At 37.9% G+C, this 72089-nt stretch overlaps 1 long non-coding RNA gene and 1 pseudogene across 1 annotated transcript; both read right to left on the bottom strand.

Moving 5' to 3' along the window:
• Positions 1-17265: 17265 nt before the first annotated feature.
• On the bottom strand, positions 17266-22539 carry LOC102395063 (annotated as a pseudogene).
• An 855-nt stretch (positions 22540-23394) lies between these two features.
• Positions 23395-37848, bottom strand: LOC123329387. The gene is made up of 2 exons (XR_006544769.1): positions 37735-37848; positions 23395-23726 (listed from the first exon to the last, which is right to left on the bottom strand). It is a non-coding gene; the product is annotated as an uncharacterized LOC123329387 (long non-coding RNA).
• Between the last annotated feature and the right edge of the window lie 34241 nt (positions 37849-72089).

The following is a 72089-nucleotide window of genomic DNA, read 5'->3' as shown; positions in this document are numbered from 1 at the left end:
GGTAAATAATGTAAGATTAATTATCAATTGTCACATTTCTTCCAGCATTTTCTAGTTAGCTTTTAACTTAGTGTAAGTGACATGAAAAGATGGTAAGATTTGCATTAATTCCTGACCCAAAACACAGAACTTTTGAAGATGAAAACCCATTAACAGAGCTCTATATTTCTGGTGAAAAATAAATGTCTCATCCCTGAAAAAATTATAAATATTTTACAAATTATATGTTCATGAACCTATCCAGAATTTTTAATGGTTTCATTGCAAATATAATTTTCTCTACCCACACTCCCATTCTTCTCAATTAAATAGATTAGGTGGGTTTGTGTATTTTTTGGTCCCTTATTATATTTAGTTATATTTAGGCCTTCTCTTCTAAACTCATTTCCTGGTAACAAAGAAGTAAGACACAGACACTGATTCTGACTCCTGGGGAAGTTTAGGCCCTGGCATGCTGGTCTAGGAAGGGCTTAGCATCACCTCGTTTACGTGGACTCGTATGTGGAACTGGTGAGCGTCTAAACATCTCAGAGACATTTAACAGTATTGCCATCATCAAACGAATTATGGTTGCCAGGGGGAAAGGATAGTTAGGGAATTTGAGAAGATTATGTACACACTGCTATATGTAAAATGGATAGCCAACAAAGTCCCACTCTATAGGCACAGAGAATTCTGCTCAATGTTGTGTATCAGCAGGATGGTAGGAGGGTTTCGGGGAGAATGGATACATGTATATGTATGGCTGAGTCCCTTTGCCGTTCACCTGAAACTACCACTTTGTTAATTGGTTCTTGTTGTTGTTTAGTCACCCAGTCTGACTCTTTGTGACCCCATGGACTGCAGCAGGCCAAGCCTCCTGTCTATCACCTCCCAAAGTTTGCCCAAGTTCATGTCCATTGCATCGGTGATGCCATGCAACCATCTCATTCTCTGACGCCCTCTTCTCCTGTCCTCAATCTTTCCCAGCATCAGAGACTTTCTAATGAGTCAGCTGTTCACATAAGAAGACCAAAATACTGGAGTTTCAGCTTAAGCATCAGTCCTTTCAATGAGTATTCAGGGTTGATTTCCCTTAAGACTGACTGGCTTGATCTTGCTGTTCAAAGGACAGCTTCCACAGCTGTAAAGAATCTGCCTGTAATGGAGGAGACATAAGAGAATGCAGGTTCGATCCCTGGGTCAGGGCAATCCCTCAGAGAAGGACATGACAACCCACTACAGTATTCTTGCCTGGAGAATCCCATGCACAGAGAAGCTTGGTGACAGTCCATAGAGTCACAAAGAGTTGGACATGACTGAAGCAACTGAGCATGCATGCATAGAATAATTTAAGATGGGGGAAAAATAAGTTTTTAGTATTTTAAATCCACTAAAAATCTCCAAATTTATAATATTTTGCTAGATATTAACTATCTACTTTTATTAGATAAACCAGAAAAAAACTATCTACTTTTATTAGATAAACCAGAAAAAAGCAGCATTAGATAAACTGAGTTTTTTTAATACATTTCAAAATAATTTATATATCATGTGTTATGCAGAGATCCAGCTATCCACACTGGCTCATTAAAGGGTAAAATAGTTATATACAGTTCTATTCATTAAGCAGAGTTCACACAAAGAATTTTCCTATGATGTGAAACAGTGCAAAAGATTTATGTTTCTAGATACTGATTAAAGGAAAGCCATCAGGCTTTGTCTTACAGTAATTTCATATTTGTTTAAAGTTTAAAAATGTCTTCCAAATTCTAGACATCTATACCTTTAAGTCAGTTGGGCAACAACCAGATATTTTAAAACCTTAGATTCCATTTGCCAATCCACTTCTTTTAAAAGCATGCTTTTCATTTCTTTTTTTGAAATAAAAGCAGCCGCATTGTCTGTACTGATTCAATCATCACCATTGAAAATGTTAAAAGAAGAGTACAAATGAGAAACACTGATACATCTTCTGACATTATTCATTTAGAAGCTAGTTCTCAAGTTGTCATTACATTTACCACATAAAAATTAGAAATGATTTGTTTGGAGAGCTACAGCTATTTCTAGATTCAAGATGTTTGGACAGCTGTAGATAAAGTTTCACTATCAGACTGAACTAAATATGCTGTAATTATATATAAAGCAGGATGAGTTTTGTCCCATGAACTTTCACTATTAATGCACTCAGGCTGAGCATCCAAGATATCATCATTCTTTAAGATTAAACAAGTGTATTTCTCAGTCACAAATGTAAAATTAAAGTTTGAAAATCAAGGTGAAGGATTGGTTGGACAAGGCTTATGTTCCTATCATCTGACTGTTTCCATCTTTATTCTGTTCTGTAAAATCCACACTAAGCTTGTATTTCCACAAAGTCTGTGTTTCCTCATTTGTTAGCACTCTTCACACTTGAAGTTATTAGTTAAATATCTATTTTCTCCAATAAACAGTTTCAATAGGCCAGGGACCGCTGCTGTCTTATTTTCTTCTGCATGCTAAACTATCATGAGCTGTGCTGTGCTCAGTCGCTTCAGTCATATTCGACTCTTTGCGACCCTATTGACTGTAGACCGCCAGGCTCCTCTGTCCGTGGGATCCTCCAGGCAAGAATACTGTAGTGAGTCGCCATGCTTTCCTCCAGGGGATCTTCCTGACCCAGGAATCGAACCCAATTTCTCACATCTCCTGCATTGCAGACAGGTTCTTTACCCACTGAGCCATGTGGGAAGACCCTAAACTGTAATATGAGATACCAAAGAGGATTTGTTGAATGAATAAATTAATGATAAATGAATGAAGAAACCTAACTTATCAGGTTGATAATTAAATTAGAGAATAGAATCTGGAACTTTTGAATTGAATTTTCATTATTCTTATATAGTGATAATTTGTTTAAAATGTGGCATGCAAAATATAATAAACAATAGAGTGAACAGATAGTAAAGAAAAATGATGGCCAAGGAATTGGAAGATTTAGATTTCAAATTATTTGAGTCCTAGGAAAAATGAGACCCAAAAGAAATTTATATGCTCTATTTAAGTATTTCAGAAATAGAAATTAAGAAGTCATGAGTATACTAAATTATTATGATTTCTAGACTAATCATAATTCATTCAAATGACATGAGATACAGGGCTCTCAGAATATTTACCATGTTAATCAAATGAATAATTACACTGAAACTTGAGTTTATTTCTCTGGTATATCAAAATGTTGTAGTTATGTGGGTGAGATTGACATTTTGGAGAACTGTCTTCTTAGTACAGAAAATTTTTGTTAATTCTGCATTTTGTATTCTTCTTCAAGTGATTTTCCAAAGTTTCCTTTTTATATTCTAAGATATCTTGTTTATAAAAAATATGTAATATTTCCCTGTCGGCATGACAAACATAACTAGAATGCTTCATTGCAATGCTTTAGATATAATCTAAAAATTGTTCTTACATGCAACAGCAGAGACCAATGATTCATGAAATTGCTCAGCGTTGGGCATACTCCTTCTTGTAGAACTACTAGTTTATATGAGACATTTTTCTTCAAACTTTGAGATCAAAATGTAAACTCTACTCAGTATGTCAGCATTTACATTAAAATGAATTTTTCACTCATGGGAAAAGCTTTAATTAAGTGCATTTAAAAGTTTGGAAATCAACAGGACATGTTTGTGAAAAATTTAAATGTTTCTTTCACTACTTGGTTTGGAATAAAATAGGAAACAGGGGGGGAAAATATTCAACCCAGGAGAGAGGTCCTTCTTCTGCTTATCAAAAGAGCTATTAAATATGGGGACTTCCCAGGTAGCACTCGGGTAATAAACCCACCTGCCAATGCAGGAGACATAAATGATACAGGTTGGATTCCTGGGTCAGAAAGATTTCCCTGGAAGAGGAAATGGCAGACTACTCCAGTATTCTTGCTTGGAGAATCCCCATGGACAGAAGAGACTGCCAGGTTACAGTCCATAGTGTTGCAAAGAGTTGGACACGACTGAAGCAACTTAGCCTACATGCATATACCAATATAGTCAGTTCCCCTCCTCTGAAACAGAAGAAATGTCCATTTCTTACCAAATGTTGTTGCTCTCTTTGTACTCAAGATTCCATCCCATTTCAACATTCAAGATTCCACTTTTAAAACCAGTTCTTTTTATCCTGCATCCTTAATTTCTCCCTTTATGCTTGGTTTTTCTCCAAAATACATAAGTTTCTCCTAATAGCTCTCATTTTATTTATTTTCAAAGCATATATTGGAAACTTTCATTCTGCCAGGGAAGTTTCCTTCCTTTAAAATCTTTGTCCATAAAATCTTGTCCATGTCTCTTCTAACAATCATATGTTAGAAGATATATGAAAGATATACAGCAAGATATATGAAAGCCATTTCATATCTCCTTAGATGAGGTTTTTCCTTGAATACCTAAGGTAAGAACCTGCCATTGCTTTCTATTGTGTCTCATAGTGAATTTTCTTTATGTTACCAATCAAAATCTGAACATACCGTAGTTATTTTTTAACTTGATACTAATAGTTTAAATTTTCTCTTTGAGAAAGTAGCATGTAGGTTCTTCGAGGCAGATCCTTTAATTCTCATTCATCCTTGTATTTTAAAAACCTAACAGAACTCAGAACAAAGTACGTACTTAACATGTGTTTATAGAATGAATGCAAGATCTATACCAGTTCCTATGGAAAAATTAACAGTCAACCCAAAGTAATGGTGCAAAGGAGCAAAATGTCTTGTTGCCACTTGCATTTTTCTATTCTTCCTCCATTCTTTCTTCTAAATGCCTTGTACCCTTTTGCTCTTTCACTGTAATATTCTAACCAGTATCTTTCCCATTAGACAGACTTTATTCTCCAAATTAATCACTTACTTCAATAATTACTCAATTCAACTAGTCCATGCATGTTTTAGAAAATATTGTTGAATTCATAATAAGGCAACAATTAACATTTGTATTTTCTTCCTTGACTCTCTTCCAAGTACATCTTAAGTTTTTCAAAGGAACAATCATATTATAGTTGTGGCAGCCAGGAAATCAGGCTCTGATTCTCCAAATATCTTCACTAATTTCCAGAGATCTGTGTCACTGTTTCCAAAACAACTTTTTCCACTTCTTACACTACCATGTCACATCAGTTTTGAGTACTGATGTTAAATTTTCTAAAACCTTTTCATCATCTTTACCTTTCAACTTCTTCTTCTTCTCCTGTTTTTCTCATCTTTTATTAATGGGGCCATCCTCTATCTGTATCATAAAAGACCATCACCATCACATGACTTTATTGCTCACGGGATAAAAGGGTTATCCTCTTCCTGTACCTCTGCATATTTAGTCACCAAATGTCAATCTTACCTGCAAAATAACATGAATTCCATCCATATTTTAAAATTTACATTTCCACTTGTTTTATTTTGAGAACCTTCAACTTCCCTCTTCCATACAGTTCCTTCTCCAAACAGTTAATATGATCCTGCTAATATGCCAATTTTCAGGCTATTTCCACATATAACAAGAAAATAATCTCCTAAGGATCTAACTTTTGCCTTTCTTCTCAAAGTAAACTCTTAACTTGGCCAAATAGAGACTATAACCATTATAATTAAAAAATAAGCTTTATTGAGCATTTACTCCATTCCATGTGGCATTCTCCCTGAATAAGCTTATTTATTTCTTGTAATAACATACTAAGGAAAAAGTTCTATCATTAAAATAAATTTAAAAGTGAAGACTAGAGATGTTAAGTAATTTTCCCACACTTTATGATAAAGAGAGCCAAGATTCAAATACAGGCTAGACTGCCTCCAGAATTCATATTGTGGTTAAAAAGGTTTTTTTAGTTGAAATATATTTGACATATAACATTGTGTAATTTCAAGGTGTACAGCTTGTTGATGGAATACATGTATATACTGCAGTATGATCGCCATTGTCGCTTTAGCTATCACCCCTATGATATCACCAAGGGCTTCCTTGGTGGCACAGGGGTAAAGAATCTGCCTGCCAATGCAGGAGATGCAGGAGATGTGTGTTCCCTGGATTGGGAAGATCCCCTGGAGAAGAAAACAGCAACCCACTCCAGTATTCTTGCCTGGAAAAATCCCATGGACAGAGGGGCCTGGTGGCCTCTGGTGGCCCTGGTGACAGTCCATGGGATCACAAGAGTCACACAATTTAGCGACTAACGAGTACCACTACCTATGACATCACATAATTATCATTTCTTAGCCACCAAACTCTACAGTGTCTTGCTATTTCCACGTTAAACAAACAAAAAAACTGTGTTGGCTCTTGTCTATATCATCATTGAGGTGCAAAAAATCTGAGGCGTAAAGAGGGTAGATGCTGCTAAGTTGCTTCAGTCGTATCCGACTCTGTGCGACCCCATAGACAGCAGCCCACCAGGCTCCCCCGTCCCTGGGATTCTCCAGGCAAGAACACTGGAGTGGGTTGCCATTTCCTCCTCCAATGCGTGAAAGTGAAGTCGCTCAGTCATGTCCGACTCCTAGCAACCCCATGGACTATAGCCTACCAGGCTCCTCTGTCCAAGGGATTTTCCAGGCAAGAGTACTGGAGTGGGTTGCCATTGCCTTCTCCAAAAGAGGGTAGATAAATCTCTCAAATTTGCAAGTCTAGTTAAGTTATAAGGTGACCCTGAACCCAGGCTACTCTGCACCCATCTTGCTGCCCCTCTTGTGCCCTTGGACTGTCTGGTTCCTAAGATGAGATGGACAGCGCCACAAACAGTCCATCTTCCAGGATTTTCTTGATCACAGGCTGCAATTAGAGGACTCTGTTAAATGCCTTGGGCTGTACTTGACAATGTTCGAGAAAGGAATGATGCTGAAAAAGAATGCTGGCTTCTTCCTTCTCTCCAAATGCCATCCCTACCAGCAGTTAAAGTCAATCTGGGAGAACATCAAATCTAGGCAATTTTCTTTTGAACTATGAAGAGAAAACATTAATCTGTATGAACTAAAGTATGTGATTAAAGCATGAAATTCTTTCCAGTTGTGATTATGAAAACAGTTTGAAATGAATTAGTCTCCATACCACATTAATATAGTCATCCCAAGGCCCAATAACTGGGAACACTTCAATGGCTCAACTGCACCCATTAGTAGTTACCAGACTGCATGTAGATTCAGAAACAGCTTCTATTTCGAGTGAAGATCAAGAGGTGCTGAAATTTGATAGGACATTGTCATTCTAAGTCAGATGGCAAATGCTTTAATACTTAACACAAACTCTAAAATTCATTACTTTCTTCCTCAAAGGCATAGAGTGTCAGAAAATATTTTAGACATTCCTTACACTGAAAAAGAAGTAAACTCAGCTGAACATATCTTTGGGCTAAAAAATTAACACGCACATTTTTTTGCTGTTGTTGATCACATACCGTATCATTTCAAATAAACAATACTAGAACAGTGTGCAATAGTTCAAACCCAGGGTTACATGAATATTCAGCTAATTCCGAAAATACACTTCTTACAAGTAGCTATGAATCTTGAAAATCCTTTGGAACAATGGATAAAAATGCATACATTTATAGTACCCAAACATCCTCTATCTTGGTAGAAAAATGGTAGAAAAACAAGCTCTGGAGCTGAGTCCTGGCCAACTCTTTGCAACCCCATGGACTGTAGCCTGCTGGTCTCCCCTGTCCGTGGGATTTCCCAGGCAAGAATACTAGAGCGGGTTGCCATTTCCTCCTCCAGGGGATCTCTCTGACCCAGGAATTGAACCTGGGTCTCCTGTATCTCCTGGATTGGCAGGAGGATTCTTTACCACTGAACTACCAGGGGAAGCCCAGAAAGACAAGCTTACCTATTATAATTGGCATAGACAGATATTCATTCTATAAATATTTAGACTCTGACAGTCAAAGTGTATAACTGAGAACAGAAAAGCCCGGTCCAGATAATGAACTGAATAAACTAGGAAGACATAAACATAAGCAAGGCAGTTTCTTTATTGCATTATGTTTTATTTACTTTTAGATACCATACATCAATAAAGCCACAGGTATCCATCTCCCACTAGGCTGTCACTGGAGAGTTAATCTTTCTAGCTCTTCAATTTCCACAATAAAATTATTCAAATGATAAACTCATTTCACTTTTATTAACTAGAAAGTAATTTAATATGGCCAATTTGAATAATTCTTTCTGAAAATATATCTTTTATGACAGATCTGTTGCTTGGAGTGTTAGGGTCTGATAAATGACAATCTAAACTGTTATTACTCATTTTAAAATGGTCAAAGGCAAGCTTTAGCTCTATCAAGCTGAAACCTTCCTTACTTTAATAATTCCCCCATTAAGACCCAAACATAATCATGCCAATTCCAGAGGCAGAACATATGAACAGACCAATCTGTTTAAAATAGTACTCCTGCTGGGAAAACACAAGAAGATAAGGGGGAAAAAAATCTCTACTGGAAGGAAAAGGCAAATAGCAAAAATAATGAGCTTTAAAGTTAGAGACAGAGAAAAACTCTCTCCAAACATAATATAGACAACTATGTATGTACAGCTTTGGTGGAAAAGAATTCAGAATAATCTCTCAAGAAAAATCATAATTACACAGTTGTTGTTAATGGTAATAAAAAAAAAAACCTTTTAAAAATAAAATTTTGAAACATATATTTACTGATATGGATGGCATGTTGTATTTCAGTATTTTTTCTTTGTTATAAGTGCTATTAAAGTAATGTGATAAAAAAAATTGTTATTGTTGCTCAGTCACTCAGTCACGTGACCAACCAGTCACTAACTCGTTGTGACCCCATGAACTGCAGCATGACAGGCTTTCCTGTTCTTCACCGTCTCCCAGAGTTTGCTCAAACTCCTGTCCATTGAACTGGTGATACCATCCAAGCATCCAAATCTCTGTCAACCCCTTCTCCTCCAGCCCTCAATCTTTCCCAACATCAGGATCTTTACCCATGAGTTGGCTTTTCACATGAGGTGGCCAAAGTATTGGAGCTTCAGCTTCAGCATCAGTCCTTCCAATGAATATTCAGGGTTGATTTTCTTTAGGATTGAATGATTTGATCTTCTTATTGTCCAAGGGACTCTCAAGAGTCTTCTCCAGCTCCATAGCTTGAAAGCATCAATTCTTTGGTCTTCAGCCTTCTTTATGGTCAACCTCTCACATCCATACATGACTACTGGAAAGACCATAGATTTGAATATATGAACTTTGTCAGCAAAGTGATGTATTTGCTTTTTAACTTACAGTCTAGATTTGCCATAGTTGTCCATCCAAGAAGCAATCATCTTCTGATTTCATGGCTGCAGTCACCATCTGCAGAAATTTTAGAGCCCAGGAGGATATCTGTCACTGCTTCAACCATTTTGCCTTCTATTTGCCATGAAGTGATGAGACAGGATGCCTTGATCTTAGTTTTTTTAATGTTGAATTTTAAGCTGACTTTTTCACTCTCCCCCTTCACCTTGAAGAAGCTCTCTAGTTCCTCTTCACTTGCTGCCATTAGAGTGGTATTATCTGCATATCTGAGGTGGTTGTTGACATTTCTCCTGGCCATCTTCATTCCAGCTTTTAGCTCATCCAGCCTGGCCTTTCGCATAATGTTCTGAATATAAGTTAAATAAACAGGGTGACAATAAACAACTTTGTCATACCCCTTTCTCCTTAATAAACTTTTATTCCAATTTTCTGCTCAAATGAAAATCTCTGTAACAACAGTGACAGCACGGTTACTGCTACAAAATGTTTTAATATCATGATATTAAATGATATCATGTTTTTGTGTTATTCAGTTCAGTTCAGTTCAGTCACTCAGTCGCGTCCGACTCTTTGTGACCCCATGGACTGCAACATGCTGGGCCTCCCTGCCCATCACCAACTCCCTGAGTTTACTCAAGCTCATGTCCATTGAGTCAGTGATGCCATCCAACCATCTCATCCTCTGACGTCCCCTTCTTCTCCCGCCTTCAATCTTGCCCAGCATCAGGGTCTTTTCTAGTGAGTCAGTTCTTCACATCAGGTGGCCAAAGTATTGGAGTTTTAGCTTCAGCATCAGTCCTTCCAATGAATGTTCAGGACTGATTTCCTTTAGGATGGACTGGTTGGATCTCCTTGTTGTCCAAGGGATTCTCTAGAGTCTTCTCCAACACCACAGTTCAAAAGCGTCAATTCTTTAGCACTCAGCTTTCTTTTTTATTCATTTATTTATTTTCTATTTTATTTTATTTTTTAACTTTACAATATCGTATTGGTTTTGCCATATATCAAAATGAATCCGCCACAGGTATACATGTGTTCCCCATCCTGAACCCTCCTCCCTTCTCCCTCCCCATACCATCCCAGCGATTTTGGTCGTCCCAGTGCACCAGCCCCAGGCATCCAGTATCTTCCATCGAACCTGGACTGGTGACTCGTTTCATGTATGATATTATACATGTTTCAATGCCATTCTCCCAAATCATCCCACCCTCTCCCTCTCCCACAGAGTCCAAAAGACTGTTCTATACATCAGTGTCTCTTTTGCTGTCTCATACACAGGGTTATTGTTACCATCTTTCTAAATTCCATATGTATGCGTTAGTATACTGTATTGGTATTTTTCTTTCTGGCTTACTTCACTCTGTATAATAGGCTCCAGTTTCATCCACCTCATTAGAACTGGTTCAAATGTATTTTTTAATGGCTGCGTAATACTCCATTGTGTATATGTACCACTGCTTTCTTATCCATTCATCTGCTGATGGACATCTAGGTTGCTTCCATGTCCTGGCTATTATAAACAGTGCTGCGATGAACATTGGGATACACGTGTCTCTTTCAATTCTGGTTTCCTCAGTGTGTATGCCCAGCAGTGGGATTGCTGGATCATAAGGCAGTTCTATTTCCAGTTTTTTAAGGAATCTCCACACTGTTCTCCATAGTGGCTGTATTAGTTTGCATTCCCACCAACAGTATAAGAGGGTTCCCTTTTCTCCACACCCTCTCCAGCATTTATTGCTTGTAGACTTTTGGATCGCAGCCATTCTGACTGGCGTGAAATGTTACCTCATAGTGGTTTTGATTTGCATTTCTCTGATAATGAGTGATGTTGAGCATCTTTTCATGTGTTTGTTAGCCATCTGTATGTCTTCTTTGGAGAAATGTCTATTTAGCTCTTTGGCCCATTTTTTGATTGGGTCATTTATTTTTCTGGAATTGAAGCACTCAGCTTTCTTTATAGTCCAACTCTCACATCCATACATGACCACTGGAAAAACCATAGCTTTGACTAGACAGACCTTTGTTAGCAAAGTAATGTCTCTGCTTTTTAATAAACTATCTGGGTTTGTCATAGATTTTCTTCCAAGGAGTGTCTTTTAATTTCACAGCTCCAGTCACCATCTGCAGTGATTTTGGAGCCCAGAAAAATAAAGTCTGACACTGTTTCCACTGTTTCCCCATCTATTTGCCATGAAGTAATGGGACCAGATGCCATGATCTTAGTTTTCTGAATGTTGAGTTTTAAGCCAATTGTTTCACTCTCCTCTTTCACTTTCATCAAGAGGCTATTTAGTTCTTTGCTTTCTGCCATAAGGGTGGTGTCATCTGCAGGTTTTGTGTTATTATCTTAACACAAAAGATATTTTGTGTTATTATCATGCAAGTGTTATCTCCTGGAGGAGGAAATGGCAATCCACCTGCCTGGATAATCCCATGGACAGAGGTGCCTGATGGGCTACAGTCCATGGGGTCACAAAGTGTTGTACTTGACTGAGTACATACATACACACATGCATACAGTAGAACTTTTAATACCAATATTGGAGATGTAGATATAATTATTTTTCTTTTACAAACAGAGAAATGAGGCATATATATTTCAAGATACATGTGAATGGCCCACAGCTAGCAGGTGGTAAACTGAAAATTCTAACTGATGTTGGAAAAGTTCAAATATCAAGTCAAATGAAGTTTTGTAAATGAAGACTGGTAAAGCTGTGCTTTACAAAGATTTTAGGAACCAAGATTCTGCTTTAACATACCTGGGCAGTGTCTTTTATCCTCAGATTCTAAGACAATACCTCTATTCCAGGGAGCAAGATAGAGGAAAAATCAAAATGACACATTTTTATATCTCATTGATGAGAAAGTACTCACTATTACAGGTTGAATTGGGTTCCTCAAAATTCATATGTTGTCTTAATTCTTGGTACCTCAGAATATGACTTCATTTAAAAATAGAGCTATTCATCATTGCTTATCAGCCTTTTGTCTAAGATCAAGTGTAGTATGGCTTTTGTCTAAGATCAAGTGTAGTATGGCTTCCCTCAGTTGGTAAAGTATCTGCTTGCAATGTAGGAGATCCCGATTGGATTCTTGGGCCAGTAAGATCCACCAGAGAAGGGATAGGCTACCCACTCCAGTATTCTTGGGCTTCCCTTGTGGCTCAGCTGGTAAAGAATCTGCCTGCAATATGGGAGACCTGGGTTCAATCCCTGGGTTGGGACAAACCCCTGGAGAAGGGAAAGGCTATCCACTCCAGTATTCTGGCCTGGAGAATTCCATGGACTAGACAGTCCATGGGGTTGCAAAGAGTTGGACACGACTGAGTGAGTTTCACTTCACTATTCATCACCTACTCAGTAGACATGAATTTGAGCAGACTCCAGGAAACCTGGCATGCTGCAGTCCATGGGGTCACAAAAGAGTTGGACATGATTTAGTGAATGAGCAACAAATGCTAATTTTAGAGTTTTGTAACAAGGATGAAACATAACGTATAAGTATTAAATTGCAGTACAAATTCTGTTAGTTATAGATTTGATTTCTGTCTGAGCAGCTGTCTGTGTGCATTAATGGCACTTTGGGATTTTTGGTTTTAGATGATAAAATAAAGCACACATCTGTGTTTATGGGTAAAAAATAAAATAAAATGAGCTATTGAAGGTATAATTAGTAAAGAGGAGGTCACATTGGAGTAGGGTGGACCCCTGATCCAATATGATTGGTGTCTCTCTTTTTTCTTTTTTAAATTTATTTATTTGTCAGCATTCAGTCTTGTGGCATGTGAGATCTTTGTTTTGGTGCATGGGGCTTAATTGCCCCATGGCATGTGGGATCTTAGTTTCACAGCCAGGGATCAAACCCACACTCCCTGCATTCAAGGTGAATTCTTAACCACTAGACCACCAGAGAAGTCTCATGACTAGTGTCTTTATAAAAACAATGCAACGTACAGAGCCAGGCTTGAACACAAGGAGGACACTGCGTGAAGGCTGGAGCTAAGCTGCATGAACCAAGGAACTATCAGATGCTAGGAGGGATGCCTGGGACAGATCTTTCCTAGCAACTTCAGTAGGGGCATGGCCCCTGCTGACACCTTCCTCTTTGACCGCTAGCCTTTAGAACTCTGAGAAAATACATTTCTGTTGCTTAAGCCACTAACTTTGTAGTATTTTGTTAAGGTAGCCCTAGCAAATCAAACAGTAACACTTAAGGTAGTCTAGTTAAGCGTAGGATTTTTGGCTTTTTGTGTAGCTACAATTTTGAAAAAGAAAAAAATGATTACTGTAGAACAGGTAGTCTCTGACAAACTATGGCATACTCTGAGAAGCAGTCTCAATACTCAGCATTTCATTGGATCTGTCACTATTAATTGTGAAAGGTATGTTGTTACATTATATATTGAAATACCTAGAAATAAATAATGCTAGCAATTTAATTATGATAGGTCATCCTTACTTCAGAGAGATTAAATGTGAAAAAAAAGAAATGGGCATCTTAGAATCAATGAAATACAGTAAATATTCTATAGACAATTTAGTTATAACAGTAAACAGAGAAAAGAAATTGTTTGCATGAGCTATAATTCAATAATTTATACCATAGCATATAAACATGACTTGTCTTATTACAAGATTTTAAAAGTATATATAAGATAATCAGATTACAAAGGATATAAAAATATCAATATGGATATTGATATAGATATAAATATATACAAATAATACTGTTCTTTACTTAACTTTGTTCAAAATGCTTTCACTAGATTAGTGAAATGCAGAATCAGTGATATCATATATTCCCTTTAAATAAAAGTAATATTTGGTATCAGTTATGCTTATTCTTATAGAAGGCAGGAGAAGGGGATGACAGAGGATGAGATGGTTGGATGGCATCGTCAACTCAATGGACATGAGTTTGAGCAAGTTCTGGGGGATGGTGAAGGACAGGAAAGCCTGGTGCGCTGCAGTCTACAGGGTCGCACAGAGTCAGAACAACTAAGCTACTGAAGCACAACAACAACAAACGCTTATTCTGCAAAAGAAAGATAATTTGGAGTGGTGGTTTCATTAAAGAAATTTAATGCCCCTTTCTCTAGCAAATAAAAAATAATGGCACTGCTTCAATTGGGAAAAATAATACGAGGACCTAATAAGTGAGATGAAAACTGTAAAATTACCAAATGTAGTAATAATTTACTTCTTTTAAAAAGTTTGCTTTTATTTTCCTTTTCTCTATGAAACTCAGTCCCATTTACTTGAATTATTCTTCTCATTATGTATTGGCTAAACTTCTTCAGAAGCAACTGGGATTTTTCATTTTAGTCCCAAAGGAAAGTTTTAATTGCATGTTGCCATGACAAGTTGAATTAGTAAGACATATATTACTAGATAATTCTACAACTCTCTAATTTTAGAGGGTCTTATCAAGAAAGCCACTTTCTTTAGATGTAACTGAGATCTAAAAAATGCAAAGCATCTGTTTCACAATTAGCAAGGAACAATGTAAGGATGAGTTCACCAGGGGTAGAGAGAGGAAACCAGAGTCTCCCACTGTGCAATCTTTGATGATTTTACATTTATGAACCCATAACTGAGCTTGATTCAGCAACTGACCTGTGAAACAGCACTGATTATTAATATTAATTACTATTACAGTATTTAGACTATCCCCATAGTATTACAGAACACAATAAAAACAATTTGAGATTCAATTACATCAATGAACAGCTAAAACATTAGTAAAGATATTAGCTAGCACAAAGGAAAAAGTGCTTAGAGTCTAAAGAAGGCATTTGCAAGCCAAGGAGCTGGGCTTCTCCTAAGTCTTGCTGGGGCAAACACGTTGAGGGGGAGGTTGTGTCAAGTCGTGACAATCATTTCAATAAAGGGAGGGGGTGGGGAACAGCTAAATGTGTTTAGCAAAATGAGGTGTTAATTCATTTTAATAATTTAAATGGATTTAAATATTTATAAATCAGAAAGACGATATATAAAAACAGGGACACTGGAAGCGTAGAACTTAACAGCTCTAGACAACATGAGATTCATCAGCAGCAGAATTTCATTTCATGCAAGAGATTGAAATCATATAATTATTATCAAAGTTTTTGTCCTTGTGCCTTTAAGGAGTCAAGCAAAGTAAGAAAGAAATTATCTTCTCCAGTTTTTTAATAAGCATCTTCAGTTTTTAAAATACCAACGCAGAACAAACACAGCAAAAGTTCTTTTGGCACCTGGCCTATCAGTGAACCTCTTCCTACTTTCTGAGTAGCTAGTCTTGGCTCCCATTTTCTTTAAAGATAATCTAAAATGCTAACTGTCTTGTGTGTTCTTTGCTGATATACATGAGCAAATACACTCTACCTAAATTAGTGGCTCCCAAGCTTTTTGGCACTAGGGACTGGTTTTGTGGAAGACAATTTTTCCACACACTGGGTGGGAGGGGTGGTTTGGGGGTGATTCAAGCACATTACACTTACTGGGCACTTTGTTTCTGTTATTATTACATCAGCTCCATCTCAGATCATCAGGCATCAAATCCTGGCAGCTGAAGACCTTGCTAAATGGTACTTTTCTAATTGTACTTCGTCTCAGAGATCACTTAAATGCTTGACTTACCTATATTCTGGGCTTCCCCGGTGACTCAGTGAAGAATTGGCCAGTAAAGCAGGAGACTCATGTTCAATCCCTGGTTTGGAAAGATTCCCTGGAGAAGGGAATGGCATCCCACTCCTGTGTTCTTGCCTCGAGAATTCCATAGAGACAAGAGCCTGGAGGGATACAATCCATGGGGTCCCAAGGAGGCAGACATGACTGAGCAACTAACACATTAAGGAGTTAGCATATTTTTCTATGAAAGGCAAATGTTTTAGGCTTCACTGGCCATTTAGTCTCTTTCACAGATGCTCAACTCTGCCATTTTACTGTAAAAACAACCATAGACAAAACACAAATGAAGGAACCTGGATGTGTTCCAGTAAAACTTTATTTATGGACATTGAAATCTGAATATCATATGCAGTATTATTCTTTTGATTTTATTCTCAACCATTTAAAAATGTAAAAATGCTTCTTCACTCACTATCCATGCAGGCCAGATTTGGTCCACAAACTGTGTTTGTTTGGACATTGTGTTCTGGACTACGGGTTCTGTAAGATGAGGCATCTCCTAACCTTGTCTATATTATCCCTGCAGTTCTTAATAAGTGCTTCTGTGAGTATTTGTCAAAATGAACACTGGCATCATAGAGACAAGAAGCAATGAATACAAACAAAACGTAAAGTTCACCCTTCTGCCTTCCTCCAGTCTTCCTCATCAGAATATCTTTAAGGGAATCCTCTATTATTCTCTTTCATACTTTTCTGTTCTTTTCAACTAAGTAGTTACCAACATAATTATGAATTTACTTGTGAGTTTTCGTGTTTACTGCTATATTGATTTCTATCAATGACATGATAAAGTATCATAAATGTAATGACTTTGAAAGCAATACATATTTTCATCTGTTTCCACAAGTCATTAGTCAGATGGGCTTGGTTGGGTCTCTGCTTAGAGAATGTCACAAGGCTAAAATCAAGGTGTCTACAGGTATGTGTTCCTTTATAAAAACTCGAGAGAGTCTATATGACAGAATCTGCTTAGAAGCAGACTTTTTTTTCTATGAAGGGCAAATGTTTTAGGCTTCACGGGTCACTCAGTCTCACGTTGGCTGAGTTGAGTTCCATGCAGCTGTAGGACTGAAGTCCCCATTTCTTTGATGACTGTTGGCTTATTCTCAGCACCTGAATTCTACTGCATTCCTTGACTCATATTCCCTATGCCTTTAAAGCCAGTAACTGTGGATCAAAGTCCTTTTCATGCTTCATCTCTCCTTCCTTTTCTTCAGCTCCTCATCTCCCTCCAACTTCAACCAAGAAAGAGTCTCTGGCTTTTATTTATTTATTTTTTCCTTGATGACTGATCTGTTTTATTTATAACAACGTTAGATGCAGCTTGCTTGTACCTTGAATATTACACATTAAAGTGCAACAGGCTGTCGAGTCTTGCATTTCTTGTGAAGTGGGAGATGGTTTCCACCCTCACATAGGGAAGCAACACCATGATGTCCACCCTTGTGCTCCAGTGTGTGTAACAGGATGACAAGAATATTACAGACAGATGCTCCAAGAGGATGGCCCAGGGCTATGGCTCCTCCTTCAGTGTTGACCTTCTCTGGGTTTAAACCAAGTTCTTTAGCTATTGCAACAGACAGGGCTGCAAAGGCTTCATTGATTTCAAATACATCAACATCCTCCAGTGACCACCCTGCTTTTGCAACAGTTTGCTTTGTTGCTGGAATTGCTCCTATTCCCATAATGGAAGGTTCCACATCTGCTTGCGCCCAGGAAACCATCTGTGCTAACGGTGTGAGCCCACAGTTGGCAGCTTCAGACTTCTCCATAAGAACCACTGCTGCAGCACCATCATTCATTCCTGAAGCATTAGCTGGTGTGACTGTTCCCGTTCCCTCCATAAGGAAGCAAGGCTTTAGCTTAGACACGGCTTCCATGTTGCCCCCATGGTGAGGAAACTCATCTGCTTTAACTTCAGTAAGACCTTCTTTCCCTGGTGGCTCGGTAAAGCCTCTGCCTGCAATGCGGGAGACCCGGGTTCGATCCTCTGGGTCGGGAAGATTCCCTGGAGAAGGAAACGGCAACCCACTCCAGTATTCCTGCCTGGAAAATCCCATGGATGGAGCCTGGTAGGCTACAGTCCATGGGGTCGCAAAGAGTCGGACACGACTGAGCAACTTCACCTCAAGACCGTTTTTTAGAAGATACAAAAACTGGAACGATCTCTTTGTCAAAATGGCCGGCCTTCTGTGCATTCTCCGTCCTGTTCTGGGACAGCACTGCAACCTTGGCCTGTCTTCTCTACTCACTTGCCACTGTTTGGCCACATTTTCAGCTGTAATGCCCATATGATAGCTGCGGAATACGTCAGTGAGCCCGTCACAGAGTATACTGTCTGTCAATGGTTTTTCCCCAGTCTTGACTCCCATCCTCAAGTGAACCAAATGAGGAGCTTTGCTTATATTCTTCCATGCCTCCTGCAACAATGCTGGAGTCTCCTATCCTTATCGATTGGGCTGCGAGACCCACGGCTTTCAGACCTGACCTGCAGATCATTTGGCCGCTGCACGCTGGAACAAAGTAGGGGATTCCCGCACCCACGGCTGGCCTGTCCAACAGGGTTCTGCCCACAGCCTACTGCCAAAATGTGTCCAAATATGACCTCTGAGACCTCTTTGGGAGCCACAGCACCCTTTTCAGGACCTCTCTGACAGTTGAGCCCAGGTCATGGACAGGAACGGTGGATAAGGCACCACTGAAAGAGCCTATGATGGTGCACGCTGCCGAGACAAGGACCACTGGGTCCAAGTCTGCACTCACCCTGCCACACTACCGCCTCTCAAGCAGCTACTGTGGGCCCCAGGGCAGCCAGCTTAGTGCTGGCTTTTAAAGTTTCATGTGATTAAATGTTCTTACCCATATAGTCTAGGGTACTATCTCCATGTCAAGATCAGTAGCTTAAACTACATCTGCAAAGTTCCTTGGCCATGTAATATAACATTGTTTTAGGTTTCAGGGGTGAGTGCACAGACACCTTTGGAAGGAGGCATTATTCAGTATACCACAATTACAACCATCCCTGTAAGTTTCATGAACAAAGGTCCTATCTTTTTTTTTATCATTGTTGCATATCCAGTGTGTGACATGCTTGCCAGACACATAATAATTGCTCAATAAATATATCTTGAATCAAAGAAAGAATAAGTGAGCAAATGAATGAGTGAATATGTGGATCTAGAGTTTAGTAGAACGTTCTAACCTTGAATCAAACATTTAGGAACGTTGAGTGTATCTATGGGTCAGTGGTAAACAAAAGCACAGATTTTCACTTCAGGAAAACATGGATTCAAGTTGGTAGTTTTATTGTCACTTATTAACTGAGTACCAAGGATCTGTGTGCCACAGTTTCTTCATATGAAAAATGGGAAATCAAAACTTCTATCTAAACGTTTTGCTGAGGATCAGATATATACGGCTGTATATCTCGTTCCTGAATATTACAGTGCCTAGCTCATAGTGAGCACTTATTATATTATAGCCATTATAAATGTTGCAGGTATTTTGAGGTCTAGGTATTTGATGGAATTAACTTATTTGGGAAGAAATGGAATAGAGGAGAGGGGGAGGGAGGGGAGAACGGTAGGGTTGGGTCCAGGAGATGGAAGGGAAGAGAGAGGTCTCAGCAGAACACTGTCACTTAGCAATATTTAAGAAGCAAGTAACTAAAGAGAAGTAAGAATCAATAGTTAAAGATGCAAGAAAGATAGAGAAGAGCACAGTCTTTGGAAACAAAAGGGGAGGAGGAACTTGAAGGACAGAGTCACTAACAGTTTCAAATATGAGGACAATATCATGTAATGTAAAAATTGAAATGAGTCCATTATATTATTGGATAAAGATGTCAGTGGTGACCCAGGAAGGAAGGTTTGGTGAAATATTAAGGAAGACATTCAGTTGTAGCAATTTGAAGGAGAAATGGAAAAAGAAGGAATGAGAAAGCAGAAATGGAATGAGAAAGCATGGTCTTTCCAGAAGTTTGATGTTGAAGGAAAAAAGAAAGATGAGCCATAATTTGGAGAAAAGGCTTGATGTAAATGGGAATTTGGGGTGCACATGTATTTATTTTACTGTCCTTCACACCTCTCTTACCACAGCTTTTCAATCCCTTTCCTCTCTATCTTTTCCACCTTCCCTCATCAATGATAAAATTAATCAATTAATCAATAAAAAGGTTAATCAGTAGTAAATCTAAGAGAGAAATGGAAAATTTTATTTGAGCCAACTTGGGAGACAGTTTTTCAGAAAACTCTGAGGCCTGTTCTGCAGAGGTAAAGGGGGATTCCCTGGTGACTCAGATAGTAAACAATCTTCCTGCCAATATGGGAGACGCAGGTTCAATCCCTGGATCAGGAGGATCCCCTGGAGAAGGAAGTGGTAACCAGTATTCTTGTCTGGAGAATTACATGGACAGAGGAGCCTGGTGGACTACAGTCCATGGGATTGCAAAAAGTCAGACATGACTGTCACACACAAAGTGGGAAGCCAGCATATAATGTGATTTTATAAAGAGGGTCCGTGCAGTCAAGCACACGTATTGATAGAAGGCTATTGCTATTTGCAAGGAACAGATATGGTATCCTAGTGAATGGTTTTAGTGTTTTTCTAAGTGTAGGGAGGTGCAAGAAACCAGATTCACGAAATTTTCTCCTGAAAATATCTAACTATCTGAAGGCCAGTTCTGCCAGTTTTCTGAGTACAAAGTGCCTTCTCCTGATCTTCAGCCTGAGTCCCTTTCAGGTTGTACTGTAGGTCAGTAACAGCAGTGGGTAATGCTTTGATCCTTGTGGAACTGAATGATGGGCAACATTCTTTATTTTACAATCCCTTCTGTTTTGGCTTTAATGTCAACCAAGGTTTGAGATATTCTGTGACCAAGTTGTCCCACAGTGCTAGAAATACTCATTCCCAGTTTGGGTGAGGATTTCATTGGTAGGACACTTCATGTAGTATTACTGAAGTAGGCTTAGTAAATAGCAGCCAAAAGCCCCTGTCCCACCTGTCTTACTAGTCTGTTATAATCCAGGAAGTGATTTCCTCTTGTTGCTTCTTCCCAAATCTAGACTTCCAGGGTTATAATCATTGATTTCATTGAACTGTATAAGTGGTCAATGGTCTCAGTTCATTTAGTTCTTTTTGGTAGAGGCTTAGAAACACATTTGGTAATGCAAGAAATAATAATCTTGTAAGATAGGCCAAATGCCAGTAATATACGTAGTAACATTAATAAGGTCATAAGAAAGTATTCAAGTTAAAACTCGCATTAGATGCAGCTCAGTATCTCCCCAGGTTATCTGATCCAGGCTGCTCTGCACCAGCCATCTTAAAGGGAAATGACAAGTTGGAATCATATATAAAGTTCACCATAGACACTTGCATGTACCAGATGAGGGGTGGCTTATCGTGTTCTCTTACAGGGTCGAGAAAGGAATGTTATCTTCTAAGGAGTTGCATGGCTGATGTCTGAAGAAGAAAAATCAATCTTTATGGTTTAGCAGGTATTTCTGCCCTTGGGGAGGTCTGGTTAATGCTCAGTGTAGATGCATAATGCATGCTAGAGGCGAGGGAGGAGGCCTACATGGGCAGAGAAAAGCTTTATGTTTAAATTTTTCTTATCTCACTTTAAAATACCAATTTTATTTCATCACTCCATCATGCTCAACAAAGAACCTCAACTACTTCGTGCAACATATAGGAACTATCAGGTAGGACCTTTCTCTACTTGTTAAAATAACCTGCTTCCCACATCTCAACTCCCCAAAGGTCTTACCTTCTGCCTTGCTATCAAGTGGAAGTGATAAACCGTCACATATCAGAATAATTCTGTCACTTACACACTGAATCCCTGCCCTGCTTGCTTTTCTACCATCTAGTGTTTGTTAGTTGCTCAGCTGGCTCCAACTCTTTTTGACCCCGTGGACTGTAGCCCACCAGGCTCCTCTGTCCATGGAATTCTCCAGGCAAGAATACTGAAGTGGGTTGCCATTCCCTTCTCCAGGGATCTTCCCAACCCAATGATAGAACCTAGGTTTCCTGCCCTGCAGACAGATTCTTTACTGACTGAGCCACCAGGGAAGCCCACCTTCTTACCATGATCTTGAATGATTATTAACTCTTCTGTATCCCAGATCTTTCCATTATATAGTGGAAGCAAAAACTCACTATGTTAATGTAGATTAAATAAGCAAAGCATGAATAAAATGTTAATATAATGGCTAGTGTTTAGTAGGCACTCAATATCTTTTCTCCCTTCCTTTTTTAAAAAAATATTTTTGGGCACATTGCCCAGCATGCAGGATCTTAGTTCCCTGGCCAGGGATCAAACCCACGCCCCCTGTAGTGGAAGCCTAGAATCAACCACTGGACCACCAGCCAAGTCCCTCCCTTGCTTCTAATACTAAATGTATAACCTTTTTGGTACCTTATTCCATTATGGTTTTTCCCCTAAACCCTTGTCTTCCTCTGGCATAGTCAATTATTAGGCTTTTTCATTAAACACTGTCTGTTCTACCAGCATCTCGGATTTCCCATTTCTTTTCCATTTTTTGCCTATTACATGCCAATTGTTCTTTACTCTTTTATAAGCTACCTCTGCAGTCCTACCTTCTGGTCTTGCTCCACATCTTTTCAATCTTTGTCTCTATTCATACTCTTATTACAACACCAGCTCTGCATCATTTCACTTGTGAACCCTACTCTTTAAGCCTTCCTCCTTCACATGGTCCCTTCCCTCACCACCTCTTTACTCTTTGACTTGATATCTAAAAACAATAAATGGAATGTCATTTATTAGATATATATCCCATGAGGAAAAGAACATCTGTTTCATCCATTGCTGTATCCTTAGGACCTTGAACTTTGATTGTTTCTTAACATTGAATTAATGAATTAACATGTCCCTGCCTCCAATTCCCTTTCCTTGAAGTCACCAAACTGCTTTGCCTTACTATCAAATTTATATCTTCAACCAAAACTTCCCTTTTGTGTTTCAGGCTACCTGCTTGATAGTTCCCCTTAAATGTCTCATCTTGAATTAGACATGCTCCAAACTAAATTCAAGAACCTTACTTCCACCTCTCAGTTGTTTCTCCTCCACAGCCCTCTAGCTCAGTGAATCTACCTGTTGTTCCAGAGAGACATTTGGAGTCATCATTTACGAGCTCATCTTATTTATTCCCTCTAACCAATCCTCCATTAAATCCACAGACTTTGTTATGGCATATCTCTTGGCTCTGTATACTTCTTTCCATCTCCATTGCTAACATCTAGTCAAGCAATCACTCTATGTAGGGTGGACTACTGAAGTAGTCTATCAAATGTCTCCTCATATTCATGCCTAAGCCCCGTGCAATCTATTTTCCATACAGTAGTAAGAACAGTATGTTTAAATGTATTGGTTTGAGCCAAAAAGTTCCTTCAGATTTTTCTGTAACATCTTATGAAAAAACCCAAGCAAATTTTTGGCCACCACAATAGAATTAATCATGTCACTCCTTTATTCAAAACATTGGAAAGAAATAATAAGCATGGCCTATGAGGATATACATAATTGAACTCCTGCCTATATTAGCAGCTAAATTTTTTCCACTCTGCTTGTTATTTGTATTCTCATCACTTTCTCTAGAGTTCAGCTTTTTCTTACTTTGGAATCTTCAAAGAGGTAGTTCTCTCATTTATGTTTCTGCAGTCAGCTGCACATTGACTAGTTGGCTCTGCTTCAGCAGTTATTTGGTTGTCAGCTGGGTATCTCAGCTTTCCTTCATGTAGCCACTTGATCTCTTGTAGGCTGTCCTCGTGCTGTGGGCTTACTCTATGGCAGAGGCAGAGTTGAAACAAGTCATAAGATGAGCCCAAACTCAAAGAGTGGAGAAATAGACCTCTGCTAGATGGGAGAAACTGTCAAATCACCTTGCAAACAAAGAACACGGATATAGGTAAGCCATTATCTAAGGCTATCAATAAAATGAATCTACACAACAGCCAAGTCTCAGAAAGAGAGCCTAATTATTTTCTTGCCTTTAAAGTATAGGATATTGCTATATGTAAATATGTGTGTGTGCTTAGTCGTTCAGTCATGTCTGACTCTTTGAGACCCCATCAACTGTAGCCTGCCAGGCTCCCCCATCCATGGGAATTATCCAGGCAAGATTACCAAGTGGGTTGCCATGCCTTCCTCCAGGGTTCTTCCCAACCTAGGGATCAAACCCAGGTCTCCTGCATTGCAGGTGGATTCTTTATCATCTGAGCCACCAGGGAAGCACATAAATACTGGAGTGAGTAGCCTATCCCTTCTCCAAGGCGTCTTCCCAACCTAGGAATCAAACCAGGGTCTCCTGCATTGCAACAGATTCTTAACCAGCTTAGCTACCAGGGAAGCCCAGATGCAATTATAAATACATACAAATATCAATATATACTTAATTGAGTGCTGGAAGATATTTATATTTCAAAACTCCTCCAAAGGTAGTAGAAAAGGTTCCCTGGTGATAAGGACAGAGGCTGTAATGAAGTTTGGAATTAGGATTTGGGAAGTGGAAATGGGCATTTATTTTATTTTATTTTAAGATTATAAAGTGATGGAATTTACCTGGGCCTTGAAGAAAGTGCTATAAAAATCAAGAAAGTTTGAGAAGCAGTGCAGGAAGAATAAAACAGTGAATAAAAGGGTAGATTTTAGAACAAGAGAAATTCTTCAAGGCTTCCATACTTAGGTAATTTCTTCTGTGTAGCTTTAGGCTCCGAAAGTCACAGATCCCTGTATTAAGCAGTAACACTGTGTACCTTTCTTTACAGTATTCATTAATGTTGAAACTTTACATTACTTTGTGTAAGCTTCTACACAGAAGTTAGACATTGTCTACTTTTTTTCCAAATTCTTTGAGCATAAACATTTTTATATATGTAAGCCAGTCAGAATGTCCATGATCAACAGTTCTACAAATAACAAATGATGGAGAGGGTGTGGAGAAAAGGGAACTCTCTTGCACTGATGATAGGAATGTAAGTTGGTTCAGCCACTATAGAAAACATTATGGAGGTTCCTTATAAAACCAAAAGTAGAATCACCATTGGAGAAGGCAGTGGCACCCCACTCCAGTACTCTTGCCTGGAAAATCCCATGGACGGAGGAGCCTGGTGTTGCAGTCCATGGGGTCGCTGCGAGTTGGACACAACTGAGCGGCTTCACTTTCACTTTTCACTTTCATCATTGGAGAAGGAAACGGCAACCCCCTCCAGTGTTCTTGCCTGGAGAATCCCAAAGATGGGGGAGCCTGGTGGGCTGCTGTCTATGGGGTCACACAGAGTCGGACACGACTAAAGTGACTTAGCAGCAGAATCACCATATGATCCAGCAATCACATTCCTGGGCATATACCTGGAGAAAACCTTAATTCCAAAAGATACCCCCAATGTTTATTCCTTGTAGCATTATATACAATAGCCAGAACATGAAATAAACTGAATGTCCATCAACAGAGGCATGGATAAAGATGTAGTACATATAAGAAAGTGAAGTTGCTCAGTTGTGTCCGACTCCTTACGATCCCATGGACTGTAGTTTACCAGGCTCCTCTGTCCATGGGATTTTCCAGGCAAGAGTACTGGAGTGGGTTGCCATTTCCTTCTCCAGGGAATCTTCCTGATATATACAATGAAATATTGCTCAGCCATAAAAAAGGAATGAAACTGTGCCATTTGCAGAGATGAATGGCACATCTGTCACAGTCTGTCACAGAGAGTGTGGCATCACTGACTCAATGGACATGAGTTTGAGAAAACTCAGGGAGACGGTAAACAACAGGGAAGCCTGGAATGCTGTAGTTCATGGGGTTGCAAAGAGTTGGACATGACTGAGCAACTGAACAACAACGAAGCTGTCCTAAACAATGAAGCCGTCCTAGCAGAGTTTCCCAAGTGGCTCAGCAGGAAAGAATCCACCTGCAATGCAGGAGACATGGGTTTGATCCCTGGGTTAAGAAGATCCCCTGGAGAAGGAAATGGCAACCCACTCCAGTATTCTTGCCTGGGAAATCCCGTGGGCATAGGAGCCTGGAGGGCCATAATCCATAGGGTTGCAAAGACAATTTAACAACTAAACAACAACAAAAGCTCTCCTAGCAATCTATTTATTTGCAAACATTTTTTATCTTCTTTTGGAAACATTCTTACCTGAGGTACATAATTCCTTGTTGATCTTGTGATGGTCAGTTTTATGTGTCAACTTCACTGGACTAAGTGATGCTTAGATAACTGGTAAACATGATTTCTGAGTGTGTCTGTGAGGGTTTTTCAGAAGAGATTAGCATTTGAATCAGTAGATTGAGTAAAAATCACCCTCATGAATGTGAGCAGGCATAATACAATCCTGGCGGTGGTGGTTTAGTCTCTGAGTTGTGTCTGATTCTTGTGACCCCATGGATTGTAGACCCCCAGGCTCCTTTGTCCATGGGATTTCCCAGGCAAGAATACTGGAGTGGGTTGCCATTTCCTTCTCCAGGGGATCTTCCCCATCCAGGAATTGAACCCTGGTCTTCTACATTGCAGGCAGATCCTTTACCAACTGAACTATCAGAGAAGCCTAGTCTAATCCTTTCAGTACTTAAATAGAACAAAAAGATGAAGGAAGTGTGGATTTGCTCTTTGCTTGATCTGGACATCCATCGTCTCCTACCCTTAGAACTAGGTACTTCTGATTCCTGTATTTTCAGACTAAGTTGGGGTCTTTTATCATAGAACTCCCAATTCTCAGGTCTTTCTGCACCTAAATTGCACCACTGGTTTCTTTGTTCCAGCTTGTAGACAGCAAGCAGATCATGAGACTTCTAAACCTCCATTACTCTGGGAGTCAATTCCTATGATATATCCTTTTATATACATCTTTAAACATCTTATTGATTCAGTTTCTCTAGAGAATCCTGACAAAAACACTTCTCCATGACATATAATTCCTATTGGTTTTTAATTTTCAATTTCAACTTAATTGTTACTCCTTTATAAATGACACTTATTTGTGGCAACTGTTAGAGAGTCCTTGTCTTTGCTGTTCTGTGCTTTCACTATGTTGTGACTAACAATAGATTTCTACATATTTAACCTGTTTAGCTCACGTGATGGCTTTTGAATTAGAATTTGTGTCTTTCATGAATTCTCAAAAAATGTTATCATTGTTTCTTCCCCATTTTCTCTAATCTCCTTTGAGAATTCCAATTACGCATGTGTTCATCCTTATTTTCTTTTTGTATGCCACTTAAGTTATTTTTCAAGGTTTCTATATCCTAGCATCTCTGTAAGCTGCATTTATCTATTTCATTATTAATTTATACATAATAATTTACTATCATTAATCTATAATCTCTCTTTTAGCTTATGACTTATCTTTCTGCCATTATATTTAACCCATCAATTGAAGTTTTGACTTAAATTATTAAGTTTAATCTCTCTGCTTCTTCTGGTTTTTCCTGACCAGTAGTATAAAACAGGTAGTATTTAATATAAAGTAGAACTTGAAGGACTTCCATGGTAGTCCAGTGGCTAAGACTCCGTGCTCCCAGTGCAGGGAGCTTGGGTTTGATCCCTGGTCAGGGAATTAGATCCCACATGCTGCGGCTAAGCATTCTAACTCCCCAGCAAAGATCGAAGATCCTGCTTGCTGTAATTATGACCCAACACAGCCAAAGTAAATGCATAAGTAAAATAAATATTTTAAGAAATGGACTCTCCTTTTAAAAAAATAAAAAATAAAGTAGAACTCTAAACTAGTGTGGGATAAGCCAAAGACACACATTCTACAGAGTTACTTTATCCCCCGTCTGCAGCTGTGGTCAAAACATACAGATTTTCACATCCTTCTACACTTCTGGTCAATGTTTTTTTATCCTGCTCTTTAAAGATAGATTCCTTTGGAGAAACAAATATTATGAAAATTCTTCTGATTTTCTCTACTTCCATAGGCCAGACGTAATATCCTTGTTCCAATGTAGCTATTCCCTAAAATTCCAGGTCGCTGTATCATCATATTTTCCCTTCCTATGTCCCAAGAAATGCCTCAGATTTCATATTGTCTTGTGATTTTGATTTCAGCTTTTAAATCCTTCTGTGTTAATGGAGAAAGAGGAAATACTTAAAGATTTCCTTTAGTTTCTTGAGAATTCAGCCATGAATTTTAAAATATATTTATTTTAGCTTAGTTCATGCCTACATGTTATTCAGAGAAAGAGCTTGAAAGAAAACTACATATATTTTTACATACAGCTATATTCTCACCACTTTGTGCTGTGTGAACACAAAAATATTTATTTAATACTGTTACAAAATTGTTTGGATTGAAGGAAAAGAAAAACAAAAATAAGACATATTACATATTTTTTAGTTTCTGAATGGTTTAAACATATAGAAAAATAAAGAGAATGATATTAAACAGCCAAGATTTGACTGTTTAACCCAGATATTATGAATGTTGATGTTCTTCTATACATGCTTCAATTTTTTTAGAGTAATACAATGTTGCCAAAACAAATAACTTCCAATTAGAGCTAACTGAAGAGTAGAGAATTTATTTATGCATTCTTTCAGTTAACATGCATTGACTCAAAAGTTAAATATCATATGCAATGCTTAGCAGTGGAGATTTAAATCACTCATGCTCAGGTCAATAATGGAACTATGCCTTTCCAAATAAAATTTTACTGTGACTGTGTTATTGATAACACAATCTTGTTTCATAAACATTTATTGAACACAGAGGAAAAATCTAGCAGTGAAAATAAAGAGGAGGAAGAAAATGCTCTAATTATGAGAAGCCTTCTTTATTCCCTACTGGCACTGTATATCTAAAAAAAAATTGACTCATTTATGTACGTTATTCCTTGCCTTTCACCTCTATTTGGATTATTTATTAATCCTTGACCCCAAAAATCAATATATTGTGAATTCATTTATATACACTCAATATTAGTGAGATAAAATACAATAATGAAAGTACTATTACATAAAGAAGTACCAGATAGAACTATTATAGATACTTAGAGATGAGCTATGCCTCTTTCATTTCCTGTACTTCACTGTACAAGTAGATATTGTACTATTTCTTCCATTATGAATTGAAATATTCTTAAATTTGTTGAAGAATTTCAATAAAGCCAATGAAAAGAATTATTAATCCCCCTGAATAGTAGTGGGAAATGCACTGTAATTGGTAGGCTTCATATCAGAATTCTTGGAATTTCTCCAACTGCATTAGCAATTGGTCATCTTAATTACATGGTCCATTAGCTGAAATCTGCATTACAAAACTCCCATGCACAATTCTTGCCAACTCTGATCCATTCATTGTAAGGTCAAAGTTGCCTTGCTCATTGCAAAATGAAACTAGATATATTAAGTTAAAGTATTTTGAGCTCATTAAATATACAACCTCAAGTTAGTCACCATATCACATACAGAAAATAACTACAGTCCTAGAGACAATGCCCCCAGTACTTTCAGCTTTTTATGATGTAAGGTAGTTCTGCAAAAGATACAGGCATATTCAAAAAAATTTAAAAGACAATATCCATCTTTGAGCTTCTACTTCCTGTGACTTACAGATATAGTTACTTACAATGTTGACACAAATGTCTCAGTCTAACTGATAATAACCATTAGCATATTTGTTAAAAAAAAAAAAAAAGTAGACTCACTTATCACTGCCAGCAAGGATTGCTTCAGTCCAGAGGTATCCATGGAACCTTAACCAAAGCCACCTTGCAATGTTTGTTTTAGCACAGTCCCAATTCAAAAGTACTCAGACAACCAACTAAAATTGAATGAATCTATTCAATACTCATTCCCTCACTTGCTAAGATATTAACGTCTATTTTTATCTGCAATGTGCTCCATGCTGGAGTATTGTTATTAATAAAAGATATTCATTGTCTTCAAGACACTTATGACCTGGCCCATTTTATGCAAATGTTTCAGAAAGAGTATAGATCTATGAAAGCATGTTGTTTTCTATCACAGATCTTATTTCTCCATTTTTTTTCCAAAGGATGTAATGAAAAACTCATTCAGATTCCTCACTAACATCCAAAAACTATGTCTATACATTTTTTGGATCCCAACTATCTAATTTATCAAAATATTGAGGCTAAACTAGAATATAGCATATAATGAACTTAGGCTAGTATTGTTCTAACCTTAAATATTCTTGCAAGTCATGTGTATGATAAGCCATTCTAGAATTTTGCCCAGTACTGAAGGCAGACTTACTGATTTAATTTCAGTCCCCAGTTTTGCTTCAATATAAGTGGAAACAAGAGGTGCCTGTCTCTTGCCTTCTTGCATTATTTTGTTGTTTTTAGTTTCCCTGAATCTTTAGAAATTACATAAAATTTCAAGTGCACATACAAGTTCTTATAGTAGCTGACCTCCAATTTTTCCAAGTTAGAAGAGCTGCTAAATTGTCTCTTACAGTCTTTTTCACTCAACCATGATTTCACACCATTGCTTATCCTAAACTTTCTCATTTAAAACCTATTCCTTTTGGCATGAAAAAGAAATGGAGGTCGTTAACCACGACCTATATTTTCCTATAGGAAAATATTTTCCTATACATTACACCTGTGGATTTACTGTACAGTCACGCTTTAATCCTTTTCATGTCTTGAACAACAACAACAAAAAAATTTTCCTATACATTACACCTGTGGATTTACTGTACAGTCACGCTTTAATCCTTTTCATGTCTTGAACAACAACAACAAAAAAAACAGAAAAATGCTTTTCTATTGTCTATGTATTTTCTTATTTTCCTATACATTACACCTGTGGATTTACTGTACAGTCACGCTTTAATCCTTTTCATGTCTTGAACAACAACAACAAAAAAAACAGAAAAATGCTTTTCTATTGTCTATGTATTTTCTTATTGCAGATCTCAGCATTAATCTTACATCATATATTGTTCTGTTTCACTCTAATATACATCCTTATCTAAATATCATCCAGTCCATCTTTTCTACCAACTTATTTAAAATTGTGTTTTATTAAATTACTATCTATGCAGCCAAACCTTATCTCTAACCTTATCTTATCTTCCTCTTCCTCATTTTCTTTTGCATTTGGATCAGTTGCAATTGTGGAGTCTGATATTCCTTTTTGGAGGCTCCCAGCCTTCTTAACTCATCCTCCCTTTTAGAGGGTCAAGAAGTGGGATCAAATCTGTTATGGTGGAAGCTTAGAGACGATATGACTTAAGTCCAATCATCTTATACAAACCCGGCTGTCTGGAAATGGAAATAAAACAGTTTCCTGGAAGGAACTGTGTAGATAGGATGAGCTCTATGGAGTTCAATCCAGCTTCTAATCCTATTAGTCCCAGGGGAGATAGATAAAAGGACCATTAAAGTGGTACAGATGTGTTCGTGATTGTGATTGCACCCCAGTCTCTGACAGTGCCTACCTCCTTGTGGCCAATGAAGAAACCGCTCGTGTCAGGAGTTTCAGCTAAGGAACGCTTTGGTGGTAGCAGTGATGAAGGGAACAAAACTGCACTTTGTGTTACTTCTTAAACTAGCTGAGCGTTACACAGTGTTATTGAAATAGGTTGGAGGGAACAGGAACAACCTTCTTCCACCCTGGAAGCTAAAAGATAAGTCAGGGGTGGCAGAGGTAGTAATTTTAAAGATACTGCCAGAGAGGAGCGGGAGGACGATCATCATTAAATACCAGGACCATATCATCATGTACCAATACCTCTTGCTTTGTATTCATGACCCTAAACCAAAGTTAATCTGCTATCACAGGGAGTTAATACACTCATTAATGGTGACTAAACAGGGCCTAAATTATTCAGGAAAAGTTTTAGATTCAAACAACAGGGAGAATTATGTAGTGGCCACAGAGCATCCTCCTGCCTGTGAGGAATAATACTGCCATCATATATTTCTGAGAGCTTCTTCTCTGCTGTCTGAAGTGAGATTCAAGTACTCAGAGAGAAGAGAATCTCAATTAATATGGAACAGATCTTCAATGCATTCATTTAGCTAGCGAGCATTTATTAAGCATTGATTTAGAGTCTAGACCCTCACCATACATTTTTCCATTCATATAGTTGTTCAGAATGTATGACTTGTGAGTATTTTGGGGAGAGTCATTTACATCCAGTCTTATGTTGTCTAGGAATTGCTACTGTTGCTACTGCTAAGTCGCTTCAGTCCTGTCCAACTCTGTGCAACCCCATAGACGGCAGCCCACCAGGCTTTCCCATCCCTGGGATTCTCCAGGCAAGAATAGTGAAGTGGGTTGCCATTTCCTTTTCCATTGCATGAAAGTAAAAAGTCAAAGTGAAGTCACTCAGTCGTGTCCGACTCTTCGCGACCCCATGGACCGTAGACTACCAGGCTCCTCCATCCATGGATTTTCCAGGCAAGAGTACTGGAGTGGGGTGCCATTCTCATTAAAGGATTTCAAATCATGTTTTACAGCACATGTCTTATTACGACCTGCATTTCCACTTACTAATGATTGCAAACTTTAAAGTGACACAGCCCTTCTGAAAAGGCCCCCGTGACTCTCATATTAAAAACCACTTTTCTTTTGTTTTAAAAGTTAATTTGACAGTGGGTTCCATCATTCTACCTTCTCGGTGTGTAAACATGAATAGAAATTTCAGAAGCTACCTGAAAATTTGAAGTTTCAGGAAAAGAAATGAACATTATTTGAGTATTTGCTATGTTCTAAGTACCTGTGTTTTGCATTTTCATGTTAACATATTTAATCTTTCAGGATTTCCTGGTGGCTCAGATGGAACTTCCCCGGTGGCTCAGATGGTAAAGCGTCTGCCTGCAAGGCGGAAGACCTGGGTTCAATCCCTGGGTCAGGAAGATCCCCTGGAGAAGGAAATGGCAACCCACTCCAGTACTCTTGCCTGGAAAATCCCATGGACAGAGGAGCCTGGTAGGCTACAGTCCATGGGGTCGCAAAGAGTCGGACACGACTGAGCAACTTCACTTTCACTTTCAGATGGTAAAGAATCTGCCTGCAATGCAGGAGACTCGGGTTCGATCCCTGAGTCAGGAAGATTCGCTGGAGAAGGGATTGGCAACCCACTCCAGTATTCTTGCCTGGAGAATCCCATGCATAGAGGAGCCTGGTGGGCTACAGTCCACAGGGTTGCAAAGAGTTGAACATGACTGAAGCAACTGAGCATGCTCACACATCTCAAAGTTTACATTTTGAGCATACTGATTTGCATTGAATTTAAAAGGCAGGACCAGAGCTCTGTGGCTGTCTCCACACACTGCTGAGCCTTGACCCTGCTCTGGCCTGCTTAGGTGATTGTTTGAGATTGGCATCTGCCCATACTCCTCTTCTTGTCTGGCTATACTGCTGTTTCACCACCGTGACAAAACACCCATTTTCTTCCCTTTGATTTTCATCCACAGTGGACTCTTTGTTTAAAAACAGAGAAGGATTGTACAGGGTTACTTGGCTTTCTTCCCTACAGATCTGGTTCTATCTATCTACCTCCCCCCCTGCCTTTCTAACTAACATAGCTACACCCTATGGGAAGTTTCTGTTCTTGCCTTTGTGACCAAGACTTAGTTCTTATCATTCACCACCATCTTGGCATTTTCATTTTTTTTAATTCACCACCATCTTAACAAATATCTATTATATTCTTCTCAGAAATAGGTATTTTATTAAAAATTGTTGAAGGAATTAGTTGAAATGTTTTCAGTCAGGGCATAAATCTTAACTTTCAAGTACCTGTTTTCAAGTTAGGTCCACAGCATTCAACCCCTCTCTCTTTTAAAATCTCTCTTTGAGTCTTATCTTCTCTCACCTCCCAACATGCTTCACTTCCACCTTGGCCCCTTCTTTTTTTTTAAATGTGGGTAATTTATCTCCGCCAATCTCTAGCATCCCATCATCATTTATACTGTCTTCTAAGTTGACAAAAGAACAGCAAATAAAAGAGCCTCCCATTTGTTATCTTGATCCATCCTCCTTACAAAGTGATGATAAAATTATTGCATCACATTTTTTCTATTACATATTTAACACTTTTCAAGTGCCTTTTATTTGTGAGACTTCACATAAAGTATTAGGAAGATATTATAGAAAGAACTAATAGACAACCACTAAAAAATTACTCTCCATCTATAAAAGAATTTACAGATAAATGTAGAATCAGGTGAATAGGGTGTAGAAGGACATAAATTCTGGTAATACAAATAGGTAACAAGGATTTACAAGATTGGATATGAAAATTCAAATAAGACACCAAGCACTCCAAATAAAATCTGGTCAGTAAACTTGCCCCCATTCTAGGTAGGTATAATTTTTGAGATCTTAAGCTCAAAGAGGATGCCTAGTAGAAGGAGGGGCTTCCCAGGTGGCTCAGTGGTAAAGAATCCATATGCCAAGGAGGAGAGCAGTAGACGTGGGTTTGATCCTTGGGCTAGGAAGATCCCCTGGAGAAGGAAATGACACCCACTGCAGCATTCTTACCTGAGAAATCCATGGACAGAGGAGCCTGGAGGACTCCGGTCTATGAGTCAGACAAGACATAGCGGCCTGAACAACAGTAAGGAAGGAGACAGCCCTGAGTGTCGCATTATCAGTCTCACATGTAAGGTGTTCCTTGTGTTCCACCACAGTGCCCAGCACAGTCTTACGTGACTTCACAATCACGCTTTGTTCCCAACTGTGTCCAGCCCCACTATTCAAGGCCCCTTTCAAAAGTATCCCATCCTTACTACTGCCTCCATTTTTTATCCTCTTATCAGGTAATTCCCAATGTTTTCTATAAAAATACTTTTTACAGATTTCCCCCATTCGGGCATTGAATTTCCATTTTGAAAAGGTCTGGATAAAAATCTCTTGATAAATATGTAAGATGCAGTTCATTCTCAGTGGGGAGGGGAGAAGGAAAACATCTTGCAATATTGTAAGCCATGATCCATGGGGGGAAAATTTATGTTTCAATAAAATATATACAGCCAGTCATCTTTTCCCATGTCCTCCTTTCTCTTCCTAAACCCCATGCTTTATGAGAAAGAATAAAGAAAAAAAATGCCTCTTCTATTTCCAATTCCTTTCCTTAATTCCAGAAGTAGCAGATATAGCGTAGACTTTAATCTCGAGTATCTTCTGAGCTTTTACTCTTCCCTACCACTTCTATATGTCAGTGTACTCATTCAATAAGTATTTAAACAAGTCTTTGATGGCTTCTGCAGATACAGAATATAAAAGATCACCTCAGTGACCCTGAGTCAAGTGGGAAAGGCCTTGAAGTATGATGACTAACATGGATAATGCTGTCCATGGGGTGTTATAAAAACCCAGAGAACAGGCATCTATTTCTCAACTCTGTGGTGGAAGATGTGAGTGGAGGAAGTAGATACAGAAAAGGCCTCCAAGAGTGCGTAAGATTTGAGCTACCATTATTGCAATCAGTAGGGCTATCACCCATCAAAACGTTTAAACTGGAAGCCAAGGACTCAGACACTCCAACTTACTCCTCAACTTTTCCCTCAATGAGTTCTGTTGATGCTGCCTCTTGCCTCCTTAAGATCATTCAAAATTTTCCAACTGTGTCCCGATCTTTCTCCAGAATCTTAAAATAGCCTGCTAATTGCAGAATCATTCCCCTTCAATCTTTTACCTACTCTTTATTATTGGTTTTACTTTCCTAAAATTCAAGACCTAAAACTCCTCAGTGGTTGCCAAATGCTCTGTAGATAAAATAGAAACCCCTCAATATGTCTTAATTTGTTCCTTTGAAGGCACACAGTACAATGATTAAGAACACGGAGCCTAGAGCTTCAGTTCAAATTCTGTCATCTAACAGCTGGGGGTCTCAAGCAAGCACACAATCTCTTTAAGCCTCCAAATTCTCATTTCTAAAATGGGGGTATCTCTTCATTTGATTACAGAGAAGACTAAATAAGATAAATCCTCTAATGTTCTTAGAATACTGTCTGGCACATAGTAATAGAAAATAACGCACGTGTGCTCACTGGTGTCCAACTCTTTGCAGCTCCACAGACTGCAGCCCATGGGCTCTTCTGTCTATGGAATTTTCCAGGCAAGAATACTGGAGTAGGTTGCCATTCCATTCTCCAATAGAAAACAATGCTAGCTGTAATTATTATCTCTCCAATTCCAACTTCCCTGTTAATTCCCTCTCTATGCTTGTATGTGACAAATCTCCTTCCTGTTACTCTTAGTCACCATATTTCCTCATCTTTGTACTTTTCACATGCTTCTTTCTCTACCTGCACCTCTGTTCCAAGCCTTCTCAAAACTAATACCAGCTTCCCCAGTGTGGAGTTCAAGTTCTTTTCCTGTTAGTTTCCACCACTCTCTCACACACTTCATCCTAATACTAACTACTCTGTTCTCTTTTGTTGTTTTATGAATTCCTTAAGGGCTTATTCCTCTAATACCTAACACTTTCAGTGGCTTATTTAGGTATAGTAGTTTGGGGGAGCAATCAATCTAACTTTCAATTGCATGTATAAATTGATCTGACCAGGAACTACATTATTATTATAATTTCTAGAATAGTCAAGCTTTATAAACTGTGCTTTTTAAAACATTTCTTTATGTCAGGGTCTGTGTCTCATTCACTTTTACTTCCACTGCTCATTGTTAGCAACTAAAAGAGTATCTTCTATAGAATAAATATTCAGATATGTTAATTAAGTGTAAAGGAAGCAAAATAACTTTAAATTACACAACTCTAAGTCTATCTGTGAAAATGAAGCATGGAAAAATAAGTTTGGGATCCACTTTACTTTTCTACAAATGAATGCCACTGGGTCTTATGTCTTTAATCTTGAAGGTTTACATTATTTTAAAATGAACAACAGAAAAAAAGTAATGGATACAGCATTATTCAAAGAGAAATTTTGAAAGGAAGAAAATCTGAGGATTAATGTCCTTAATATTCATTTCTGACAGCCTATGTTCAAGCTTAGGTTGTCTGGTCAACATTTGGGTCTGACTCGTAGTTTCCAAATCATGGTGTGTCATGTTCTAAGTCAATTCCCTAGAAGAGATTTAGGGATAACTTTTCCACAGGTTTTCTCAATTAAAGATGCATCTAGCTCTTTGCCCACATCACCCACATCTGCTCATAAAAAGTGAATAATGGAACACACATGTGCTGACTTGCGATTCATTTCAGTCTTTTGCAGGTGCAAATGCAAGTTTTAAGGTGCAAAGTGGAGCCACAAACGCTGTGGGTTTGTCCAGCTGAAACTCTAGGCTTTAATCACATCTAAATAACTCCTCAGGTGATGCAATCACAGGATTTTGCCCACAAAAGGGGTGTAATAAATATTGTAGATTGAACTGGTGTGTATTAACAGATGAGGCTACATTATTTACAGAAAATGAAACCCAGCTAATTTTCACCAATCTGGTTTTTGCTAAAGTATTCTTTTCATATATTAACCCCAAATTCACCTTGAGTGGGTTTCAAAGCAACTTCAACCAGATATAATAGAAAATACTTTGATTTGTATACATAACCTTTTCAGGGATGTACATTGACAGATAACTCCAATCTACTGTAATTACTACATATCCTTGCAGCCGCAGTAGTTCTAGCAGACAAACTAAGTCAACACTCTGTTACAAAAAGTAATAGGGAAGCTCACTGGCGCAGATAATCCTGAACAGCAGACAATCCCCAAATCACTTCTTTTCAGCTTGGATATACCTTTAAGAATTTGTTTTTCAGCAGCCATCCATTCCTAATTTCATTTTCCTCAGGTTAAAGTTCTGTGATAATACACCTTACTGCTGATTAAGTTGTCACCTACCTTTCATTAGTCAATACATTCAAGAGAGTGTCCCTTGCCAGGGAAGATGATGTAGGTAACAGAAACATTTGAAGATCGAGAGTAGAGTTTTCTTTTCCAAGGGAAATATCTCCATAGCCACCCGCTGTAGCCAGATATCCATGAAGTTTATTTAACATAGTATGCTCGGCAGTTTCCGATGCCCAGCTGTACTTTAATTGCTATTTTGTTTGAGTAAGGAGGATACCATTTACTCTACAACTTCATTTCTTTATTAACTACAGAAACGCAGGTTATAAAGAACACACACACACACACTTTCGTTTCAATATTGTAAATGTAAGATTGTATCATAACTATGGGCATGTGTGCATGGTCAGTTGATCAGTCCAATCCTTTGAGACCCCATGGATTTAGCCCACCAGGCTCCTCTGTCCATGGAATTTTCCAGGCAAGAGTACTGGAATGGGTTGCCATTTGCTCCTCCAGGGATCTACCCAACTCAGAGATCGAACCTGCCTTTCCTGCATTAGCAAGCAGATTCTTTACCACTGAATCACCTGAGAAGCCCTAACAATAGGAATACATTATTTTTAAAACAGCAGATATGAACATAATCATTATCCAAGGGAATGTAAGAAAGGAGAGTTTTCCAAGGAGCTTAGTTTTGAAAAATATAGTGATACTGGGAAAGAGTTCAAAAGTCAGGGAAAGAGAGCAAGGAGATTTCCCTGTTGGTTTCATGCTTAAATATATTTATCTCCTCTCATAAACCCTGAGGCAGAGAAAAATGAAAATTAAGCTCTGCCTTTACACTTTACTTCTGTTACAACACTTTTTGACCCAACCCTTCTTGCTCTGTTTGTCCAAATCCTGCCCATTTTTCAAAGTACAGCTCAAATCCTGCTTCTCTTGTAAAGCATTCCCTGACCATTTCATCTGGAAGCAATCTTTCCTTCTTCTAAACTTCCACGCGACTTATTTTCCATACCACTCATTTAGTACCTATTATTTACTGACTAGTAGAGATGTAATGTTTTCAGAATTGTTGAAGCCATTGTAGAGACTTTTTTATCCTTTTGTACAGAACATAAATTTGTATTTTTAAAAGCAAGATAAGCCTATGTGTCTTTATTGTTCTTCATGGATCTGAAATATAATTTGTTAAATTATAGACTACATCATGATAACTATACATATACACATATGTATGTATGATTAGATGTGTATATATGTGTTTATGTATATATGTGTGTGTGTATATATATATATATATGTATATGGTGGTTTAGTCACTAAGTGGTGTCCAACTCTTGTGACCCCCACAGACTATATAGCCTGCCAGGCTCCTCTGTCCTTGGGACTTTCCAGGCAAGAACATTGGAGTGGGTTTCCATTTCCTTCTCCAAGGGTTCTTCCTGACCCAGGGATTGAAACTGGGTCTCCTGCATTGCAGGCAGATCCTTTACCAACCAAGCCATCAGGGAAGCCCATATATATGTACATAAAAACTTGTTTTTCTCATACGAATATCCTGTTGTAAAACTGAAATAATACTTATTCAGGAGCTTATTAAAATACATCAATAACTTTTAACAATTACAAATTTATTGAATTTATGCTATTTTCCCACTTCGATGATAGATGAAGACTGATAAGAAGCATAATATATCTTTGCATTTTCCACCTTTGATGAAAATTTTCAAGGTGGAAAAATACATATACTTAGGATAATACAAAATTAGATTTTATTTCTGAAATTAAGATCCTCTTCTTTTTATTCAGTAGATAAAAGACATCAGTTTTACTTTTCTGAAGAAAAAAATATGTGTACACAAACAAAAAACACTGGGCAACCAGCTAAGTCTTAGATTCTAGTCTAGCATCACCATCAACTACCTGTAAGAATTAACCTTTCTGTCCCTTCGTTTCCTCAGTTGATGAGACAGACACCAATTCAATTAATAGTATTATTCTCATTTCAAATTTCAAAATCCATGTATGATTTTGTTCATATAAAAATTCAATTCCAGTGAATTTTAAAAAACATAAATATCATTAGTTTCTATAGTAATGTAATTTACTGTAATCCAGGCAAAATTTTCCATTTCCAGAAGCTGATCAAGTTGAAGTGATTAAAATAAAATTATAGGAATATTATCCAACCTACATTACCTTTTTATAAGTGTAACTATTTCCTGAATTGGCATCATGCTAAAGATGATGGAAATAATTTAAAGCAGACAAGCGAAAAAAGGTCTTTTAAAGTCCCTATCTCTGTGCTGGGTGTATCCTTAGAAAAATTCCACCTTTATTCTGGACTAATAAATGTGTGCATGCGTGCTAAATTGCTTCAGTCATGTTCGACTCCGTGACACTATGGACTATACCCGGCCAGTCTCCTCAGTCCATGGGATTTTCCAGGCAAGAATACTGGAGAGGGTTGCCATGTCCTTCTCTAGGTGACTAATGAATACTCTACTGTTTTTAAGGTGCCCTTTAAACATCCAACACTGAGCGTACTGCTTTCTATGCAATTCAGTCAAACACAATCATGCTTGTACCACTGTTGTTCTGTGCTTCTGGATTGTATCTCCAACATCTCTAGAAAGGGCTTTGAATTCCAAAGATATTTGTGAAAGCATGTTATGAAATAAATAGACTTCCCTGGTAGCTGAGCTGGTAAAGAATCTGCCTGCAGTGCAGGAGACCCCGAGTCGATTTCTGGGTCCAGAAGATCCCATGGAGAAGAGATAGGCTACCCACACCAGTAGTCATGGGCTTCCTTGGTGGCTTAAACAGTAAAAGAATCCTCCTGCAATGCAGGAAACCTGAGTTCCATCCTCGGGTTGGGAAGATCACCTGAAGGATGGCATGGCAATCCACTTCAGAATTTTTGCCTAGAGAATCCCCATGAACAGAGGAGCCTGGTGGGCTACAGTCCATGGGGTAGCAAAGACTCTGACATGACTGAGCAACTGAGCACAGCACACCACATGAAACAGACAGATGGCAAGACCATACCTTCACACCTGTATCAAAAGGGCAGCTCACAGCAAAGAAGTCTTCACACTCATTTTGTTTTTTTACATTTCTTGTCAAAAATAACAGTGACTTATGAAAAGGGAATTGATTGTTAAATTAGGAATACTGTTTTGTGTTTTATTGCCTACTAATCATCTCAAACTATAAATTATTTCCAGTGAAACAAAAAACCTAGAGTGAGGGTCTAATCTAGATGAACACTTCAATAATACACATATATTAAATATAATTCATATGTAAATATATACATGTATGCATATAGATATATAATATATGTATATTCTTGCAGTAATATATAATAGAATTTATGACATTATATATTCTGTTCTTAGAATTTTAAGTATATATATGTACTTAAATATATATACACTTAAGAGTATATATAAAGTACATATATATATATATTATACAGTCCAGGAATTCTCCAGGCCAGAATACTGGAATGGGTAGCCATTCCCTTCTCCAGTGGATCTTCTTGACCCAGGAATCGAACCAGGGTCTCCTGCATTGCAGACAGATTCATTATCAGCTGAGCTACCAGGGAAGCCCATATATTATATATAATTTATACATAAATACATATATATGTATGCACACAGATATATGATACATGTATATTCTTAGAGTAAAATATAATAGAATTTATTACATTATATATCCCGTTTTTAGAATTTTAAGTATATATATACATATATATATGCATGCTAAGTAGCTTGCTTTAGTCATGTCTGACTCTTTGCGACCCTCTAGACTGTAACCCACCAGGCTTCTCTGTGCATGGGATTCTTCAGGCAAGAGTACTGGAATGTGTTGCCATTTCCTCCTCCAGGGGATCTTCCCTACCCAGGGATCAAAACCTCATCTCCTGTATTGGCAGGTGGATTCTTTACCACTGAACCACCAGGGGAGCCTATGTATATATATATATACACACATACACACAGACAGTCCCAGGCTTAGGATGATTCAACCGACAATTTTTCAACTACTATGGTACAAAAGCAACATACATTCATTAGAAACCATAATTCAAATTATGATATTTTCTCAGCTGGTATGCCATATGACACTCTCTTCTAATGCTGCAGCAGAGGGAACCTCAGTTCCCATCGAGCCAGGAGCTCACAAGGGTAAACAAGTAATACATTTAAAAACATTCTATACCCATACAACTGTACTATTTTTCACTTTCAGTACACCATTCAATAAATTATATGAGATATTCAACACTTTATTATAAAATAGGTGTTATGTTACATGATTTTGCTCAACCATAGGCTAGTGTAAGTGTTCTGAGCACATTTAAGGTAGGTTTGGCTAAGCTATTAATTGTGATATGAGGTAGGTTGAAAGAAAGTGAAAGTGAAAGTCACTCATTTGTGCCCAACTCTTTGCAACCCCATGGACTGTACAGTCTGTGGAATTCTCCAGATCAGAATACTGGAGTGGGTAGTCTTTCCCTTCTCTAGGGGATCATCCCCAACCCAGGGATCGATCCCAGGTCTCCTGCATTGCTGGTGGATTCTTTACCAGCTGAGCCACAAGGGAAGCCCAAGAACACTGGAGTGGGTAGCCTATCCCTTCTCCAGGAGATCTTCCTGACCCAGGAATCAAACTAGGGTCTCCTGCATTTTAGGCAGATTCTTGACCAACTGAGCTATCAGGGAAACCCTGATAATTATGTTGTTCAATAGGTCAGACGTATTAAATGCATTTTCAACTTACAATATTTTCAACTTAACAATCGGTCTATTAGGACATAACCCCATCCTAAGTCAAGGAAAATCTCTCTCTTTGTGTGCTTGTGTGTGTGTGTGTAGAGAGAAAGAGAGAGAGCAGGCAACCAGATATACATATACTTGGGCAAACTGATCGCAAAGAGTTGGTCACAACTTAAATTGATTTTAAAGAGAATGTCAATAAGCCTCATGGATATGGTAATTTAGAGGCTAAGACCTAACTCACAAACCCTCCAAAATGAAGGTGTTCAGGCTATTGAGAAACCAAGCTCCTCTCTTAGCTACCCAGGCACTGCACTGAACAGAGAAGGAATGTAAAAGGAAAATCTAGTTCAGAGCCAGACTTGATCCAGAAAATGACTTGATCCGAGTTAAAGCTTCTCGGATTGTCCCCCAGCACAAACTCAAGAATCTGGGGAAATTTAGGAAGTGAGAGAATTTGAAAATTTACAAATGCAAGGTTTGATAAGAAACCAGAAGCAAATAATTATTCTGTTTTTCACAAATTTCAGTAATGAATGTTGTATTTACTGCAAGGACTGTATGAGTAAAACAAAGAAATTCAATACTTAGTACATGGAAACAGAGGGTACTGTCTGAGCAAGCTGTCCCAGACGACTTTGGGGCCAGAAAAGTAGCTCACTTTTTACTAATGTTGGTTGTAAGCAGACAAGAGAGATGCTATAGATAGGAGGTGGCAAAAAACACTGTGAGAGGGCCCCCAATCCCACAGAAACTAGAAAGAAGATTGGGTGCTGTGTTATAATCTATTGTTGTGATGCTTTGTACTAACCCAAGAGATTATGAAAACTGAGGAAATAGAGTTACCATGTAAAAGTCTTTATATTCCACACTGCAACAGAGCCAATTGCAGGTTATAAAGGTTGTGTAACAAAACGTAATTTGCTCATCTTAAAATGTGCTTTTGTTTTACATTTTGGGGGGGAAATTCTTTATATGGCATTTTAAATTTTTGCTTAACCAAAAGCCAGTTTGTACTATTCTTATATCCTAATATTCAAGACCTTCATATTGTTGCCTACCGTTAATATTAGTTTTTTTTAGATATACTGATATTTTCACTGGAGCTGGATAACAAGTATCTTTGAAGGGAAAAGGAACACATCTTGCATTTATTTTATTCCCTCTTGGTGTGTAACAGAACCTGGAGCACAGGTTTGATATATGGAGGTGCACACACAGCAGGGCATTCACTTGAACACACGCATTAACTATGTCTCATCTACCAATGAGAAATATAAGACAACAGCTGAGATTGCTGCCATTAATCTTAAGTAAGATTTATTATGGTGTCAAATTAGATTCTAAATTTCGATTCTCTAAGAAATTGGAAAAATGAGTGAGAAATCACCTCAAAGGGTATTTTTGTTCTATTTTATGATATATATTTCCTTCGCAGTAGTCTTCTTGTTGACCTTTGCTAAGCCTGTATCGTCCAAAGTTAACAGACACTCATTTATTGTTATAGTAAGATCTAGAAAATTTGTTTTTTCATCAGCACCTTTTCCTGGCTGTAACTGACATGAACTGGAAGAAGGGAAAGGGGGCAAAATAATTTAAGAAAAAGAGAAAATGTCTTACACAGAGAAAAGTAGGAGGGTGGCTGTAAACATCTATACCAAAGGGGGCATACCCAAAACTGGCACCAACTCCCGAACCCTACTCATAGGCAAGGGTTAGCATATTCGGTTGTTGTTTGTCAGTATTCATTTTTTTAATTGCAATTCGGTAAGTAAATGGGAATTCAAAAAAGCAATCTCCTACCCTTTGGTGCCATCATGTGGCCAGAATGACTAAGTACCAAGAAAACTAGATCTCCAGGGTAACCCAAGGTTTTGATATTTTCTTTTCATTCAAAATGTAATTACCCAGAGACTGAAAGTTTATTTCAGAAAGAAATACAATTACCTTTACTATAATTGAAATCGTCCAACCAACAAATCATAGCTCACATGTCTACCTGGGTAGTTCATTGAGTGGAATAAAAATGTACCTTAAATTTTTAAGCAACTGTGAAATTATAGCTGGGAATTTGGAATTTATATAATATTCATGTTTTGAAGTTACATATCCATGACCTAAAGTTTTTAGAGTGTTTTAAACCAATCATGGCAATACCTTATATTTATTTATTTATTTGAACTCTATGGTATCATAGGTAGCATGTGGGGTAGCATGATAAAGTACCTCAGAGGTCTCCAACAAGATATTATGATATTACAAGAAAAGAATATGCTATTTTAAGAATAAGACAAATGAAGGAATATGGCAAAGCAATGCTTTTGAAAGTATATCTAATGAATATCTGAGAACTTCATACCCAGATGAATCACTCACAGGTGATTAGTATTTGAAATCATTACCACAAAGTACATCTAAAATATTACAGAAGATGTTTTATTAAAAGATGAATCACTCACAGGTGATTCAGTATTTGAAATCATCACCACCAAGTACATCTAAAATATTACAAAAGATGTTTTATTAAAAGTCTCATCCAATTATATCTTGTTCTACTATTTGTATATCTGTGCTATTTATTATATCCATGTTATTATCCCTGTTTCATATGCTATCATTTCTTAGCTTTATTTTGGGCTTCCCAGGTGATGTTAATGGTAAAGAACCTGCCTGCCAATGCAGGAGACACAAGAGACATGGGTTCCATCTCTGGGTCAGGAAGATTCCCTGGAGAAGGAAACAGCAACCCACTCCAGTATTCTTGCCTGAAGAATCTCATAGATAGAGGAGCCCTCACAAAGAGTCAGACACGACTGAAGCGACTTAGCATGCACGCAGCCTTTTTTTACAAATACATCATTGGGGGTACAAAATGTTCATTATTCACCTATTTTCTCAATCCAAATAATTTTGTGTGTGAATTGTTAAAGTTTTCTCATATAATAAAAATACGGTCCCTAAATGATGCCTGATGATGCCTAAATCTTATTTCTTCCTATTGGTCCTCAAAATTTCATCCTCTTCACTCTCATTTTGCATTCATGGCATTTAAAAACTTAAAAATCCCACAAATTTCAAGCATAAGGTATGGATTCTCTGTCTAAGGGATGGAAAATTTCACTATACAAATGTCTTGCTTAGCTCAGCTTTTCTTATTTACTAGAAAAGCCACAGACAGAGAAAAAATAAAACTGCTGAACTGGCTTTTACCTGCTGTTGTTCTTAGAGTGTCCTCTTCCCATCTTGTTCATACCTAGCACTTTATACAGTGTTTCCATATTTTCAGAATTACCATCATATTTTCAGAAACACCGTCATCAACTTCAGTTATAATAAAAAGCAGCCTGAATTGCCTGCTTTTCTCTCTCTTGTCTCAGAGACAGATCTTACGTGTGGAAATGTAATAATTTGTTCTCATTCAAAGTCAGTGGTGATCTCCTTTTGTGACCCAGCCTCCAGCATTCTTTCAGTAAAATCACAGTGCTAATCCCATCTTGGCTTTGGGCATATGTTGCCCTCATTTGGCCCCTGTAACGTTGTTCAGGATGGATCATTATCTTTAACGTTATCCCAAGGATGAAGAGAAGTTAAATCTCCCTCCACTGTAATAGCATCAAAGGCCCCTTTCATTGGCAAGAGTTACCAAAAAAGACATGGTCCCTGCCCTGATAAAACTCTCCAAGGCCCCCAGTCTGAGGGAGGAAGCTTGGGAGCCGTTGTCACTGTATATGAAAAGGAGTCCTCTCACCACCTATAGCCTCCTTGGGGCAGGACAAGACTATTCCTATGTCAAACGCTATACAGTGTTCAAATATGTAAATGCCGTCTCATCATAATTCTATTCCTCTCTCACACTGAGATGGTTTCTTTCCGTTCCAATGACATTATCTCTTGCTTTTCCTTTCTTATGTACTTTTGGGGAAGGGAAAGAAATTTAGGAGAGAACTGACGATCTGATTTGGTTGGGGTCTAAGAAAAGAGTAATTAGAAAGTATTTAATGCATAAAATTAATTATGCAGGTTTATAGGGGGAACAGTGAAGAAATTCAAGAGATTGTCAATAGCAGGAAGTCACTACTAATGTAAATGGAAGAGACAAAAGGGTGAGACAGTGTAGGAGAAACCCAAGGGATGCTGTCACCCGGCGGAAAGTGGAACCGCGTCACTCCTTTCCACAAGCAGCTGGCGCCATTTATGCTCCAGACATGTATGTACACCTGAGACTTTGTATCCCTTTCTTCTCCCTTTCTGCTGCCTTCTGATTTCTGGCTAAAGTGAAAACTTACCATAACCCTTCTCAACAAGGGAGCTTGAGATCCACATCTCATGTTGAGTCGGCCTTCCTGACACAGGGAGCAGAAAAGAACTGGGAAGGATGGATCTGGGTCAAACCCTAGGCAAGTAGGAGAAATCCTGTCGTTGGGTATTTGTTGGAAGGCAAAGGAAAAATCTGAAAAGCTGTGATCCTAGCACATACCTCCCCTCGTTCACAATGCTCCCATTTTGTGTTAGCCATTATTGTTTTAGAACAATCCATGGCTGGTGTTTCTAATCAAAAGGCTCTTTTATTACAAAAAATGAAACATATTTTTTTATTTCTTTGACATGTTGCAATTAAGAATAATATATAATTTATTAATATTAATTTCCCTTTTTTAAAAGATAAATTGTTCTTTCTCTCTGCATAAAATGGAGTTACTGTGAAAATAATTTTCAACTAAATTAGCTTTCCATTTTATTACCTACTACTTGTAATGAAAACACATCTTCCAGCAGTGATTAAAGCATAATTTCCAGTGGTTCACAGCAAAGAAAGTTTTCATTTTTTGATAAACTGGGGACAGTCAAAAGCAAAATCATAAATCTGAGGTAATTTTATTTCAACTGAATGTATTTTTAGATGGCATTATTCAACAACTTTTGTCCCACTAATAATCACACTAATTTTATTATTTTTAATTAATAAATTTAGTAAATGTTTAGTCTAAGAAAACAAATCCATATTTGTAGGGCACTGTTTCTATAATCTATTATCTAATTGTATAAAATATTCTGTTTTATTTCTACCATCAAAATAATCACCAGTTTTTACTACTATCTTTTGATGGATTGATACCTCACATAAAGCATTATAAAACACATACCTAACTTACAAACATGCATTCTAAATAGAACCAGTTCCAATTTCCTATTGCAACTTTGGGGGGATTTTTTGCATATCTATGAAGTTTAAACTTAACATAAAGATTCAATTATTTTGCTAGTAATCTCTCTAATTTTCCCTCCATATTATAAATTCATTAAATAGAAACAACGATCAAACTGTTTGCTTCTACTTTCACAGAATAAATGAACCATTTTTTCCTTTTAGCATGAAAAATCTGTAATATGAGTTCTCTGTTATATTCATTCTCCAATATATTACTCTGTATGTCATACTCCCCTAATCTAAACCTAAATTGTTTTTAACCCAATTTGAGAATGGTTAAGGAAGTGTATTATGCTCTATTCTGACAATATCATGGCAGTTAACATTGTAAGTTATAATAGGCAAATTGTATTCTCTGAATAGGCAAATTGTATTCTCTGACCTCAGTATGGATCACAATAAACTGTAGAAAATTCTGAAAGACATGGGAATACCAGACCACCTGACCTGCCTCTTGAGAAACCTGTATGCAGGTCAGGAAGCAACAGTTAGAACTGGACATAGAACAAGAGACTGGTTCCAAATAGGAAAAAGAGTACGTCAAGGCTGTATATTGTCACCCTGCTTATTTAACTTACATGCAGAGTACATCATGAGAAATGCTGGGCTGGAAGAAGCACAAGCTGGAATCAAGATTGCTGGGTGAAATATCAATAACCTCAGATATGCAGATGATACCACACTTATGGCAGAAAGTGAAGAACTAAAGAGTCTCTTGATGAAAGTGAAAGAGGAGAGTGAAAAAGCTGGCTTAAAGCTCAACATTCAGAAAACTAAGATCATGCATCTGGCCCCATCACTTCATGGCAAATAGATGAGGAAACAGTGGAAACAGTGGCTGACTTTATTTTTCTGGGCTCCAAAATCACTGCAGATGGTGATTGCAGCCATGAAATTAAAAGACGCTTACTCCTCAGAAGGAAAGTTATGACCAACTAAGACAGCATATTAAAAAGCAGAGACATTACTTTGCCAATATAGGTCTGTCTAGTCAAGGCTATGGTTTTTCCAGTGGTCATGTATGGATGTGAGAGTTGGACTATAAAGAAAGCTGACTGCCAAAGAATTGATGCTTTTGAACTGTGGTGTTGAAGAAGACTCTTGTGAGTCCCTTGGACTGCAAGGAGATCCAACCAGTCCATCGTAAAGGAGATCAGTCCTGGGTGTTCAACATCAGGACTGATGTTGAAGCTGAAACTCCAATACTTTGGCCACCTGATGCGAAGAGCTGACTCATTTGAAAAGACCCTGATGCTGGGAAAGATTGAGGCAGGAGGAGAAGGGGACAACAGAGGATGAGATGGTTGGATGTCATCACTGACTCAATGGACATGGGTTTGGGTGGACTCTGGGAGTTGGTGATGGACAGGGAGGCCTGGCGTGCTGCAGTTCATGGGATCGCAAAGAGTCAAACACGACTGAGTGACTGAACTAAATTGAACTGACCTTAATATATAGTAGTTGGGAAGCTGTCTCCCTCCCTTCTTTAGGTCATCATCATTTTCTTATCCCAGATAATGCCTGTGCTTTTTTACAGAGCTTGTTCATTGTTACCTAACATTCCAGACTCTTTTATTTTTTTATTGTTACAACTTTGGTAGTAACATAAACTTCAGTAACCGATAAGCTTCTCATGGACTTTAAAAGAAATGAAATTCAATCTTGTTAAAATAGCATACAAAGGTCTTCATGATTTGGCTCCTATCTGCCTTATCTCCACTGTTCTCCTTTCACGTTTTTACTAAAACCTTATCAATTTGTATACTGCCTTCAAATACATCACATTAACTGTATTGATCCTGTGTTCCTTTTACTTGGAATGACTGTGTCTCTACTAATTCTTGTGGGTAACTTCTCATTCTTCAACGCATGTAAATTACCATTTCCTCTGGGAAGCCTTCTCTTTACAGTTAATTCATCCCTCCTTGGACTGCCAGACAGCATATGAAGATTACTCATTCATATATAAAGTTTTCCAGTGAGCCACTTAAAGGTACAGACCATGTGTTTATCATTGTGCCTGCCCTTAATAGGTGCTCAACAAACACTCTTACAAATTAAGAATGAAATTTGCTTTGTAAGCTCCTAAAACATAGTTCACTTTAACTTTAAAAAATATACCACAAGTTAGATTTATTTTTTAATGGTTTTTAATAGGTATGATCTTCAAATTTTATTAAATAAGAGGTTACTGTTTCAGTAGTCTAGAAAAAATAAGTGGAATTACAAAGTTTCAGCAATTTAACATTAATGCCTAAGCCAGATATAAGTTGACAGCCTTGATCCTAGGGAATTTTATGCTGTTTTCCTCAGTTCAGTTCAGTCACTCAGTTGTGTCCGACTCTTTGCAACTCCATGGACCTGCAGCACACCAGGCCTCCCTGACCATCAGCAATTCCCGGAACTTACTCAAACTCATGTCCATCAGGTCGGTGATGCCATCCAACCATCTCACCCTCTGTTGTGCCCTTCTCCTCCTGCCTTCAATCTTTCCCAGCATCAGGGTCTTTTCCAATGAGTCACCTCTTCGCATCAGGTGGCCAAAGGATTGGAGTTTCAGCTTCAGTACCAGTCCTTCCAATGACTATTCAGGATTGATGTTCTTTAGGATTGACTGGTTGAATCTCCTTCCAGTCCAGATTCTCAAGAGTCTTCTCCAGCACCACAGTTCAAAGGTATCAATTGTTTGGCATTCAGCTTTCTTTACAATCCAATTCTCACATCCATACATGATTACTGGAAAAATCATAGCTTTGTCTAGATGGACATTTGTTGGCAAAGTAATGTCTCTGCTTTTTAATATGCTGTCTAGGTTGGTCGTAGCTTTTCTTCCAAGGAGCAAGTGTCTTAATTTCATGGCTGCAGTCACCATCTGCAGTCATTTTGGAGCCCAAAAAAATAAAGTCTGTCACTGTTTCCACTATTTCCCCATCTATTTGCCATGAAGTGATGGGACCGGATGCCATGATCTTAGTTTTCTGAATGTTGAGTTTTAAGTCAACTTTTCACTCACCTCTTTCACTTTCAAGAGACTCTTTCTTCATTTTCTGCCATATGTGTGGTATCATCTGCATATCTGAGGTTATTGATATTTCTACCATCAGTCTTGATTCCAGCTTGTGCTTCTTCCAGCCCAGCATTTCTCATGATGTACTCTGCGTATAAGTTGAATAAGCAGGATGACAATATACAGCCTTGAATTACTCCTTTCCCTATTTGGAACCAGTCTGTTGTTCCACGTCCAGTTCTAACTGTTGCTTCCTGACCTGCATACAGATTTCTCAAGAAGCAGGTCAGGTGGTCTGGTATTCCTATCTCTTTAAGAATTTTCCACAGTTTGTTGTGATCCACACAGTCAAAGGCTTTGCCATAGTCAATAGAACAGAAGTAGATGTTTTTCTGGAGCGGGGACACACTGCTGACTTACAGGATCTTAGTTCCCAGACTAGGGATGAGCCCAGTGCCCCCTGCAGGGGAAGCATCGAGTCCTAACCTCTGGACTGCCAGGGATTTCCCAGCACCATTTAAAAAAGATCTGTAAATAGCCAGTGAAAGAGAAAGTTGCTCAGTCATGTCCAACTCTTTGCAGCCCTATGGACTGCAGCCTGCCATGTAAGCTACATATAGGCTCCTCTGTCCATGGAATTCTCCAGGCCAGAATACTAGAGTGGGTAGCTGTTCCTACTCCAGGGGATCTTCCTAACCCAGGGATCAAACCCAGGTCTCCCACACTGCAGGCAGATTCTTTACTGTCTGAGTCACCAGGGAGTAAATAGGCAAGGAAACCCTAACCAACTGTCATCTGACATACTGGAATTGTTGAGTTGATGAGAATCCTAGAGAAACATAATTCCCTACAAATCATGGAATTTTCATTACTGTGATCACCATCAGCCCTCACTAAATATTCCCTATAGCAGCCATCTCATTCTTTTGTTGGTCATTTTCAATGTTAAAGACATTTCTTCCTTATACATCACCTAATTCTACCTGCTATAAAATCCCACAGCTGTTTGCCCTCAGTACAAGTACAGTACAACTACACAGAGATCAATAATTTTCACCTGATTCTTCACATCTTTGATGTTAGCTGCCTGCATGCTTGTTTCCAAAAGAATCCTTGGTTTCCAGGATCATTTAGGGACCATCTGTCCCTTTTCTAGACAGATGTAGTTTACAAGTCATCACTATTTTTTGTAAATAATTAGGTCATAACTTTTAAACATTTAATAATCAGAGCCTTGGCATCACTGTCCCCCACACCCCAAATCCCACTTAAATTAGCCACAGAGTATACAGTAAGCAAATTATCATCATAATCACATGATGATAGAATACTGTCAACATGCTAGAAAACTGGAGGAAATTGTTTTAGATAAAATGTCTATGAGACACAAAATGAACATCACTTCTTGATCCTTTTTGCTTTCTACTTTTTTTAAGGATTTGCAGTACAAATCCACTCCCTTGACTTCATGTAAATCTCAAAAAGTCACTCACAGGATCTCACTCTCCAGTGAGAGAGTTACAGACATGGCCTAAGGTAGGTTCGTGAGACTGACTTCCCCAAGAATATGTACTGTAGGTAGCTATGCAGTTTTAAATGGAGGTGACTGATAACCTCCATCCTTCTAATGGCAGCCCTTTATAAAGAAGACCATGGTAGCAACTTAAATGCCTTTCAAACAATGAATGAATAAATAAAATATGGTATATCCATAAAATAAAATATTATCCAGTCATGAAAAGGAACAAAATAGTGATACATGCTAAAACACAGATGAAACTTGAAAATATTATGCTAACTTAGAGTAGCCAAACACAGAAGACTACATATTGTGTGATTCCATTTATACAAAATGAGCAGAATATGCTGATCCATGAGGTAGAAAGCAGATTAGTGGTTGGCAGGAGTTGGTAGGGAGAAGAAGTAAGGGGAGTAACTGCTTGATGGGTAGGGGTTCCCTTTGGGATGATGTTCTGACACTAGGTATCACTGATGGCTGTTAAACACCATGAATGCCACTGAGTTGTATACTTTAAAACAGCAAAGTTTATGTTACATAAGTAAATAAATAAATTACCACCATAAAAGAATTATCAAGAAAAAACAACCATTTGCTCCTGGTTCTGACGTTCCAAACCTCAGACATGGTTTCTATCTTTCTATCTTTCTTCAGACTTGGTTGTGGTTATTTGATTTTTCCTTCTATTTCACAATTTAGTCAGTAATCTCTTTTTGTCTATGTTTCATATCATTAACTTTTGTTACTTTCAAACAAAAAACAAACTAATCCTCACATCTGTTACTAAGAGTGTGAGTAGCACAACTTTTGAAGATCAGATTGGCAATATTGTAAAATCCGTAGTATCCAGTATACATGGGTACACAGTTGCTCAGTCATGTCCTACTCTTTGCAATCCTTTGGGCTGTAGCCTCCAGACTCCTCTGTCTGGGGGATGCTCCAAGCAAGCTACAGTTAAATGTCTACCAGCAAGAGTGTGAACAAATAAGTTGTGACAAAGTTCCACAAGAGGATGTTATATTTAAGTTAAATGAAGAGCTACATGTATCAATCTTAAAAACAACATTGGTGGGAAAACCCACCAATAATCTTATATATAGCATTCACATGAAGTTTTAAAGCACACAAAACTCCACTGTAGTTTTATTTCTTCATTCATATATAGAAAAATTTTAAGAACACATGGGAATATTAAATATCAGATTCAAAGAAGTGATACCGTGGTAGATTGTATATTCCAGTAGTGACCCCAGTAATACCTCCCAGTCCACTTGTTCACCTCACGTGGGACCTTGTCATTTTACTCACTGAATGGTGGGTCTGTGTCCCCTCACCACGATTACAGGTGAACCTTAACCAACGGAGTACTTAGTGACTCTATAGGACTTGTGAAATAAAATCTTAGAAGTGTCTCATGTTTTTGCCTTGTGCTTTGAGTATACCTGCTCTTGCAACCCAATCACCAGCTTGTAAAGAGGCTCATACTATTACTTGGAGGGACCTCAGGTGATATAGAGACCCAGCTAAGGTCTCAGCTGACAGCCAGCATCAACCACCAAACATATGAGTGAAGAAATCTTCAAATGATTTCAGCCTCTCATAGTCACCCTCAGGCTCCAAATCTTCCCAGCTGAGCTCCAAACATGACGGAACAGAGTTAAGACATCCCCATGAGCCTTTTCCCGGTTTCTGATACACAGAATCCATAAATACAAAAGAGTTGTTAGGTTGGTTTGTTATTCTACAGTAGTAGCTGGAATAGGTCACCACCATCGAAGAAAATGAGGAATAAGACCTGGAGGAGTCCTATACATTAAGATTTGACAAAAGTGAGCACTAAACACTCAGATATTCTTTGCACTATTCTTTACAGTTTATTTTCTGGTCTTTAAGTATTTTATAAAAAAAAATAATAGAAAATAGTATGGATATCCAAGAAACTGCTGTTAACATACTGCTGTTTTAGTCACTAAGTCATGTCCAACTCTTTTGTGACCCCATGATCTGCAGCCAACTAACCCTTCTGTCCATGGGATTTCCCAGGTAAGAATTCTAGAGTGGATTGAACTTCCTCCTCCAAGGGATCTTCCTGGCCCAGGGATCAAAACTGCATCTCCTGCATTGGCAGGCAGATTCTTTACCACTGAGCTACCTGGGATGCCCCTGTTAATGTATACAAATATTTAAATTTTGATAAAGTAGGTACTAGTATCTCATGAATAATAAAATAATCATATGCAAAATGGCTGGAGAAAGAAAAGTTTATTTACATGGGAGAAAATCATGTAATCCACTTTATTCCATCTGCTAAAATAAACTGGAGCTGGAACTATAGAGTGAAATGTAAAATCCTAATGAATATTTTTATAATTAATGGGAAAGTAGATAAAAATCATGTCTCAGGATAGAGGACTTTCTAATAATAAAATCAATAAAAATTACATGAAAGTGAAAGTGAAAATGAAAGTCGCTCAGTCGTGTCTGACTCTTTGCCACCCCATGAACTATACTGTCCATGGCATTCTCCAGGCCAGAATACTGGAGTGAGCAGCCTTTCCCTTCTCCAGGGGATCTTCCCAACCCAGGAATAGAACCCAGGTCTCCCACATTGCAGGCATAGTCTTTACCAGCTGAGGCACAAGGGAAGCCCCATAATAGGAATGCATAAATAATTATTTTTTATTCAGGGTGGAAAATATCAAACAAGAAGTAAACAAGTTATAGTTTTGCTTCAGGTATTACTGAGAAAACTATCAACTGTATTAACTTTAAATATTCCTTTTACCTTTTTGCATGTTCCCCTCCACATGTCTATATCCATTCCACATTTTTGCATATTGTAGAAGAAGTGAGACTTGTTGTGTTATATATTAGCATGGACAATATGAATATGCTTAAGACAAAACAAACATGCATAGTAAGATTCAGGACTATTTCCAGGTTTGAGCCAAAATTTAGCTTTAGCAAAAGAAGCACATCTATTATATTAAGATCATATGTAATCCATCATATGCGTGTCATTAATCTGAATTATCCATAAAACTTTATTTGTTTTATTAATTTTTAAAATTTTATAGAAATGTATAAGTATACTATCTTATATTTACTCATATTTAGGAAACTTAGTAATAAAAATAGTTTGCCAACACCAAAGTAATCACAAGGTAAATTTTTTGACTCCCTTTAAGCATTTCATAAATCACCTAATGTTAGAAAGTGAAAGTCGCTCAGTCCTGTCCGATTCTTTGTGACTCCATGGACATACAGTCCACGGAATTCTCCAGGCCACAATACTAGAGTGGGTAGCCTTTCCTTTCTCCAGGATATCTTCCCAACCCAGGAACCGAACCCAGTTCTCCTGCATTGCGGGCAGATTCTTTACCAGCTGAGCCACAATGTTGAACTAAATTTCCCCAAAGCTGCTTTTCTGCTGTAACATGCTCGGGCATTCTTCTCTCTGTGTGCACTTGAGGGCGGTAGGACTGTGATTTTTCATCTCCCCTGTTCTTGAAATTTTAGGTTTGAAAGAAGCCTGTCTTTTTTACTTTTTTTCCATATTAAGTCTTCCAAATCTAGTGTATATTTTACACTGACTATTCAAAGGTTTCTTAGATCTTACACAACAAATGCATTCCAATGTTTCTACCTTCTCCGTACCTTCTGTCCAATTCTATAATAATTTTCCAAGAAAATTCTAGCATCTCTATTAATAGAAGTCATTAAACCCAATGTTCATCTCAGCAAACAATTAAAACAACTCCATATATTCTTGTTGTTGTTTATTCACTAAGTCGTGTCTGACTCTTTGTGACCCCACTGTAGCATGCCAGACTCCTCCATCCTTGGGATTTTTCACCCAAGAATACTGGAGTGGGTTGCCATTTCTTTCTCCAGGGGATCTTCCTGATCCAGGAATTGAAACTGCAACTCCTGCATTGGCAGATGGATTCTCTACCACTGAGCCACCTGGGAAGCCCAGATATTCTTACCAAAATATTTAACCTTGAGTTAATGATGAGTAGCCCCATATCAATGAATTCTCCCTATCCAGTCTTATGTTGCACTTTCCCATCAATATCATGAGACTTTCAATATCCATTCTTCTATTCCTCTTCTCTGCTCACAGATCTTCCAATTTCATTTACTTTTCTTCACGGGTTAATGTTGACTCTATGGCCCATTATCTCTTTTGTATGTCAGACCCCTTCATGTGACTGCTGGGTAAAACAGATCTCAAGCCCTATACTATGCTATTCCACCTGAGTGAAGAGAGGAGCAAAAATGTATGTTCTGGAATTTTTAAGAGTATATCCAAATAGGTTTCCTCATTTGTGTATTTTATTTTAGAAAGATTTGAGAATTTTATAAAAAGAATTAGGAAGGTATTTGGGGGCAAATCATGAATATGAATCTCTCCTTGCTTGAAAGCGAGAATTCTAACTCTCTGCATCCACTTGAAAATTTTTTTTATTTTCAGTAGGAGGATAATTGCTTTACAGTGTTGTGTTGGTCTCTGCCATACACCATGAATCACCGTACGTATACATATGTCCACTCCATCCTGAACCTCCCTCTCACTGCCTACCTCATTCCAACCCTCGGAGTCATCACAGAGCATCAGGTTTGAGCTCCCTATGTTATACAGCAACTTCCCACTTAAATATTTGTATTTGGGGTCGGAAGGAAAATGACTGTCTCTTTCACTGTTTCACCTTTCATTGTTAAGTTTTCAACACTTCCTTCAAAATGCCTGCAGGAACTTGTGGAAAGGGAGGTCCAAGTTTTGCGTATTTTTGCTGGGGGTGTGAGACGCTGAAGAGCCAAGATGGCAGCCCTGCCGCCTCGTCACCCCTGTCATGTCTGTCATTAATTCTTTTTTCAGAGGAGCTCTTATCCACCCCTTCTTTGCTGTCACAGCCACATGCCAAACGGAAATCCTGATCACCCCCATTTCTCCACTCCTATTTCCAGCTCTTCTCTCACACTTTCCTGTTGAAAACTATTTTTGAAGAATTTCTATATGCTACACTGGAAAAAAAATCTAGATACTTTAGCTTAGTTTCAAAAACTTGTCATTAGTTGTCCTCATGTTACCTTCTACCATCCATTTGGTAAATCCTCTGCTCTAGTCAATAAGCCAGTGACTCTTCACTGTGTTCTCAAAAAGACAGGTTATTAATACACTCAGAGCACGGACTTGCTGAAGTATTTTAGTTATGAAACTAGACTTTTAAAACACATAAGAATAAAAGGTAAAATCTAAAGATGCCACATGACTGAAAGAACAGTTCAGTGCGTGAAAGCTGGAGTAGTCAGCAGTCAACTATGAGTCCTGCTGGAACCATCTAAGCAGACACAAATATTCAGTAATTGTTTGTAAACCTAGGGGAGAACAGTCATCATCTTGAATCTGTTCATTCCTAGTGGGGAAAAAAAATGTTTTTCCTTTAAAAGTGACAAATAAAATACCAACTTGGGCCATCTGGTATCTGGACAGAATCAATTTCAGATACTAATCAAGTTCAATTCAGCCTGGACCATTAATACAGATGGGCTTATTGCCCAAGAGCTATAGTCTCAGGAATCAAATGAAAATGGGACTCATTCAGTATTACAAGTGGACCAAGTTTTGAAAATATGCTACTAAGAGTTATTCAAATAAAATGCTTTAATAGTAAGCATATGGTTTTATTTACTATTACTCTTTCATCCCTAAATAATTATATTCAATATTCATTTTGAAATTGGTATGAAGCCATGACAAAGAGGCCTAAGTATTTGGCAGCACAAAGCTGCACAATTTATCAATATTTGGTAAAGCAGGAACAGCATTTATAAAGACCAGATGGTCTTTGCTTATGAAATTTTAAGTAATGGATATCATTTACACATGAGCCATGGGGTAAAAAAGAGGGGTATTAAGTATTCTTTACAAGTATAACAGGAGAGTACGTTTCCAGTCACTCCTCTGTGTCTTATTTACCAGGTCATAAATAATCTTCAGTTGCTTTTATGTGAGACTCAAACAAGACTAGATCATGAAAACTACTATGAAAGTATAGATGATAAAACTGCAGCAGATATTAGAGACTATCTGATCTTCTGGTTTTGCAGTTTATAAAATTGAGGTTCAGAACATTTAAATGATTGAATTACTCAATCCAGCAGATAGGTGAAGCCAAACCAGGCTACGTCATACTTCCTCTTTAAATAGACAATTCAGATCAGATCAGATCAGATCAGTCGCTCAGTCGTGTCCGACTCTTTGCGACCCCATGAATTGCAGCACGCCAGGCCTCCCTGTCCATCACCAACTCCCGGAGTTCACTCAGACTCACGTCCATCGAGTCAGTGATGCCATCCAGCCATCTCATCCTCTGTCGTCCCCTTCTCCTCCTGCCCCCAATCCCTCCCAGCATCAGAGTCTTTTCCAATGAGTCAGCTCTTCGCATGAGGTGGCCAAAGTACTGGAGTGTCAGCTTTAGCATCATTCCTTCCAAAGAAATCCCAGGGCCGATCTCCTTCAGAATGGACTGGTTGGATCTCCTTGCAATCCAGGGGACTCTCAAGAGTCTTCTCCAACACCACAGTTCAAAAGCATCAATTCTTTGGCGCTCAGCCTTCTTCACAGTCCAACTCTCACATCCATACATGACCACAGGAAAAACCATAGCCTTGACTAGACGAACCTTTGTTGGCAAAGTAATGTCTCTGCTTTTGAATATGCTATCTAGGTTGGTCATAACTTTCCTTCCAAGGAGTAAGCGTCTTTTAATTTCATGGCTGCAGTCACCATCTGTAGTGATTTTGGAGCCCAGAAAAATAAAGTCTGATACTGCTTCCACTGTTTCCCCATCTATTTCCCTGGTTAGCATATTAGTATTCACTGAGTAGTAAGTGATTAGGCATGAGGCCAAAGACATATGCACAGAAAAACATATACACAATAGACTTAGGACAAAGAGGAAACAAGAAGAAAAAAAAAAGATAAAAAAGGGATCACTGGGACTTCCCTGGTGGCTCAGTGGTGAGGAATCTGCCTGCCAGTGTAGGGGATATGGGTTCGATCCCTGGTCCAGGAAGCTCCCACATGCTGTAGAACAACTAAGCCTGTGAGCCACAAGTACTGAGCCCACATGCCCTACAGCCCATGCTCCACAAGAAGAGAAGCCACCACAATGAGAAGCCCGTGTAGTGTAACTAGAGAGTAGCCCCTGCTGACGGCAACTAGAGAAAGCCCACATGCAGCAACAAAGGCCCAGTGCAGCCAAAAATAAAGAAATAAATGTCTTTTTTAATTCATTTTTAAAAAAGAAAAGGGATCACCATTTTAGCAGGAGAGTAGCTGGAGGAGCTTGATGGGCTGCTGTCTATAGGGTCGCACAGAGTAGGACACTACTGAAGTGACTTAGCAGCAGGAGCTGAAGTGATAATAAGGGAATGTTGCTCTTGGTTGCTTAAATTGTCTACTTTTCCAGCCAAATGCTCAGAAAGTCAGGCAAAGCTATCAAAAGTAACTCTAATTGTCTGTTTATTACATTTAGGACTAAATTTAATATTGGCAATGATTTAAAATGTTCATGCACAAATGTGAATAGCTATGTGTGTTTTATTTGTTAGAATACTGAAAATTATATAAACATTTATCTGAAATCAAAATAAAATTCTGTTTAGGATTTGGAACATCGGAGCCAACTTGCACAACTCTCTGAAGAATAAATTTGAGAATAATTCATCCAAATATTATTCTCAATCTGATTCTTCATGCAATGAAAAATTCCAAGCTACTACAAATAAATTAATTTTGCTTTGAATTCCTAGAGGAAAATTTAAACTTGACTGAACATGTTTAACGCCATGTTTTAATAAAAACAAAAGCTCTCATTTAAGTCACTGATACAAATATGACATACAGATGTTTATTCACTTCCAAATCAAGATATAATAAGAATAACCCAAATTTAATTCTGAGGCTGAAGTATTATATTAGATATCTGGTACATATATGCAATGTATCTACTACAATGAATGGAAAATTATAGGTTAGTAATGTAGAGCAAATAATAAATCTAAATACAAAGCTAATATACTCCTCCCTTATTTTAAATAGATACATAAAAATATATCATTTCTCTGTTTTAATTAATAAAGTGATTATTGAAATATTGTTGATTTCCACACAAAGATGCCTGAGGAAAGACATCTTTATTCTTTTAATTTATGCCAACTAAAAGCAATTAAAGAGGATAATAACAAGATACTTCTTTTTAAAATCAAACTAAAAGACAGTCCTAACCGTACAGCATAATCTATGAATAATATCTGCTAAATATAACACAACTAATTCCAGGATGAGAGAGGATGCCAAGAACATATGCAAATCTCAGCTGAATTCACTTGAAGGATAGACTTGTCTGAAATTGGAAGACACAGACCTAGACCTTTAATTACTGTAACCACTGTTTGAGCAGGAGAATGTACATAAGAGATGGGAAACACATGCTATTTCAACTCAATCAGTGTTTAAGCCTGCTATACCTAGTTGAAAACTACTGGAGAGTACATGGAATTATAACTTGGATTGATGTGGAATAGTGAGCTTCTAGTGATAGGAGCAGGCCATGGAAGAATTTCTGAAATATCTTTTCCATGACAGAGTTTCTTGAAAAGAAAGGGACTTGCAGGTTTAAAAGGGAAGAAACTAGAAGACATGTCAGCATTGCAAGCAGAAAAAAGAATAGAAATGCAGAAGAAAGAATGTTTCAGGAACTCAGATTGGTAATTATTAATTAATGTCTATTTAATGAAAATAAATTCCAAATCAGCCCATAAAAATTATAAAGGGGACCTCTGGCTCATCTCAACTCAAGAGTGAAAGTGGGGAAGAGGTTCAAGATGGTGACATAGGAAGAACTTGAACTCATCCTTTCCCACAGACACTACAAATACACAACTATTTATGGAATAATGTCTTCTGAAGAAACCTGAAAACTGAATGAACAGAGAGAGCCTCCACAGCAAAGGATAGAAAGGAGAAGCTGAGATACAGTCTCACCAGAAACCCCTTCCCCCCAAGCAAAAAACAAACATTTCAGCCCCAGAAACTTACAATCAAGAGAGATCTCAAAATACAGAAATTTTCTCTGAGGAGCAAGAGGTTTGTGCTCCATATTAGGGTTCCCAACGCTTGGATGCTTCAGAGGAGAGATGAGAACCCTAAATTCTCACCTCTGAAAACCAGTGGGGACTGTGTTCAAGAAAACCATGAAACTCTAGGGACCAGAGAACCCAGGCTTAAAGGCTCATACACAGGCACACTTGCCCTGGGACCCAGCACAGAACCATCAGTTTGAAAAGCACTTATCCCATAGGTGAAGGAGACCAATTTATTATCCTTGAAGTACCTACCTGTGAGGCAGGAAACTGTTGGTACCCTCTCCAGGGATAGAGATACAGGCAGATGCAATTTTTGCAATCAGTCTATGCAGCCAAGACTGGTGCTGTCACTGTGATAAATCACTCAGTCATGTCTGACTCTTTGCAGCCCCATGGACTGTAGCCCCCCAGGTTCTTCTGTCCATGGTATTTTCCAGGCAAGATTACCGGAGCAGGCTACATTTCTTACTCCAGCAGATCTTCCTGACCCAGAAATCAAACCCAAATCTCTTGTGTCCCCTGCTTTGGTAAGTGGATTCTTTAACATAAGCACCACCTGGGAAGCCCAAAGACTGGTGCTAACAGGTGTCATTTCGGAATTTTATCTCTAACCTGATAGAACCAATGAGTACATCTTGCTAGCCCACTCCTATGCCACAGGTATACACCCTAGCCAGGCCAGACAAAGGCCTACTCACCATCATGACCACAGATATGCATGCTCAGTTTGGTTGGACAAAGATTCTGTCTACCCCTCCCTTGTGGCCCATGTCCCACCATAGCAGATAAGTGTATGCATCCCATCATGGAATACCCCTTGAGTGCCTAGCTCTGGTGGCCAGGGGGAATTGCACTTCTGAACCCACAGGACATCTATACAAGGCCACTCCTCCAAGACCAGAACAGGGATTTGATTTGCCTAATATGTAGAAACAGAGAGTAAGGCAAAATGGCGAGACTGAGAAGTATGTTCCAAATGAAAGCACTAGACAAAACCCCAGAAAAAGACCTTAATGAAATGGAGACAAGAAACTTACCTGATATAGTTAAAGTAATGGTCATAAAGATGGTCACCAAACTTGGAACAAGAATGGATGGTCATAGTAAGGCCTTCAACAAAGAAAGAGAAAATATAAGAAAGTACCAAACAGAAGTTATAGAACAAATGAATACAATTACTGAACTGAAAAATATACCATAGGGTTCAACAGCAGAGAAGATGAAGCAGAAGAATTGGATCTACGAGCTAGAAGATAAAGCAACAGAACTCAATCAAACAAACCAACAGAGAGAAAAAATGAAATTTAAAAAGGTGAAGATGCTTAAGGGAACTTTGGGATAGTATCAAGCAGAATAACGTTATATTATAAGAGTCTCAGAAGGAGAAGAAGAAAAGAGAGAAAGCACCAAAAAATTATTTCAAAAAACAATGGCTGAAAACTTCCCTAATCTGAAGAGGAAAATGGACATCTAGGTTCAGGAAAGCGAGAGAGTTTTAAATGAAACAAACCCAGAGAGATGCACACTAATATATACTTTATTTAAATTCATAAAAGTTAAAGATAAGAGAATCTTAAAGACAGTAAAGGAAAAAAAAACCCTCATTACATTCAAGGGAAACTTCATAGGGATTTTGGTAGATATTTCATCAGAAACTTTACAGGCCAGGAGACAGTGGCATGACGTATTCACAGTGATAAAAGGAAAAAGCTATGAAAAGAATCCTCTACCCAGCCAAGTTATCATTCAGAATTGAAGGAGAAATTGAGTTTTCAGATAAGCAAATGCTAAAGGAGTTCATCACCACTGAACAAGCCTTAGAAAAATGTCAAAAAAATTCTATGATTTAAATCACTGCAATATTTATTGGACCTGTCTCCTTAACCAAAGAAAATAAAAGCAAAAATAAACAAATGGGGCCTAATTAAACTTAAAAGATTTTACACAGCTAAGGAAAACCATCAACAACAACAAAAAAGACAACCTACTGAATGGAAGTAAAGATTTTCAAATGATATGACTGATAAGAGATTAATCTCTAAAATTTGTAAACAGCTCATAGAACTAAACATCAAACAAACAACTGAATTAAAAAGTGGCAGAAGACCTTAGGAGACATTTTCCAAAGAGAAAATGCAGATTGCCAACAGACACATGAAAAGACACTCAACTTTATTAATCATCAGCAAAAAGCAAATCAAAACCACAATGAGGTATCATCCAACCTGTCAGAATGGCTTTCATCAAAACAGACACACACACAAATCACAAATGCTGCTGTCGATGTGTAAGGGAGCCCTGATACACTGTTGGTAGAAATGTAAATTGGTGCAGCCTCTAGGGAAAACAGTATGGTGATTTCTCAAAAGACTAAAAATAGAACAACCATATGACCCAGCAATTTCCCTTCAGGGTATATATCTGAAAACAATGAAAACAGTAAAACAGTGAGTCAAAAATATACATGCACCTCAGTAAATGGAGTACAAACTTTAAAGTTGTGAATCACTATATTGTACACATGTAACTTATATAATACTGTACATCAGCTATACTTCATTTTTTTAAAGAAAGAAATATTAAAAGAATTTCTTTAAACAAAAAGAAATTGTACAAATTAATAACAAGAAAACAAAAGCAAAATTTCAGTGCAAAAATGTAAATATGTAGTAAAGATAGTGGAACTATCACTTATAAAGCAAGTATGAAGGTTAAAAGGCAAAAGTAGTAAAATTAACTAAAGTTACAATAATTAGTTAGGGAGTACATAATATAAAAATTTTCTTCCATTCTGTAATCATCTCTTCACATTCTTAACCGTATCTTTTCAGAGAACAAAATGTGATTTTTATAAAGTCCGATTTACATTTTCTTCTTTTATGGATTATGTTTTTGATGTCTTATCTAAGAAATCTGTGCCTAACCTAATTTCACTTTCCCCAGTGCTTAGTTTAGAAGTTTAACAAGTTTTGGTTTTACACTTAGGCCCATGATCAATTTGAAGTAAATTATTTTTGGCATACAGTCTAAGGTATTAATCAAAGTTCACTGCATGTGGATTATATTTGCTAAAGGAACAATTTTCGGAAAAGACTATCCTTTCTCCATGGAATTGCCTTTGCAACTTTGTCACACATCATTTGGCCATATATATGCAAGTCTATTTTTGAACTCTATTCTGTTTGACTAATGTGGTAGTCTAACTTAATGCTATCCTGTTTGTTGAAACTTAACTAAGTCTTGAAGTCAGGTGATATAAGCTCTCCAGCTTTTATTACAAAGTTCATTTTGTTCCTCTAGATATTTAGCCTTTTTATATGCGTTTTTTTATCTACTTGTCAATTTCTAGGGGGAAAAATTCTTGCTGGAAGTTTGGAATTACAATGAATCTGTAGATCAAATTGCATAGAACTGACATATTAGCTATATTGTGTTATCTATCCATTAACATGGTACATCTCTTATTTAGGATATCTTTCATTTATCTAGCAATATTTTTCAGTTCTCAGTATAAAATTATTACATATCTTTTGTCACATGTACCCTTAAGAATTTCCTATGTATCATGTTATTTCAATGATGCTGCATTTTTTGAATATTTTTATATCCAATTACTCATTGCCTATGTAAATATTAATCTTTTATCCTAGAACTGTGCTAAAATCACCTTTCAAATTTCAATACAGGTTTTAGGTTGTCATGTTGTCATTTTCATTTGTTTCTATGCATATTTTGATTTCTTTTTTTATTTCTTGTGCAATTTGTTGGCTATTCAGAAGCATGTTGTTTAGCCTCCATATGTTTGCATTTTTAATAGCTTTTTTTCCCTGTAGTTGACATCTAATCTTACCACATTGTGATCAGAAAAGATGCTTGAAATGATTTCAATTTTTTTCAATTTACCAAGGCTATATTTATGGCCCAAGATGTGATCTATCCTGGAGAAGGTTCCATGTGCACTTGAGAAAAAGGTGAAATTCATTGTTTTGGGGTGAAATGTCCTATAGATATCAATTAAGTCTAAATGGTCCATTGTATCATTTAAAGTTTGTGTTTCCTTGCTAATTTTCTGCTTAGTTATCCATAGGTATGATTGGGGTATTAAAGTCTTCCACTATTACTGTGTTACTATTAATTTCCCCTTTCATACTTGTTAGCATTTGCCTTACATATTGTGGTGCTCCTATGTTGGGTGCATATATATTTATAATTGTTATATTTTCTTCTTGGATTGATCCTTTGATCATTATGTAGTGTCCTTCTTTGTCTCTTCATGGCCTTTATTTCAAAGCCTATTTTATCTGATATGAGTATTGCTATTCCTGCTTTCTTTTGGTCTCCATTTGCATGAAATACCTTTTTCCAGCCTTTCACTTTCAGTCTGTATGTGTTCCCTGTTTTGAGGTGGGTCTCTTGTAAACAGCATATACAGGGGTCTTGGTTTTGTATCCATTCAGCAAGTCTTTGTCTTTTGGTTGGGGCATTCAACCCATTTACATTTAAGGTAACTATTGATAAGTATGATTCCATTGCCATTTACTTTGTTGTTTTGGGTTTGAGTTTATAAACCTTTTCTCTGTTTCCTGTCTAGAGAAGATCCTTTAGCATTTGTTGAAGAGCTGGTTTGGTGGTGCTGAATTCTCTCAGCTTTTGCTTGTCTGTAAAGCTTTTGATTTCTCCTTCATATTTGAATGAGATCCTTGCTGGGTATAGTAATCTGGCTTGTAGGTTTTTCTCATTCATCACTTTAAGAATATGCTGCCATTCCCTTCTGGCCTGAAGAGTTTCTATTGAAAGATCAGCTGTTATCCTTATGGGAATCCCCTTGTGTGTTGTTGCTTTTCCCTAGCTGCTTTAATATTTGCTTTTTTGTGTTTGATCTTCATTAATTTGATTAATATGTGTCTTGGGGTGTTTTGCCTTGGTTTTATCCTGTTTGGGACTCTCTGGGTTTCTTGGACTTGGGTAGCTATTTCCTTCCCCATTTTAGGGAAGTTTTCAACTATTATCTCAAGTATTTTCCCATACCCTTTCTTTTTGTCTTTTTCTTCTGGGACTCCTATGATTTGAATGTTGGGGCATTTAACATTGTCCCAGAGGTCTCTGAGGTTGTCCTCATTTCTTTTAATTCTTTTTTTCTTTCTTTCCTCTCTGCTCCATTTATTTCCACCATTCTATCTTCCACCTCACTTATCGTATCTTCTGCCTTAGTTATTCTACTGTTGGTTCCATCCAAAGTGTTTTTGATCTCCATTATTCATTATTGATTGACTCTTTTTTATTTCCCAAAACCTATGGGATTCAGTAAAAGCACTGTTAAGGGGAAGGTTTATAGCAATACAAGCTTACCTCAAGAAACAAGAGAAAAATCAAATAAATAACCTAACTTTACACCTAAAGCAACTAGAAAAAGAAATGAAGAACCCCAGGGTTAGTAGAAGGAAATAAATCATAAAAATTAGGGCAGAAATAAATGAAAAAGAAACAAAGGAGACTATAGCAAAAATCAATAAAACTAAAAGCTGGTTCTTTGAGAAGATAAATAAAATAGACAAACCATTAGCCAGGCTCATCAAGAAAAAAAGGGAGAAGAATCAAATCAACAAAATTAGAAATGAAAATGGAGAAATCACAACAGACAACACAGAAGTACAAAAGATCGTAAAAGACTATTATCAGCAAATATATGACAATAAAATGGACAACTTGGAAGAAAAGGACAAATCCTTAGAAAAGTATAACCTTCCTAAACTGAAACAGGAAGAAATAGAAAATCTTAACAGACCCATCACAAGCACAGAAATCAAAACTGTAATCACAAATCTTCTAACAAACAACAGCCCAGCACCAGACGGCTTCACAAGTGAATTCTACCAAAAATTTAGAGAAGAGCTAACATCTATCCAGAACTCTTCCAGAAATTTGCAGAGAAAGGTAAACTGACAAATTCATTCAATGAAGCCACCATCACCCTAAAACCAAAACCAGACAAAGATGTCACACAAGAAAGAAAACTACAGACCAATATCACCGATGAACATAGATGCAAAAATCCTCAAAAAAATTCTAGCAAACAGAATCCACAACATATTTACAAGATCATACATCATGACCAAGTGGGTTTTATCCCAAGGATGCAAGAATTCTTCAATGTTTGCAAATCAATCAATGTGATATACAGCATTAACTAATTGAATGATAAAAACCATATGATTATCTCAATAGATACAAAGAAAGCCTTTGACAAAATGATCCATTTTGTCATAAATGATCCATTTATGACCAAAAGCATCCAGAAAGCAGGAATAGAAGGAACATACCTCGACATAATAAAAGCCATATATGATAAACCCACAGCAAACATTATCCTCAATGATGAAAAATTGAAAGCATTTCCCCTGAAGTCAGGAACAAGACAAGGGTGCCCACTCTCATCACTACTATTCAACATAGCTTTGGAAGTTTTAGCCACAGCAATCAGAGAAGAATAGGAAATAAAAGGAATCCAGATTGGAAAAGAAGAAGTAAAACTCTCACTGTTTGCAGATGACATGATCCTCTACATAGAAAACCCTAAAGGCTCCACCAGAACATTACTAGAGCTAATGAATGAATATAGTAAACTTGCAGGATATAAAACTAACACAGAGAAATCCCTTGCATTCCTATACACTGCTGCTGCTGCTGCTGCTGCTAAGTCGCTTCAGTCGTGTCCGACTCTGTGCGACCCCATAGACGGCGGCCCACCAGGCTCCCCCGTCCCTGGGATTCTCCAGGCAAGACACTGGAGTGGGTTGCCATTTCCTTCTCCAATGCATGAAAGGGAAAAGTGAAAGTGAAGTTGCTCAGTCGTGTCCAACTCTTCGCGACCCATGGTCTGCAGCCTACCAGGCTCCTCCGTCCATGGGATTTTCCAGGCAAGAGTACTGGAGTGGGGTGCCATTGCCTTCTCCATTCCTATATACTAACAACGAGAAAACAGAAAGAGAAATTAAGGAAACAATTTCATTCACCATTGCAACAAAAAGAATAAAATACTTAGGAATAAATCTACCTAAAGAAACCAAGCAACAGTTAGAACTGGACATGCAACAACAGACTGGTTCCAAATAGGAAAAGGAGTATGTCAAGGCTGTATATTGTCACCCTGTTTATTTAACTTCTATGCAGAGTACATCATGAGAAACGCTTGGCTGGAAGAAGCACAAGCTGGAATCAAGATTGCTGGGAGAATATCAATAACCTCAGATATGCAGATGACACCACCCTTATGGCAGAAAGTGAAGAGGAACTAAAAAGCCTCTTGATGAAAGTAAAAGTGGAGAGTGAAAAAGTTGGCTTAAAGCTCAATATTCAGAAAATGAAGATCATGGCATCTAGTCCCATCACTTCATGGGAAATAGATGGGGAAACAGTGGAAACAGGTCAGACTTTATCTTTTGGGGGCTCCAAAACCACCGCAGATGGTGACTGCAGCCATGAAATTAAAAGACGCTTACTCCTTGGAAGGAACAGATAGCATATTCAAAAGCAGAGACATTACTTTGCCAACAAAGATCCATCTAGTCAAGGCTATGGTTTTTCCAGTGGTCATGTATGGATGTGAGAGTTGGACTATGAACAAAGCTAAGCACCGAAGAATTGATGCTTTTGAACTGTGGTGTTGGAGAAGACTCTTGAGAGTCCCTTGGACTGCAAGCAGATCCAACCAGTCCATTCTGAAGGAGATCAGCCCTGGGATTTCTTTGGAAGGAATGATGCTAAAGCTGAAACTCCAGTACTTTGGTCACCTCATGTGAAGAGCTGACTCATTGGAAAAGACTCTGATGCTGGGAGGGATTGGGGGCAGGAGAAGAAGGGGACGACAGAGGATGAGATGGCTGGATGGCATCACTGACTCGATGGACGTGAGTCTGAGTGAACTCCGGGAGTTGGTGGTGGACAGGGAGGCCTGGCATGCTGCGATTCATGGGGTCGCAAAGAGTTGGACACGACTGAGTGACTAAACTGAACTGAACTGAACTGAAAGAAACAAAAGACCTCTGTACAGAACACTATAAAACACTGATGAAAGAAATCAAAGATGACACAAATAGATGGAGAAATATACCATGTTCATGAATCAGAAGACACAATGTAGTGAAAATGAGTATTCTACCCAAAGCAATCTATAGATTCAATGCAATCCCTATCAAGCTATCAACGGTATTTTTCAGAGAACTAGAACAAATAATTTCACCATTTGTATGGAAATACAAAAAACCTCGAATAGCCAAAGTAATCTTGAGAAAGAAGAATGAAACTGGAGGAATCAACCTGCCTGACTTCAGACTATACTACAAAGCTACAGTCATCAAGACAGTGTGGTTCTGGCACAAAGACAGAAATATAGATCAATGAAGCAAAATAGAAATCCCAGAGATGAATCCACCCATCTACGGACACCTTATCTTTGACAAAGGAGGCAAGAATATACAATGGAGAAAAGACAATCTCTTTAACAAGTGGTGCTGGGAAAACGATCAACCACTTGCAAAAAAATGAAACTAGAACACTTTCTAACACCATACACAAAAATAAACTCAAAATGGATTAAAGATCTAAATGTAAGACCAGAAACTATAAAACTCCTAGAGGAAAACATAGGCAAAACACTCTCTGATATAAATCACAGCAGGATCCTCTATGACCCACCTCCCAGAGTAATGGAAATAAAAGCAAAAATGAACAGATGGGACCTAATTAAACTTAAAATCTTTTGCACAACAAAGGAAACTATAAGCAAGGTGAAAAGACAGCCTTCAGAATGGGAGAAAATAATAGCAAATGAAGCAAATGACAAAGACTTAATCTCAAAAATATACAAGCAGCTCATGCAGCTGAATACCAGAAAAATAAACGACCCGATCAAAAAAATGGGCCAAAGAACTAAACAGGCATTTCTCCAAAGAAGACATACAGATGACTAACAAACACATGAAAAGATGCTCAACAACACTCAGTATCAGAGAAATTCAAATCAAAACCATAATGAGGTACCATCTTACACCAGTCAGAATGGCTGCTATCAAAAAGTCTACAAACAATAAATGCTGGAGAGAGTGCGAAGTACAAGGAAACATCTTACACTATTGGTGGGAATGCATACTAGTACAGCCACTGTGGAGAACAGTGTGGAGATTTCTTAAAAAACTGGAAATAGATCTGCCATATGACCCAGCAATCCCACTGCTGGGCATACACACCGCAGAAACCAGAATTGAAAGAGACACGTGTACCCCAATGTTCATCGCAGCACTGTTTACAATAGCCAGGACATGGAAGCAACTTAGATGTGCATCAGCAGATGAATGGATAAGAAAGCTGTGGTACATACACACAATGGAATATTACTCAGTTATTACACAGAATGCATTTGAATCAGTTCTAATGAGGTGGGTGAAATTGGAGCTTATTATACAGAGTGAAGTAAGTCAGAAAGGAAAATACCAATACAATATATTAATGCATATATATGGAATTTAGAAAGATAGTAACAATGACCCTATATATGAGACAGCTAAAGAATCACAGAGATAAAGAAGATTTTGGACTCTGTGGGAGAAGGCAAGAGTGGGATGATTTGAGAAAATACCATTGAAATATGTATATTACCATACATGAAATAGATCTCCAGTCCAGGTTTGATGCATGAGATAGGGCGCTCAGGGCCAGTGCACTGGGATGATGCTGAGGGATGGGATGGGGAAGGAATTGGGAGGGTGATTCATGATGGGGGACACATGTACACCCATGGTTGATTCATGTCACTGTATGGCAAAAACCACTACAGTATTGTAAAGTAATGAGCCTCCAATTAAAATAAATAAATTAATTTTTTAAAAAATTCAATATGAATTAGTATCCAAGGAGATACTATAAATGATAACAATGAGCAAAAATTCTGAGTGGTTACAATGTGCACATTGAAGTAGCACAAACACAGCATCTTGACAATACACACATTGTCAGTGGATGAGAGAAGGCAGTGGGTTTACAAAAGAGACCATTTGTTAACAAAATTCACAAACATACTTTCATATGATTGTTGAATACATGATGAAGTGAGTCATGTGATAATTGAGTACAACAACTTTGTTTCCAAATTGTGGTAGTTCATTAATAGTTACTAATGAAAAAAATTTAAGCCAGTCAATTGTATATGAGCATATATTCAAGTCAAAATCAATAATATCCACTCTCAGTAACTGATTTATTTACATGGTAAGCTTTTTTGTCTATCAAAATCTAGCTCTTGCAAACTTGGAAGGAGAGGAATCTCAGACGAGATAGTAAAATCTCAGAAGGTGCTACCTTAAATAGTGCTATCAAGAGACATAAAACCAGACAGAAAGGAGGAATTGGATAGGAACAGAAAGACAGAGATACAGAGAGACAGAAAATATTCTACACTGACTAATCAATTTTGAGGGACAAGGGCAGGATCAAAATTCCCAATATATTAAGTCTGAAGTAATGATGGTCTCTGAGTTTTATACATAATAGTTTCCCTGGTCACTTATTATCACATAGTTTCACAGGATCATCATCTATAAGAAGGGAGGAATCTATTTTCCAATCATCTTTATGAGAGGAAAATATACCATCCCCCTACTATCCAACACTTATTTGTGCTTTTACTATTAATAGCCAAAATAGCATTTGACACAATTTCCACTT

This window comes from Bubalus bubalis, chromosome 15, assembly GCF_019923935.1.
Source record: "Bubalus bubalis isolate 160015118507 breed Murrah chromosome 15, NDDB_SH_1, whole genome shotgun sequence".
NCBI lineage: Eukaryota > Metazoa > Chordata > Mammalia > Artiodactyla > Bovidae > Bubalus > Bubalus bubalis.
The sequence above is the reverse complement of the archived record's forward strand: the minus strand, read 5'-3'. Positions and strand labels throughout refer to the sequence as shown.